Genomic DNA, 63,925 nt, shown 5'->3' on the forward strand with positions numbered 1-63,925 from the left:
CACAAACCGAATCATGACATCTATACATGGTTGGGGTTTTTTGGGCCAAAAAACGCCTTATTATACATGATCGTTTTTTTGGTAAAAAACGTCTTACGATACATGATCGTTTTTTTCGGCTAAAAACGCCTTACTATACATGGTTGTTTTTTGAGGGGGCTAAAAACGCCTTCCTTTTCATGGTCGCTTTTTTTTCGGTAAAAAAACGCCTTACTATTCAAGGTTGTTTTTTTGGGCAAAAATCTCGCCCAAAAAAATTGACCATGTATCGTTTGGGGTTTCTGACACAGCAAAAAAGGGCGCAATTATTTGGAACAGTCGTCAACGCTTTTATTCTACGGAGGGTGTGCCTAATAAAGTGGCCACCAAAGCATGGAGGAGGAGGCACAACGACTGCACTATATTTTTGCGTGTAAGAAAGGGACAAAATATTCGGAGCACGAGTCGTTGCCTTGTCCCGGATGATGACCCTAATAAAAAAAGGGGGCGGGGAGGTGGTGGTGGTGGTGAATAAGGTCACAATATTAGGGAACAACAGATGTTGCCTCCAGTGGCTGTCACGGGATACTGTGAATAAAACGGCCACTCAGTCAAAGCCGCGCTGGGCTGATGAACGTCACCATCAAAACAAACAAAAAAAAAACCACGATGAGGGAAGAGGGCGTCGAAATATTCGGATCGCAACAACGTCGCGAGGGCCACAGTCTAAAATGGCCAACAATTCAACATCGCCAGAGAAAGTGGCGGGGAGGAGAGCGGAGGAAAGATTGGTCACGTGTCACGTCCGGGTGTACCTCATGACGCGGCCACCACTTCAACATCAACAACGGAGAGAGAGAGAGGAGGGAAGGAGAGAGAAGCGGCTGGGCGAAGAGGCGGGAAGAAGCGCGGCAGCGGCTGCTTGCGAGCGCGCAGCCCGCGGCAGAAAAGCACCAAGCGGAAAAGGAAGACGGAGGCAAAGAGGAAGACGTCCGAGCGCTTCGTCAAACCTCGTGGTTTTCGCCGGGGCGGGAAGTCGGAGCATGCCGCTCCCGCCGCCAACAACCTTCTAGAATGTTCACGCGCCGTGAGTCTCACTGCACTCCTGCCACCCGCGTGCGCGTGCGCGGGCGATCGAGCGAGTCTGCGCGCGATGAAATATTGACGAGCGACCAAAAGCCTGAAAACGGGGAAGAAGCCGTCCGGCGGCGTTCCCCCCTCAAACAAATCACATTGGAGGAACTTGGCTGATGGCCCGGTGGGGAAATGTCACTCCGTTACTTTCTGAGCTCCCACATGCTAACTGTCATCGCATTTCGTCTCCGCAAATAGCGGCGCATGACTTGACGACTTGGTCCGAGGCCATTTATTTCCTTATTTGAGGACAAAAGATGAGCATTCGAGGGGGCGCGGTACTTTGAGGAGGTCCGGGAACCTTTGGGATGTCTCCACGGCGCGGAACGTCTGCAAAAGAACTGCAATTTTCCGTCACTTTGAAGTTGAACTTTAGGAGGACCCTCGAGTGTCTGGAGAGATGTTTCCATTTGGTTCTGGGGTCAAAAGACCACCCCTGCTAGTGGGGGTTGGACTTTTTAGGGTTCTTCGGTGGAAAGTTCCCGGAACTTTGTGTAGAACTTTTGGAGGACCATTGTGGGAGCTATGTTCAAAATTTGGCCCACACACATAACCAGTCTCCATAGCAGCACACACACACACACACACAAAAGCCCAAATTGATTTGGCCACGCGGCGCTTAATTTCAAGGTCGTACATTTGTATTTTTTTGTGCCAAGTCTCCTTTTATTGCATCAAACGTGACTGTGTGACAGAAAGTGTCGCTCGTGCGCACCTGCGTTTGAAGTTGATGCGCAAAAGTGGGCCGGCACCGAGCGGGTGGGGGGGGGGGGGTCTCAGGGGAGGGGGCCGTTGAGGAGCTCGTTGGTGGCGAATTAGCGGCTGGCCCGGCGGCGGAACAAGCAGGGCCGGGAGACGGGGGCCGGGCCGCGCCCGCCTCGCGGGAACAATGAAAGGACGCGTCGGGAATAGACGCCGATTGTTGACATCGCTACTCGCGTGGGTGTGGAAAGGCTTTGATTGGTTCGCCTGAGGGTCACACACACACACACAGTGTGCGGCTAAAAACAGCCACGTCGTGAGGGCGGAGTGGGGCAAAAGTGGCAGCGAAGCGTCTTTCTTCACGCACTAATTGAAGCTGATGCTGAGGACGAACGAGACGACGACGACGACGAAAAGCCAAAGTGAAGGCCAGTCACAAGCTGCTGCCGACTTGGCGTGACGCGTCGACGACTTAAGACGATTAATGTCATCCCATTTCTGGGCCGACAGTCACGGAGGGCTAAGACCCCCCCCCCCCCCCGCCGCATAGCCTTCCAAATAGTTGAGATCAACTCGGTCGGTCAGGAGATTGCTTGACTTGTCGCTCGGTCACTCGGTTACTTCCTTCGGTGCGTTCACCGTCGCCACTGAAACGTCAACCGGCGTGCTTCCGTCTTCCAGCTCGGGACTCGGCGAAGCAGCACGCGACTCGTTTCGACCAGCGCACGTTTGTCACGGCGGGGGCGGCTCGTTTGCGAGCTCAAGACGGCCTCCCGGGGCTCGTTGGCGTCTTGCCCGAGCGCCGCCGGGACCGGGCGCGAGGGCGGCCCCGGTAACGGCCGCACGTGTTGCGTCCTCATCGCAAGGTGAAGGCAGCGAGCTCTCCGCTATTCGCCAACCAGTCGGATTTTCTTTACGATTTGGGTGGGGACTACCGAATAGTCTCCGGCGGAGCCATCTTAAGACCACTACCGAAAAAGAAAAAACAACGGACTGACGTGCGCGCATCCCGTCCCGTTCAGGTTGCGGCGGCGCGGAGCTGCTGCTGGTTCTGTGCGGCCTGGACGCGTCGCTGCCGTGCCCGCGGCGCTGCATCTGCTACACGGCGCCCAGCACCGTGTCGTGCCAGGCGCAGGACTTGCGGGCGGTGCCCGAGGGCATCCCGCCGCACGGCCAGCGCATCTTCCTGCAGAACAACAAGATCGGGCGGCTGCTGCGCGGGCACTTGCCGCCGGCCGCCGCCACGCTGTGGCTCTACTCCAACAACATCTCCGAGATCCAGCCGGCCGCCTTCCGCGGCTTCCGGCGGCTGGAGGAGCTGGACCTGGGCGACAACCGCCGCCTGAAGGCGCTGGCCGCCGACACCTTCCGCGGCCTGGCCCGACTGCGTTCCTTGCACCTGTACCGCTGCGGCCTGCTCGGCCTGCCGCCCGGCATCTTCGCCGAGCTGCGCGACCTCCGATATCTCTACCTGCAGGTAAGTGCAAAGTCGGCGACTGACCCCAAACGGCGCTCAGAAGGGCCAATCCATCGGCAAAATCATGGCGAGACGTGGCCCAGAATTTGCGGGAGAGACGGAATTCTGGGCCATGAAAAGGCACAGTGGGCCACCCTCTGAAAAAAAGTTCAGAAACGTCCCAAAGTTTGACCCCACGGTGGTGGAGAGCGAACGGACGATTTGCTGCGGGAAACGCAGCCGAGGTGCGATTCGACGGCAGAAGGAGCAAGGAGAGCGCCAAGGAGGCGCGGTCGGTCGCCATGTCTCACCCTTGCCGCTCTCTCGCAGGACAACCAGTTGGAGTTCCTGGAGGACGACCTGTTCATCGACCTGCTGAACCTGAGCCACCTGTTCCTGCACGGCAACCGCCTGTGGAGCCTGCACCAGAACACCTTCCGGGGCCTGGGCGCCTTGGACCGCCTGCTCCTCCACCAGAACCGCATCCGCCGGGTGGACCGGCGGGCCTTCCACGACCTGCGGCGGCTCACCACCCTCTACTTGTTCAACAATTCCCTGGGGGGGCTGTCGGCGGGGAGCCTGGCTCTCCTGCCGGCCCTCGAGTACCTCCGCCTCAACGACAACCCCTGGGAGTGCGACTGCGGGGCGCTGCCCCTCTGGGACTGGCTGCGCGGCTTCCGGGGCTCCGCGTCTTCGCTGGTGTGCCTTTCGCCTCCGCAGATGGCGGGGAAAGACCTGAAGATGCTGAGCAAAGAGGAGATGCCCTCGTGCCTGAAGGAGGAGGCGGAGGAGGAGGGGGGCGGCGGAGGGGGAGGGGCGGGCGGGGAGTCAGCCAACCGCCTGAATCGTCCCGGGAGCCGCCACCGGCGACCTTCCCTGCCCCGCGACGACCAGCGCAACCCGCCTCCGCCTTCACCGCGACCGCCCCGGGGGCGCGGCGGGAACTGCACCCGGCCGGGGCGCCGGGCCAAAGGGGGGGCCGACCGAGTGCCGCTTCTTCACGAGCCGGAGGTGAAAGACTTTGAGGCTAAAAATGAGGGCTTGACCGCCGCCAGGAGAAAGAACAAGTGCGTGGCGAGAACTTGGCTAGGCCCCCCCAGCGGAGTCCAAAGAGCCACAAATGCGGCAGCGGCTCCCCTTGCGGGGGCCTTTTTCTGGTCGGCGCTGCTGGCGTCATCGCTAACTCTACGCCGACTCTTTTGCTTGTCGAGCTTCTGAAGGTTTTTGCCAAATGCCGCGAGACCGCCCGAGCGCTTCGCTCTGCTCTTTTGGGAATACGCTTCACGGTCTTGGCCGTCGGTTGCGGTCCTTGGTCTTAGACCCGAGACCTTGCCTCTGTTCTCTTACTGCCAAATCATGCGAGCGCAAGCGCAAAGACGTTGCGCGCGTGTCGTTCTCGACGTCGGGAAGAATCCCGAGGGCAAAAAGGGCCGGCCCCGAGGGGGCCGCGTTTGCCCCAGCGTGTCGCCTGATGACGTCACCGAGGGAGCGGGCCATCACGTCACTTTCAGGTCAAAGAGAGGTTGTACTGTCATTGCGACAGCGTTCACCCGATTTGGATGAAGAATCTCTCAAATTGGTGAAAACAAATCTTGTCGCTTTCATTTCGAGGGATGAGAAACCGATGTTGATGCTCCCCCCGCCCCCCCGCCCACGACTCGCCGTGTGGCCTTTCGACATCAGCGCAATTGCGGCGCCCCTTTTAACTCCTCCCCTCCACCCCGGCGCCATCTTTGGGGTCACCGTGGCAACCGCCTCCTCCCCCCACGCTCGCCGACCCCTTCGACCCGCCCGTCAATTCAAAAAGCGACAGTTTGACGCCGCCCGACACATTTTATGGCAAGAGTAAATTCCCCAAAAAGGAGCGAAAGAAAGCAAAGAGATGCCGTGGAGATTGAAAGCGCTCGCTCGCTGCTCTTGCGCTGCCATCCAAAACAATCGCGGGCGTCGTGCGCACGTGTTATGTAACGCCGTTGCACTAAATAAAGACACTCTTGGCTTCAACCAGGCGCTTTGGAAAAAAAATACTGGAAAGGAATTTATTTCTCGAGGCAAACAAACTCTGAGAGCTCAAGAGGCCGCGATTGGACAAGCGCGACATTTAACCGGCCGCTTGAAGCAGCGCTGGCGCGAGCGACGAACGGGCGCGACAAAGAAACGTGGCGATTCCCTCGCATGCCACCGCGCTGGTGGGATGAGTCACCGTTCCGCACGCCCGCATCGCACGTCCACCGAGAAGCTCAGCGTTGGCGCGTCCCATCTGCTCTGCAAACGCGGGCGGGGGGGGGGGGGGGGGGGGGGGGCGTGGCACGCAATGCGTTCACGTGGCGGCGGCGGCGGCCCTTTGGAGACATTACATTTGGAAGGAGCCGCAGCGACTGAGGCGCTCGTGTTTTGCAGGCGGGGTCCCACCTGGCCGGGGGCCTTTGCACGTTTTCTCTTTCACTACTTTTAGCCTCATTCAAGCGCCTTCGTTGTCGCGATGCGAATGTGAACCGACCGGTGCTCTGTGCGGATCGACAGGATGGGCCCCGCGACCATTCCGGGGTGATACGAGCTTGCTCTGAAAAAGGGCAGGGGGGGGGGGGGTCTTTTTAGCATAGCTGTTTATGTTACGTGGTCATTTTCACGGTTGACGACGTGCTTTTTGACTGAGTCGTGCTCATGTTGACAATTGCCTGACGATTGAGGGAAAGGCTTTCCCTCAATCGCCCCTTGCGTGAGTTTGACGCTAATGTTACGGCGCAAAAATCTTCACAAACATTCAAGACCGAGAACACTTCCAACTGCAGAAGCCAGAACTGGCGGGATCACGCAACACGGACCGGATATACTGCCTTCACAACAAAAGACAGCTGTCTCATACAACTCCAAAACGACAAACTAGAGCTACTGTGACTCGTATGCAACAACAGTTGTATGAATTTTACGTCAACAAATAGATGTATAATTCAAACATACAAAAAAAAACCCTACCAACGTACGGCCCAGAATCCGAAGAAAGGTCGCATGTTTTATTTCGAAAGCTCAGTCGAATCCGCAGCAGTCATGTGACCATGTTGCAGAGCGGCGTGTGACCGGATATGCCAAGTTCTGCTTCAAACATAAAAGATAAATACAAGTCATAAACGACGACAATATATGCAAGTGTAACTACTCTTCTAACAATATAAGTCAAAGTTAAATGCCTCGACTAGTGTTTAATCTATGAAGGATTCTATACTTTTATATAAAAAGCAACCACGTTTGGACTAAATCCGAGCAAGTGTTTTATTTTGAAGGCCAAGTCGTCCCCGGATCTGTCACGTGACATTGTTGTGTGGATTTTCCCCGCTGCCGATACGGCGTGAAAACAAACTTTTAGTTTTTCCTAAATGGACCTTCCGTGCCTCCCGTGGCAAGACCACGTCGCTCGCAAGTGGGCCGGACTCGAACCCGAGTTCAGGGAGCGTTTTAAGTCCCTGCTTGAAATCGAAGATATCTTTGAGAGCGCCCTGAGTGTGACAACGTGAGTAGCTCGGGGTTTTTTTTCTACTGACAAAATATGTATTAGATCTCATGCGAATTCGCTAAATGTATTTGCGCGTCATCATTTCACGTTCGCGTTGCTGCTCCTTTCGCTGCGCGCACAAGGGGGCGCTATGTCACAACAGACAACCTGCACGGAGATTTGAGAAGCAAAGATCACACAGAACTGGACTGTCAAGTCCCACAGCACCCCTGCAAGCGATGCAGTATTTTAGTGGATGCAGTCTTTAAAACATACAAACACATTTCAAAACATAACAGTGAGAGAGAGCGCAATGGATACGACACGAATATCGGACAGTGTGGCGAACCGCTTTTATCTCTTTCTGTTGGCGTTAAAAAGAATTTCACATTCAGCAAAAATGAGGCAATGCTTGAAATACTGCGCCTTCATTTTGCTTTCAAATGCAATCTGCAAACTAATTGCTGTGCCACCATCTACTGGCCGACAGTGGAAGTGCACTCAAAACAAAGCTCCCACACGATGACGTTGACTTGTAAACCGCACCCGGCAACAAAAAAAATGCAGACCCGAAGCCCGTTGCAACTCGGCCGCAGTCACGTGAGCGGTTTTTCGCGGAGAAGAAAGACTACGTACCCGTGACCGTTGCGATACCGTCCGCACGCTCGACTTTTCTTCCAGCAAGGACGATGCGGAGCATCTGCGCCGCATCTCTGCGGAAGGACACGGTGACGCGAGGAAGGACGCCGCGGAGGCGTCCGCGTGCAGGCAGCGCGGAAACGCCAGCTTCAAGAGCGGCGAGTACGCCGAGGCCGCGCTGCACTACTCGCAGGTCACCGCCCTCTCTGCGTTCACTTGTAAACATTAGCCCCCCCCCACCCCCCACCCTTTCTGTTCCATCTTGACGAATGGTCATGAATTCTCTCCGGCGACCGCAGGGCGTGTGTTTGTCCCCCCAAAGTTCGGAGCAGCTGTCGCTGTGCTACGCCAATCGCTCGGCGGCACTTTACCACCTGCAGCACTACCAGGTGAGAACATTTGCATGGCCACAAATGGGGTTGGACTGGTCGCCGGTCAATCACCGGGCACCAGAGCCAAATGCTGGATTGGTCGCCAGTCACTCGCAGGACATACTGTATTTAGACATGCGGGACTGGTCGCCGGTCAATCACTAGACAGGCAGACAAACACCGGCGTGAGCGAGACAAAAAATACCTCACTGGCCGTCAGTCAGACGCGGGCACAACGAGCCGAGCCGCGGAGCGGTCGGCAGTCACCGCGTGGTCTGTCCCCCTCAGGACGCTCTGGAGGACGTGTCGGACGCCGAGAAGAGCGGCTACCCGCCGGCTCTGGCGCACAAGTTGGCCAAGCGCCGCGCGCAATGCCTGGCGCGCCTGCCGTCCTCCCACGTCGGCGCAGACCCAGACGACCGCTCGGGGACGTCTCCCAAAGTGACGGTGCGCTTCAGCCCGGAGAAAGGTCGCCACATGGTGGCCACGGAGGCCATCGCGGCCGGGGAGGTGATCCTGAGCGAGAGGCCCTTCGGCTCGGTTCTCGTGGCGAGCGGCGGCGCCTTTGGGACGGAGCGGCGGCACTGCCACGCCTGCTTGAAGCCCGCCCGGCGACCGGTCCCGTGCGCCGGGTGCTCGTACGCCCGCTACTGCGGCGCCCGCTGCAGGGACGGCGCCTGGGAGGAGCACCACCGCTGGGAATGCCCGCTGGGCGCCCGCTTGGCGGCCGCCGGCGTCCTGTCGCACTTGGCGCTGAGGGTGGCGCTCAAAGCGGGCGTGGCCAACGCGGGCGGCGCCGCCTACCGAGGCGTCTGGGACCTGCTGCGCCACGTGGAGCGGCACGCCGCCAGCATGCGCTTCCTGTGCGCCGTGACCGCGGCCACGCTGCGGCTGGCGCTCGGCGAGACGGCGACGTCGCCCGTCGGACGGGGGGAGGAGGACGCGGGGGGGCGGCCGCTGGGCGTGGCCATGCTGAGGCACGCGCTGCAGCTGCGCTGCAACGCGCAGGCCGTCGTCATGCTGCAACAGCCAGGTGACGCCCGGCCGTCGCGCCGTCGCCGTCGTTTGGTCTTTTTCGGCCGCCGGCCAATCGAGGTTTTTTCGCCTCAGGCTTGTCGGACGCTCACGTGCAGTCCGTTGAGGAGCGACGGGTCGCCACGGCCGTCTTCCCGACGCTGAGTCTCATCAACCACTCGTGCCGGCCCAACACGAGCTTGAGCTTCGGCGCCGGTGGCGCCGTCACGCTGCGAGCGGCGCAAAGCCTGCGTCCCGGACAAGAGGTCGCCCACTGCTACGGTTTGTCATTTTCATTCCACGTGGGGGAGTGGGGGCCCTTTACCGATAGTTTCGACGGACTCCGGCGTCGCGGCGGTTTTCCCACAGGTCCTCACAGTGGCAGAATGGTCGCCGGGGAGCGGCGCCGCCTCCTGCAGGAGCAGTACTTCTTCCTGTGCCGCTGCGAGGCCTGCCAGGAGGACCGGTCGCCGGACGAACAATCCGGACTGTTGTGTGCCCGCTGCGACGCTTCCCTCCTGGTAAGGGATTTCCTCTTCGGGCGGCGTCCAGTTTTAGCTCTTGGCAATTTAGATCAGTCGCCATCTTGACAAAAGATTGGTCGCCGCGCCACACAGTCCAAGGTCATCTCATGCCACTGGAGCGGTCGCCAGTCAGTTGAAGTGCCTGCATTTGACCAACAACGGCCGAGACACCCGAAGGCAAACAAAGGACCGGTCGCCAGTCAATCACAGGAGACCAAACGGACTGGTCGATAGTACAATTGTCACAATCGATTGGTCACCAGTCAATAGAGGGGAACCTACTGATAGAGAGAAACATTGGGGCGGTCCCCCTTCTTTCCAAGGACACTGATTGGAACACAGATTGGTCGCTCTTCAACAGTATGACCCCTACCAGCACACGTGCCGGACTGGTCGCCTGCCAATCACAGGGTGTCTTGCACAGACAAAAGAACAAATGGATTGCCAGTCGGTCGCATGGCCTACCTGTACTCCCCCCCCCCCCCAACTGAGCGGTCACCTGTCAATCAGCCTTCCAGCGGAGGCGACCATTCGTGCGGCTCCTGCGGCGGCGCGTGGTCCGGCGGCGAGCTGAGCCAAACGTTGCGGGACGTCCGACGTGACTTGGACGCGGCGGCCCATCTCCTGGAGACGGAACAACCCGGTGAGTGAGCGGTCGCCGGCCCCCCGTCCGCCGCTCCTTTGCGTTGATTGTGCTTTCCGCAGGCGAGGCGGCCGTCCTGCTGGAGCGGTTGCAGACGCGGTGGCGCCGGGCGGGCGTGGCGCCGGCGCGCACGCACGAGCTGGGTGGCCGCACAGAGGACGCCTTGGCCCGGGCGCACGCGCACAAAGGTTCTTGCATCGACACGCCTCAACTTTTCTCGCGCTTTGACGGATTCGTTCCTCTTTGGCCGGCCGGTCCGGTGCCACAGTCACACTTTTTTTTCTTTTTTTTTTTGGAGCGCAGGCGATTGGGCGCGCGCGGCCGAGCACTTGGAGCGCAGCGCCGCCGCCGTGGCGGCTCGCTTCGGAGCGGACAGCGTGGAGATGGCGCGACAGGTCGCCAAGCTGGCGCAGCTGCACTTCAACGCGTGAGTCGCGCCTCCGCCTCCTTTTCAGACGACGCTTTTGTTTTTTTGCGCCGACGGTGTGGCCCGTCGCCCGCAGCGGCTCGAGAGCGTCGGCCCTGTCCGTCATCCCGGAGGCGCGCCGCCTCCTCGCCCTGCACTGCGGCGCCCTCTGCCCCGAAGTGCGGGAACTGCAGGCCATGGAGGACTGCTTGCGCCGTTGACGCAAAAAAAAAAAACGTCTCAAGCTAAAATGGTCGTTTTGACTCCTGCCACGGCCACTCGTCGCAACTTCTCTTTTGAATTAAATGCCAGATCATTTGTTGCGCTGAATTAAAGATGATCAAATGCACCTTTTCACAAATGAATCATTCCGTGGCCAAAATGTTTCTTTCTGAACAACTTTTATCCTGATATCGTGACCTTTGGACATTTGTCTGTAACAATGTGAACAAGAGTGCGTTTACCGCGAAGCTAAAGCATCGCATCGATGTCATCATGTCGTCGGGACTCGCACGCTTGTGATTGCGTCATCAACTATTTTGGTCCGATTTGGATTTTGCGAAGCGCCGCCGATCGACGCGATAGCCCCCCCCCGACTGCTTCAAATGCACCCGAATAAGACACGAGCGGAGCAGCGCGCGGGCGACCTCTCGGCGAGACGGAGGACTGGAAAGGGATCCGCACAGACGGTGTCGCTTGTCCGTCCGCCATCAATTAGTCATTTGAGCGAAGGGTGGACGCCGGGACAAAGGCGGCCATTGGCGCTTAGCTTAGTCCAGCTTAGGCTAAACGGCCGCCGCTTGGAGTCGTCCGTCCAAAAAAAAAAAATCTGTCTTTTATTTAGCTCAATGCATACATTCCTTCTCCTCTGCCAAGAACGACGAGCATTCCTGCGGCTGACCGAGCTGTGAGCGTCTGTCGCTCATCTTAGCGTAGCATCTGCAAGCTAACCTTTGGAAGGAGTCCGCCAAAAGCGTCTCCATTGTCCTGTCCTATCTTTTAGTCATGACGTGTCATCTAATATTCCATTTTCAATCTCTCGCTCTCTCTCGCCGGTCTGCCTGAATCTATTCTGAACGTCATAAAAAGTTAAAATTCCATCTCGCAAGGCGGGATGAAGAATGCTTATGAAGATCCGTGTCACACGGTGGCTTCATAAGTCTCGTTTTTTTTTTCTTTTTAATCATCGCCAAGAAGTGTGAAGAAGCAGCGGGAGGTGACGCACACTTTCTCCCGGCGGATCGGATGACAAAACGCGGCGGCGAGGACGCGGCAACGTATCGGTGACACGCGAGCGAGCCAGCGCGAGATCGGAGACGGCGTCCCGGCGCTTTTAGAACCGGATCGAGTTCCAAAGCGCAGAGGATTTTTTTCCTTCCGCCATACGACCGCCTTGCACAAAAAAAAAACAAACCAAAAAAAAAAGTGTGGCTTTATTGGCAAGCGACAGCCGACTTGGAAGGGACCTGCCAAAGCCGCTTTTATCGCGGGGGAGCCACCCACAGAAAGTGCAAACCATCAAACAACCGCCTCAGATGTCCAAACAAAATATCCATCCATGTCCTGAACGTCTTCATCCCAACGAGGCTCGCGGGCGTGCCGGGGCCTAACCTAGCCGGTTTCGGGCAGTCGCGTGTAGACAGCGCTTGAGAAAATGTTTCCAAATGATTTGGGGTCGCGCGCGTCGGGCCGCCGCGTCCGTTTGGCTCATTTGGCCAAACGATGCCAAAGGCCGAGCGAGCGCGCCGTGCCGACCGTCGTCAGAGCGAACAGCGCGGAAATTAAACCCACACCGCAAAGTCGGCCGTGGGGGGGGGGGGGCGTCCTTGAACGGCCAAGGGTGCTCGAGCGCGACGGGAGCGCATCGGTCACGTTGCCGAAAATACTCGGCCATTAGCGGAGATGGAGGAGGCGACGCAGACGACGGGGAGCTCAAATTAACTCGGCCGTGATCATCGCCGACGATCAATAAAATATCAGCGGGGATATTTCGCTTGCGAAACAGACGGAAAAGGATTTCGGCTCATGGCAATCGTCGCACGAGGCCTAATCGTGATCCGGGGGCAGAGTTGAAGTCCGAGGCAAAGACGTGACGATGAAGGAAAAAGTAAGAAGGGATGTTCATGAGACAAGTTCAAGGTCAGCTTGACGAGTGACATCTAGGACTAAAAAAAAAACGATGTAGTCCAAATGCCTTCTGAAGTTTTGAAGTTCTGCGAGCAAGTGACCCCCCACCCCCCCCCCCACCCCCTCGATCAAGGCAAAGTGCTCGCTTCTCGTTCGTGGCTCGCAATGACATTCGCCGTCATGTGAAGGCAGCCTCGGCTGACAACGGATCACAAGTCCGACTGCGTCAAGTCCCGGCAGGTGAAGAAAGAAAGAAGGAGGAGACGACTCCAAGCCCCCAGAAGGCCAAGGTCAAGGTCACGGCTGTTAGCCGGCAGCTTTTGTTGCCGAGGAAATCAATTCAGCGCCTGAGAGTCCAGCGGCAGGCCACCGTGACATGGTGGCGGGGGGGTTAATTGCTGCGGGGTGTCTCGCAAATCACGCGACACAACGAGCCGCTGTCACGCCGCAAGCGCAGCGGAGCTTGACGGCGTTTTACGGGCGCTTATCGCCGGCGTCCAGACGCGCCTGCATGGCCGCACTTTGTCTTTCGCCGCCGCCCGTGCATGGTTACACCCTTGAATAGAAAACACAAATGGCGCACTATGATCGAGGTATACTTAAGGGCGGGGGGGGGGGGGGGCATACGAGGGTCAGGAACATTCACGACCCGAGCGACCGAATCCGCAAAAGCAAATTCTCGTGGTGGCGGGGCTCGCGAAGGGGCCGCCGCGCACGCGCATCGCATTTAAGTGCCGCCGGTGGGCGCGCAAAGTTCTCACACGAGAGCCGACATGCGGACGCGCGCCCGCTCGGAGCCGCGGCGGCTGTGCGTGCTCGCGAGCTGGGCGGCGCTGCTGGCGTGCGCCCGCGCCGAGGACGCGTGCCCGCCGGCCTGCGCGTGCTCCCGGGACTCCGGCACGGTGAGCTGCCGAGCCGGCGCGGCGGACGGCGACGCCGCGGCGGGGGTGCCCGGCCCCCTCCCGGCCTGGACGGCCGCGCTGATCCTTCGCGGCGGGACGGTGACGACGCTGCGGCGCGGCGCCTTCGCGTCCGCGGCGGCCAACGGCAGCGCGCTGGACGCGGCGGCCGCGCTGTCGCTGTCCGCCAACGCCATCCGCGCGGTGGAGGCGGACGCCTTCGCGGGGCTGCCGCACCTGCGCGTCCTCGACCTGAGCCGCAACCGGCTGGAGCGCGTGTCCCGCGGCGCCTTCCGGGGCCTGCGGGAGCTGCGCACGCTGTGCCTCAACGAGTCCATCGTCCCCGAGGCGGCCGCGCAGCTGGCGGCCGCGCTGGGCGCCGGCGACCTGCGCGACCTCCGCCGGCTGGAGCTGGCGGGCAACCGGCTGCGGGGCGTGCCCCTGGCCGCCCCGCACGCCTTCGGCCTGCTGCAGCAGCTGGTCCTGGTCAACAATTCCATCCGCGGTCTGAGCCGGGAGGACGTGAGCGGGCTGGAGCGCCAGCGCCGCGCCCGCGTCTACCTGGCGCGCAACCCCTTCCGCTGCGCGTGCGAGCTGGAGGCCTTCTACTGGTGGCTGAAGAACGCCTCGCAGTGCCCCGACGCCGCGCTGCTGCGCTGCGCCGAACCGCCGGCACGCCGCGGGCTGCCGGTGGAGCGGCTGCGCCCCGAGGACGTGGACTGCCTCAACGAGAACCTGGAGGCCGTCTCCTACGTGTTCCTGGGCATCGTGCTCGCCCTCATCGGGCTGGTGTTCCTCATGGTGCTCTACCTGAACCGCGGCGGGATCAAGCGCTGGCTCAACAACATTCGCGAAGCCTGCCGGGACCAGATGGAGGTCTACCACTACCGCTACGAGCAGGACTCGGACCCGCGGCTCGCCAACGTGGCCGTCTGACCCCCCAAGACGCCAAAGACTCGAGACGGGGGTTACTCGTGTACATAGCATACACTACTATCCACTTTTCTTTGTCATCGTGACCACCGAATCAGATTTGCTCGCGCGAAAGCACTTGGATGTCTTTTTTTTTTTCAGTAGTTGCCCCCTCTCGTGACACGTAGGACTAATGCAGCGTTTTGACCCCTGTCGGGCTTTTTAGAGAGCTCAAGATAGAGCCTCCGGTCGTCGAAATAAAGTTGGCGATGGGGATTTATGACCTCAACAATCCCAAACCCGACACCAGTTCGATTTGATACCGAAGAAACATTGAGCGTCCACGTGATATTTTCCAAAGGCGCCCTTCACGCAACATAACAGAACTTTGACTTCCGCATGTAGCCGAACTACACACACACACACACAAATGCTCTCACACATTCCTGAAACACTCGCTCTTTTACACACACGCGCGCGCACACACACACACACGCGCACGTACTTTATCAGTAACCTGAGAGCATATGTAACTCTCAGTAGTGTGTATCTGTGTCAAATCGAAGTCATTAAAGCTGATAACTTTGTCTCCTGATGATGATGGTGTGACCTTCATCTCTCACTGAAAGGTGTACACACGCACACACACACACACACACTTTTGATACTTGAATCGGAGCGCAGGTGCTCCTCAGGGCAAAGGTGACATTTGCGCTCGCACGCGCACTCGCCGATCAAATATCGTCTCAACGACTCTCGCTGCGTTGCATTTGCAAATTTGCGTCGGTTTTCAATGCGACTTGAGACGAGCGAAGCAATGAATGCACAAACCATGTTGGAGATGGGTGTTTCATCTTCCCATTTTTTGGAAAAGACTTGCATTTGAAATATATTATATATATAGGCTATTTTCACTCTCTCATCGATGATCACTTAAATTTTCTGGCTCCATTTCTCAGCAAATAAATAAATACATAAATTTAGCAGGAAGTCACGCATTGGCCGCAATAAGAAGTTCATGTCAAAATCTTTTCCTTGGCGGAGGTAATTTGGATGTTGTCTTCTAACTTTAAAATATGGTGAGGTCTCACATACGTTTAATCATTTTGAAAATTGATTTTACAAGGTGGCACTGTGTGCTGGAATATTTATTCTTCTTATTATTTTTTGGGGCTCAAACACGTGACCGGATAGCGACGTCACATGTCCGGTGCCGAGCCGGCTGTGCAATAGCAAGTCCAACTTTTACCTTTCCCGTCAAGGTTCGCCGTCTTCAACTAAGAATGGCGAGGTGTTGCAAAGTCACATTTTTAACAAAGAATGCAGTCATGAACTCCAACCGTAGGAAACCAAACGCCCATTACCTTGCCGTCGTTGTCGAAATCCACGCAGGGAATCCCCAACGTGTGGTCTTCAGACGGCCATGTACCCAACAAAAGTGTCCGTCTGACAAACGCACCTGTTCCAATCAATGCTTGTTCACGCCCCCAAATCCTCCCGCAAAAAACAAACAAACAAACCATTGAAATCGTTTGAAATTAAGTACAAGCAAAATTCTATTCGTGAAAACATTTTGGCTCCAAATCGTGTCGTTGTGTGAAAGGCACACTTGTGTGACATGATGTCTGTCTGCGTGCACCACGCGCTGCTTTTCTTTGTCCAAAAGGGAGAGCCATTGCTTCGCGCTTGCCAGTCATGTTGGCACATCAAACTAGAACCAAACAGACAGCTATAATTCTGATCAAAACACATGCTAAACATTTACATATACATACAAAACTAATAGATAATGGGGAGTAAGTCATTTTAGTTGGCGGAAACACGCGACAGAGATGGAACATTAAAGAACTATTTGATCGCTGCACGGAGCCAATGTTCAGCTTGTTTATTGACTTCAATAACACCTTAATTCTCGTATTAACAGGTCGAATTCATTGCAAACAAACAGCTCGGAACAAAACGCGATTACTTCTAACATGGGCTTTTATTGAGTGTTTTTTTCCGTTCGTCGCGTTGGCGGAAGTGTCGTTGCACAGGGGAGTTATTTGACTGCTGGACCAAGCCTTATGTCATTTTTCAAAAATGAAATAATACGCTCCATTTCGTATTACCGCGTCTAATATATGATGAAACGTATGTTCAAATACACACACAAAAAACATGATTAATACCATCATACGACATGGTTGAAGTCTTCATCGAGCTGGAGGAAATTGTGGTGTTCAGAGGGAACTATTTGACTGATACCCCAGGACGTCATCCTATTTCGTCAAAAACACAATCCATAGCATCCCTTTATCTCGCCGTATTTACGTGAAATACAATACAAATAAATCTCGTACAGCTAAAAATACAGCGCTGTTAATATTTTCATATTATGAGCATTTTACTGGTCCCGTGAAAACGGGAATTGTTTGACTGTTACACTTGGCCCTACACTGAAATATTTCCCCCTCCATTCCACAAACCAAGCAACCAGTTTTCGTCGAGTGTTTATTTTTTAACCAAAACATTGGCGTTAAAATTACGCGATTGTGACTTGATATTTTCCTTTGACTATCGGATACACGGAGACAATCGGGGAAAGATAACAGGTTTGCTTTTAAATTAATGATCAAACACCTGTACTGAGACAAAAGGAGACCGAACGGGAGCTTGACCGAGTAACGCAAAACTCACCTCAAGTACTGTTCGAGTTGCTATGACTGCACAACAAGCAACATCAATAAAATATCACCAACACGTACGATTATATTCCACTATGTGTGTTTATCATATAACTATGGAATTCTTGATGAGACTTTAAGGAACTAGTCGGCAAGGGGACATTTAGCTCTACTGTCTGACAGTCCATAATTGAATCGAGAAGCATTATTAATTCCAATGTTCTGGAACTAATGACAATGGCACATTTGTGCGCAGAATGACATCACCTTCTCCCCACGACCGAAGCGCAAAGAAGACGACGACGGACGCCGAAGACCCCGTGGAGCGAATGATCTCTCGTACGGGCTGCGGCGAGCTGCACGAAGCGCTGCAGGACTGCATGGCCGAGCATCAGGACTGGCGAGTGTGCCAGAGCCACGTGGGCGCCTTCAAAAAATGCATGAACGACTACCACAAGGTGCGGCAGGAGCACTTGAGCCAGCGGCGGCGGATGGCCAACAGCACTCCCACCTGACAACACCCTCCACCCTAGAACGCGCTCAAGGTGTCTTGATTTGCCAATGCGGAGCCTGGACCTCAGGATTGCAGAATCTGGATCTAGATTTGCCACGAGCTGTATATTCTTTCTCAACTGACAAACACGCACACACAAAATTTGATTTGCTGATGTTATGTTGAAACTTGTTTTGTGAATAAAGAGAATCGTCTGGATCAGATCGGAATCATACTTGCACTGGCTGCTCCTTCTGGTTGTGTGAGTAGAAAGAAGACGGTTAGGAAAACTGCGGTATCTGTTGTGTTTCACAGAGGATAAAGAATACCCGCCTGTAAATTGTTTTAGTTGTGTGTCCACGTTTGGCTACTTATTGTGTTTGAATATCGATGGCTTCCAACGTTACCGCAGCATCGATGCTCGTTTCACTGGCCCGTTGCATCGTGCATTAGCATTAAGCGAGCAAAGTTTTGAAAAAGCAAATTTGCGGTTGTTGCAATGCACAATGTGCAATTCTCCTGCTAGCGGAGCGCCGTCCATATTTTGGCGTGCTTGCCCCGGCGCGCGCTCCTGACGAGCCTGCCGAGCGCATCTTTGATCTCCTGCGTCTGCAGCGTGTAGATGACGGGGTTGAGCACGGGAGGGAAGACGGAGGTGAGCGACAGGTTGACGATGCGGCCGTCGGGGTGGATGTTCTCCATCAGCGTGAAGGTGATGAGCAGCGGGATGAAGTAGATGGCCACCAGCGACAGGTGGGCGGCGCAGGTGCGCAGGGCCTTGAGGCGCTCCTGGACGGCGGCCACCTTGGCCAACGTGCAGCCGATGGCGGCGTAGCTGAGCAGGATGAAGGCCAGCGGCAGCCAGAAGATCACCACCGGGTAGACGCAGCTCACCACGTAGTTGGGGTAGTGGCTGTTGCAGGCCAGCCGGTAGATCTGGCCGTGGTCGCAGAAGTAGCTGTTGATCACCACCGAGCGGCAGTAGGACAGGCGGGTCAGCAGACCCGTGGCCGTCGCCACCAGGGCCGCCACCAGCACCCAGAAGCCCGAGATCAGCGAGAACATGAAGCGGTGCGTCATCCTCACCTGCGGGTGCGGCAAAACACGACACCGTACACGGTGGTCGACATTCTGGTTAGTATCGCATTGGTGGAATTCGAATGAAGCGCCGAGATTCGCATCTCGGGGGCTGAAAATGACATCATGCGCCATGGAGGATAAGGGTGGGGGCTAATGGTTAGGTGTTCAGGTCAATACCGGGGTCGGAGGCTTGCAATCGGCCAAGGCCCTGGGTAGCGGCAAAATACCGAGCGCGGGTTTCTCCTCCTCACCTGGTAGTGCAGCGGGAAAATGATGGCCAGGAGCCGATCGTAGGCCAGAGCCACCAAGTTGAACGACTGCATGGACAAGCAGGTGTAGCAGAAGAACAGGAAAGTCAGGCAGCTGCGGAAGGGAACGCGGCGGTGGCCCAACAAGAACACGTCCAGGAGCTTAGGGACCAGCGCCGAGCTCCCGAACAGGTCCACGAAGGCCAGGTTGAAGACCGCCACGTACTTGGGGGTCCGCAGCCGGCGATCCAGACAGATGACGGCCATGACCGCGCCGTTGGCCAGCACCGACAGCACGTAGACCACGAACAGGAAGACGTAGTACAGCTTGATATGCGGGATCCCCGACAGGCCGCTAATGATGAAGTACTCGGGGTGCACCATGGACGCGTTCTCGTCCTCGGCAGGATTGAACAGGTTCATGGTCCCGGATGCCGAGATCCACTGGAGCTCGACTCTCGAGCGCGGCCAATAAGAAAGCACGCCGGAGCCCCGATCCCCGCAACGGACACTCCCACTTGGCACAAAAACAACTTGACTTCAAAACAACAAGTTTTTCATCCCGTGGGGAGCTCGGCTGGCCGTAACCTTGGCAAACATTTGACAACAAATGTCTTCAAGTGTCTGGACTGAAAAAACAACCCCCCCCCCCTCCCAAAAAAAAAAAAACAAGTGGCACAGTAATGAGCCCACAAGTTCGATAAAGCATGTCCCACAACTGACCAGGACACTAACTCCAAAGTGAACCACCAAATTCTAGCCAGCGGATGGACGGACAGAGACACCGACATCTTAGATGGGCGGGCAGGCAGGCAATCCCATGTAGCTTTGATGTCTTTACGACATGATGAATGTAAAATGGAAACAGGTTGCGTCGCAGGATTGACCCAGGCGGTACACCGTAACTGATGTCAGATGGTTCTGATGTTGTATGAATTGGTTTCTGCGAACTCTCTTTTGCACAGAGTTGTGCGATTCCTCCTATCCCGTATGGAGGTCGTTTTTGAAGCAGCTTGACATCGATCGACTTGGCCTTTCGAGCACAACGGAATGTTTCTTGTACCGGTAATTCAATTGGTCTAAAAAGCCACCGGGGACAGCGCCTCGCCGGAGGTGCCCCGGGGCTAATTATTAGGCCGTAATATGAATCATTAGCATTCCCGAGGAGAGATGATGAAGGAGAAGCAGCAGAAAAGACATCCGTCGATCAATAGTAAAAAAAGGAATCGCGCTCGGGTGGAGGGATGGCGCGACCGATAAGGCGTCCGTCTGCTGACTTTTCTTTTGATTTTCCACGTCAGATTCCTGTCGTTTGAAATATGAACATGTCCTAAGCAAATGAACTGCACGCGGGTAGGCCGGAGCTCGGACTCGAACCCCGCGCCTCACCCACAGCGCGGCGGACGTGCCAATTCGTCACCGGCACCGCGCTGCCGCTTGTCAATTCAAAACCCACAAAGATTTGACAACTATTCCCCGACATCAAGTGCGTCTTCCCAAAAGTGAAACGCACAAATCATATGGTTGTTGATATTTCAGGAATAGAAAAAGTTTTGGCAACTTTCTGGGATTATTTCAAACAACAATAAGCGGCGGTGGCTATTCGACCCCCCCCCCCCCCCCCCACCGCCTTCGTATGAGATCAACAAGAGAAAACCTTTTGAGGAAGAAGCCAAACAAAGACGTCAGCGCGTCACTCTGGGGAGCGACTTGTTTTTCCACCTGCGCTCCCCGCGGCTTTCGCCAGCCCAACTAATTGAGCCTCTGCTGACGCACGCTCACAATTGGCCACACTGTTGTTTGAAACTGTGGCAAACTTTCAACTTCGAGGTTTCTTTTTTTTTTCATGCCAACTGATATGGGCCATTTGTTCATCCAGTTTGGTTAACAACGTTGAGGACACCCAAATTTTACCCTTTGATGTTGATTTTTGAGGCGGCTTTTGTTTTCCGGGAGACGAAGACGGCGGCGCTTCAGGTTTGTTTGCCGAAAGAGATTGAGGATTTCAAATTTGGGGCGGCGATAGCGCACCTCCACATCCGGCGTGGGAGCAGCAATTCATCGACACTGGAGTCACATGACACGTCAAGAAGCTTTATTTTTTGTGTGTGGCGCGTGTGTGGAGCTATTCACAACTGAAAATGTTGATTTCCTGTACACGTTTGATTGCAATGTCGATTAGCAGCGACCCCAAAAAAATTTAAAAATAAAACGCATGTCAAAATGAACCCGTCAATCAATCAATCAATCAATCAACGGCAGCGAGGCCGGAAGCAAATCGGACTCACTTCCATACAAATGGCCTCCGTCCATCCACTTTGACCGTGACTGAAACGCGCGGCCATGTTTGTTGACGAATGCGCACGGCCGGCACGTGCTCCCGTTGCGCAAAAGGGACGTCCTCACCCATTCGCGATCGTTCCAGCGCACGTCGTTTTCACGTCATCCGGTCCGCTTTTGCGGAGCGTCTCGTCCGCTTCTTCCTCTTCTCCTCGGCCCACTCGAGATGTTTCACACATTTGTTTGAATTCCAAAAGAAAAAGAAGGCATGGCATCGCCATGGCAACCGGCCCTCAGCCAGTGAGTCACCGTGCGTGTGCGAAGGCTTTTACAGTGTTGAGAAAGAAGGGGAAAACCAAACCAAACAAGGCTGGGGGGGGGGCTGTTCGAGGGTTCCGCTTACAGGATGACACAGCAGTTGCGCTCGCCGCTCTTCTCCCGGTTCCTCTGACCTGAGCACACAAAACGCTCCGTCACAAGCGCACGCACACTGCAAAGCGCCGACATCTCGTCTTGACTCGGCGCACACGCAGATAATCATCATCCGTATGGGCGCATCCCCCAACGCCCCCTCAACTTGACACCGTCGTAGCAAACCCCACGTGTTGCACTGCTCATTGCTTTCGGTGATTGACGTGACACGGTTGGGGTCAGGGGTCAACATATTGCCACTGTTGAGCCGTCGCCACTTGGGGGCGCTCTTTTGCCAGATTATTGAGTTCTTGTGGGAAAAACGCATTTAGGAAAGAGTCGACAATGCCTCAGATGGGGCGGGGGTAAATAAATGACTGATGTGTTGCGGTTTACCTTGGGAGTTGGGCTCGGGCAGCGTCTCCCTGGCCACTAAGTGCATGACGGTGGTCTTGCCCACGGGAAGCTTCAAGCCTGCCGCGCACAAACGCACAAGCGCTTTGTTGACCGTTGCACAAATAAACACTTTGCGGGTGCAGATGCGGACAAATGTGAGAAAGGAAGCGTCTGCCCCCGAAACCCAAAGCCCACTCCCAACACCGCCCCCCCCCCCCTTCACTTCCCGTCTGGCTCAAAGGACGCTTGTCCTGAACACTGAGCTTCCTCTGTTCTGCTGCTCGGTGAAAATCAAATCCATTAATTCATTCATTAAACACACACACACACGCGCGCCATGCAGCTTTTCAGCAACACAGCGTGCACGCGCGCGTGTATTGCTGAGAGTTGAAGAGTGTGAGCGACCACGTGCGAGAGCGAGCGTGTGAGAAAGCAAAAGCACGTGAAAGTGTGAGAGGATGCGAGTGCGCGCGCGTGTACCTCCCAGTGTGACGTTGCCGTGCAGGAAGCGTCCCTGGTAGATGAGGCGCAGGATGTCGGGACTGCCGACTTGCTCTTGCTGCCAGTCTGAAAACATCAAACACGCCAGTCTTTCATTTCTTGGGTGCGAGGCTCACCCGCGCCGCGCCGCGCGCGCCGCTTGGCAAAAGGCGCCGGCAAAGACAAAGGTCCTCGCTTGCCGTCGAGACGCCAAAAGGGAAAAGAGAAGCGAGGCGGCTCACCCATCGGCCAGTTGTCGTAAACGTGTTTGGCGATGTCGGCCGCCGAGTCGTCGGGGGGGAACAGGAATTCTTTGGTCTTGCCGCTGACCAGGATCAGCCGCAGGTTAATCTGGAAGGCGCGCGGACGCAAAGGCACACTCTCATCAGGAACGATTGGCTTTGTCCACTCCCTGAACGGCGCAGCCTGACTGACAAGTTGCCGGCCGCGACGCTCAAAGGCACAGCCGGCGCGTCGGCGGACGCGTCAAGAGGAAGCGACGGCGGTGTTCTGCGCCAACGGCGGGGTTGCGCAATCAGTCGATGACCGCGTGAATTGGCACATGCGCGGGTGTGAGAGCGCGGCGAGCCTCGGGCGGGGGTAGCGGGATGTCGTCGGCGCGGCTGCGAAAACACGCTTGCGGACGGCGTCTTTCAAGTCGGGCAAAAAGTCCGAGACAAACGAGTGCCTCCGTCGCAGTCGGCGCTTGAAAGGGGATCAAAGATACTCGAGTCCTTTCACAACATGGGTGAAAAACTTCAAGCGGGCGCCACCCCCCTTTTGGAGCCACGAGGTTCAACATCAAAGACGGGCCCGGGGAAACTCAGGTCAAATCATCCAAGACGGCAAAAACAACTCCGACGACCTCGAGGTCAACCGTCAAAGATGACCCTCCCCATAACATGCCTTGAGAGGGAAAAAAGTCAAAAGATCAAAAACAAGCCGTCTCCGCACCAAAGAGGAGCACGATGACTTATGCAAATCCAATAGATCTTTTTTTTTTTTTTTAAGATGGGGGGCCAATCAGCAGCCCACCACTGTGAACTGGCGGCACTGATCTGGTTCCAAAAAGATGATCTTTGTGTTGAATCAAAAGAAAACATTTGCTTTTACTTTGGAAAATGATTCACATTTTTTGCCGAATTCCCCCACGTCCGAACAGAATCGTAGAGGGTGGAGGGTGGGGGGCAAACCTAAGATTTGAAAAGCATATTTATGTTCTGAGAGAAAAAACGATCAGCTAAGACAAAGTTTCATAAAACCGTTTTGGGGAAATAGTCTTCATCGAACGAGAAGGAAGTTTGATTTTTTTTTTCTTTTTGGGGGAGGAAAAACACGCATATAGTTTTCAGGAAATATCTTTTTATGACAAAAATACAAATGTATCGGCCAAGTCAAAATTCGTGTTTTTTTTTTCAAGAACACAAGGTTCTCTCTTTTCGGGCTAAAAATGTGTCGATTTTACAAACATTTGACGCAAAGTCGGAGACTCACGACGCGTTTGAAAATCTCTGGTTCGGAGCTTGTTGTTTTGTTTTGTTTTTTGCTTGGGGGGCGGAGGGGGTTAAAGCTCACCATGTCTTCTGGCGTGCTCGATGTCATCTTGCAGGTCGTCGTTCTGGCAACTTCAGGGATCCGCCGTTGCCCGACAATGTCAGTCAGTCGGAATTGATCAATGTATTTATTTTGATCCGAGTCGCACTGGGTCCGTCCAGATCAGTCCCGGTCGATCCGGACTCGTCCTCTACTGCGCCGACATGTCCATTAACTGGCTCGAGTGGCGAGCTCCGACATGTCCACCGCCAGAGGAGGCAACCTTCTTCGGAGGAAGACGCCGCCACCGCCGCCGTCCGGGCGGTCAAGTCCCGAAACTCAAACGCGGTTCGGCCGCAACAAGAAGGGAGACATCGACGAAGGACGGAAGGAGGAGAAAGCTACGCCATGCGGAAGGGCAACTAGCGCAAACACATTTTTTCAGTCGCTCGTTCCCCGAAGAAAAAGTTAAACGACGCGCGGTGTGAGGATTTGAGGAAAAGGTGACAAAAGAACGTGAAAAGTGAAAAAAAAAATGTTCGGCGTTTTACCGACGAGCGAGTCGACGTCGTCACAGACTGAGCGGCGACGTCACCGCCCGTCTGGACTGACCCACATTCGATCGGCGAGTTACACTGTCCAAGTTTCATAGTTGGGTTTAAAAGGTGAGTTTGGTTTCCATGCGACGTCCTTAATTTTAGTCGTGGCTATAAAATGGCATCAAAAACTTCATTGTTGATGTGGTTCCAGCACAGCACTCGACAGCACAACCCCTGCGTCCAAAGACAGTGGTTCGATCCGGTGCGCGACGCAGACTGCTGGAATTGCTAATAATCAGGAGGAGCGTTGAAGGTTTTTCAAAGAAGCGCTCGCGATTTTTGACAGCTGTCCCAAAATTCAGTTGAAATGTTCCGCTCTCGGGATGTGTGGCCTCAGGTTTCAAAGCAGGCGGGGATTCTAAGCTGGGTTTGGCTTCCATGAAGGCTCCTGAATTTTAACAGTAGATCCCCCCCCCCAATCTTATCACGCATCCTTTCTTCCATTATCTGAACCGCTTGATCCTCGCGAGGGTGGCAGCCGTGCTGGAGCCGATCCCAGATGACTTCGAGCAGGGCACACGTAGACAGACAACGACCATTTACCCTCACAAAATTTCGGGTTCAATGAAGCTACCGCGCAGATTTTTGGAAAGTGGGAGAAAACCCACACAGGCACGGGGAGGAGATGCAAATTCCACACTTGGGAGGGCCGGGGCCGGAATGGAACCCCGGACCTCCGCAGTGTTCGGTGGACGACGTGCTCACCAATCGATCAGCGCTTCCGCCCACACCAAATCTCTTCACCACACTCGTCCTTTCTTCGCAATTTAATTCCTTCTCTCATTCCCTTCTTTACCACTTCCGTACTTAATTCCTTCACTCGTTACTTTTAACGACTGGACTTGCATATCTTCCCCACTCGCGCTTCTAACCCGAGCAGCCATTCTTGTTTGACAACAGCCGCATCTAGTGGACAACTGTGATCATTACAGGACGCGCTTCATTCTCGATACTGATGCACTTTCGCCACTAGGGGTCGCCACTAATAATTCTGACGACGCTGGACGCTGCGTCTGCTCGTTATCAAAGTCGTCAATCAATTTACGGAACGAAGGAACGAGTACTCCAAAAAGCAGCTTTACGTGTACTTTTGCTCAATCATTTATTGGACGGATGGGCAAGGATGGGTGGTTTATTTATCAAATTGTAATGAGGGAGAATTTTATGTACAGTACACAAAACGAAAGTTTTATATACATACCTGTATATACTTCCACACACACCTTGTAAGTTATTAAATCGCTTCTTTTAGTTTGCAAATCTATAAATATTGCTCACTAACCTTTTCCCTTTTCACTGTCAATCTGCCACATTGTTTTCACACGCACGTTACTGAAACAAGAACACATATTAAAAAAATGTTTATTGACATCAGAAGCAATTTAAATTTGAACAATAAATGAGTCTTTCCCCCCCCCCCCCCATTTCTTCTCATGTTGCTATGAGGGTGGTACATAAAGATCAGTAAAAGTGATACGTCAAACGGCGATAAAATGAAAACACAGAAAAAACAGGAACACTCAGATCTAAGATTTTGACTTTTTTCTCTTTTTTTTTTTTTTTTATGTGCTGTGCACGTCTAGCTAGGCTAAATACGGTAAGCCCCCAAGCCCCGTCCCGCCGGACTAGGATTTGAAGGAGAAAGAAGACCAAGAAGAGGACATGGACACCAGACGTGTGTAGTGTTAACTATACAAAAAGGAGAAACAAACTGTACAGCATAAAAACAAGTGATATACACAGCCTTTTTCTGCATTTTTTTTTTTAAGCCCGCCCCCAACCGCTTCGCCCCTCGGATGCAACGAATGGATTTGCTTTTGGAAGTGAAGTGTGTACGCGGGGCGTCCTAAATGCTTTACAAACAACATCACCGCCAACGCCGCCCAGACGGACTGACTACTCGTCGTCGTCGTCGTCATCCTCGTCCTCATCATCCTCATCCTCTTCGTCGTCGTCGTCGTCCTCGTCGTCTTTCTCCACCTTGGCCGCCGCTTTGGCCGCCGGGGCGCCACCGCCACCCGCCTTGCCCTTGGCACGGTACGCCGCCACGTCCTAAAACACGCAACACCGCCGGCTCCAGTAAGCATGAGGTCACCACTCGGGTTTAGCCGTTTGCTACGATTTATTTGGCAGAAAATTGCTTCGCGTCGATTTGGGCGAGATTAAAAAAGAAAAGCTACATTTTGTTCAGAATTGGGGTGGGGGGGGGGGGGGTTAGGGAAGAAAAAAAAATTCCAGAAAAACGTTTGTGAGAAAATATTTTTTCTGAACAATGGCTGTTGATTTTGGGGAAATGTTCTTTTTTTTTTTTAAAAAAGGAGAAAAATAAGGCACATTCTTGTTTGTCTTGGGGGTTCAGATTGTTTTGGTGTGAGGGAGTCCCAAGGAAGTAAATAATAATAATTATCCCCCCAAATAAAATTCCACCCTTTCCATTTTTTTCCTTCACAGTTTCTGGGGAGAAAAACTAGAAGATTTACAAGTCAAACTTGAATTTGAAATCTCCTCATTTTGATCTCCATTTGAAGATTTCTTTCGATAAATGTCTGTAGACTTTTAGTGATTTTTAAAAAGATATACAAAGACCTTATGTTATGCCTCGATAAAGGTGCTCCTTTTGTCTGTTAAAAAAAACAAACAGACATTTTGGGGACACGTCTCACAAACACAGACGTACAATTTTCTGCGGGAAGACTTCCCTTCATGTAAAATGATTACTTTTGGAGAAAAAGCCTGATTTTATTTTATTACAATTCTTTAAAAGAGTACATTTCAGAATTTTCATAATTAGGCTTTGTTAGGGAAAGCTTGTTTTTCTACAGTCGCGTTTTATCAGAGGAAAGTCGTAAAAGAAACTAAAAGCGAGATTACGGAGCGGCACGTGTGAACGCGGCGGCCTTTTTTCACTGGTGGCCTGTGTTGAGGATTCACCGTTCACGTGTTTTCTTGCCATTGAATTTTGAGAACTGGAAACTCGGGAGGGCGGGCGGGCGGGCGGACGGGCCCATTTCTTTTGGAGACGCGGGCGTGGTCTTACCTTCTCGTACTTCTCCTTCAGCTTGGCCGCCTTCTTCTCAAAGGGCTGCTTGTTCTCGGCCGAGGTTCTGTTCCACATCTCGCCCAGCCTCTTGGCCACGTCGCCGATGGTCAGGCCCGGAGTCTCGCCCTTCACCTTGGGACGGTACTCGGAGCAGAAGATGAAGAAGGCGGACCTGCAACAAAAAGCGGTTGGCTCGCCCGTGTCCTCTCCGGGGTCTCCCGTCCCTCACTTACGGGGGCCTCTTGGGGGCGTTGGGGTCCTTGAACTTCTTCTTCTTTCCCCCGCGGGCCGGCACGTAGCTCATCATCTCCCGCTCGTAACGAGCCTTGTCCAGCTTGGCCAGGTCCTCAAACTTGCCCTTCTCCTTGGCCGACATTGTCTGCCATGCGGGGGCAGAGAGAAGACCCTTGGCAAAACCCGCTTGACCAACTGCCATTTTTATCCTCTGGGTCCCATTGACATTGAACATTTGAAATTCTCCGCGACTGCAGTACTCGGTCAAAGTTGACATTGGAAAACATACGTACAATCCAAAAACAACTCCCAAGGTTGTTCGATCCGAAATTTCAATTCATTTACCCGCGTAGACAATCGCCATCACTCGGGGTCAAACTGAAGAAGCCTTCATTTTATATCCTTGGAGTCAATTTGAGCCGAGCGATTTGAACCTCCGGCTACTTTTTCTCAAACAACCGTTGTGAACAAAATTTGTCTGTTACTTTGTAAAAAAAACAAAACGTGCTAAAAACATTGGTTGGGTACAGCCCTGGGTCAAAGTGACCAATTTGTTAAGTATGAAGCAGAACGCCAATCATTCGTTCGGCCAGGGAGCTCCGCAGCACTCGCTCCTCTACCTTCCATCTCTCGGAGCACTTCTTGGAGAACTCGGAAAAGTTGACAGAGGCGTCGGGATGCTTCTTCTTGTGCTCCTCCCGGCACGTCTGCACGAAGTAGGCATAGGAGGACATCTTGCCCCTGGGCTTTGACGGATCTTTCCTCATCCTGGCGTGGGAAAACACCTGAAGCCAAACGCTATATCTGCAATCCGAAACGGCAATTAGTATTGTGTGTGTGTGTGTGTGTGTGTGTGGGGGGGGGGGGGGGGTATTGACTAACATTCACCTTTACAGTAATCGATCGTGGGGGTGGGGGGTGTCGGTGGCGAGTTCCGATGCTAATGAACATTTGCATTCATTAATGAAGGCGACGTGTTCATTACGGCGCGGGTCAAAGCCCCCGCACATAAACACTTTGTGATGCGAGCAACTTCTTTGCGTTGACGTTGAAGATTCGATCAAAAAAAAAAAAAAAAAAGAGAGAAAAAAGAAAAACACGAACAAATGCTGCCGCGGTTGTTGCGCACATCACACACAAGAGGAGCACTAATCACACATTAAAGGGCTATATTTATTATCAAACACTTTATTGAAGCCTTGTCCCACCAACTCCTCTTCGTCTCATCGAAAAAAAAAATAAATTCCGCCCCCGCCTTCCAAAAATGGATTAAAATGTTTTTTTTTGTTTTGTTTTTTTAATGCGTTGAAATGTCGCCGTAAAGAGCGTCGGAAAGTTGCGAGAAAGGAGGAGGAGCGGTCGGCGAGTTTGCTGGTCATGGCGCTCGTGGTGGTCGGAAAAGGAGGTCACACAACAACGACGACGGCATTATTTCTTCTTCCATTTTCTGAGAATGGCCTCGCGATGAAAGAAAGTGCCCCTCAAATGTCTCCTTCCGGCCCACCGCGAGCTCCCGGGGTCCCGCCGAAAGCTCCGGCCGTCCGCCCGGTCCTCTTCCATAGATCGCAGCCTCCCGCATTGGCTTGCTTGCGTTTGAACGGTTCCTAATGGCCGCTGTGCTCTCGTCTTCACGGAGGGAATATGGCTCCCTTCTCTTTGTGTCGGCGGCGGCTCGCTCGGCTCGCTTCGGAAGCACGTAGCGCGGCCCCGCCGCGCCGCACCGAGCTCCGCGAGGCGCCGTCGGCACCGCGAGGGTCCGGTCGAGCGTTCGCCGCCGTCGGGCGCATCGCTCGCGGGCTGCGCGGGCGAGAAAAGCCGCTCGGAAAAGTTGCTGGTCGCCGTTGTGTGCGCCTTGTTTCCTATGCGAATACAGTCAGCCATTACAGTAAAGCGCGGCTTGATCCGAGCCTCGTCCTTTTTTTCCTTTTTTTTTTTTAAACACCATTTTGAAGGCCAGATGAGTCAACAAACACACACGGGGGTGTCGTTTTCAAGCCTTTCTTTCTTTTTCTCCACTTTTCCTGCATTTTCGTCATGTTTTATTTTTCTGCCGTGACTTGCGGCACTGGGAAAACGCTAACGGCCAATCTGCTACCATTGTCGCCACTGACGAGCGGTTCTTCCCGGATTTTTGGACGCGATAATCGCGACGCAGCAGACTCCATTTTGGACACAAGACACCAGAAAAATGGTCCAAATTTTTCGCCTTGCTCAGATCCGCGGTTTACCGTCGAGTTTCCCGGACGCGAATATTCGCATTTGTTCACGATTCCCCCCGCGTCGGGTCCACTCTTTAACCTTCGCAGTCTGTATTTCGCGTCAGTTTTTTTCTGCCATTTTGACACGACGAAATGCCAAGAGACCGTCAAACGCGGTTGGGCGGCGAACTATTTTCTGTTGTTGCGCTCGTTGTGGTGTGAAAAGCCTCGAAATGCCGACGCGTACTTACGGAAGAACTGCAACTGGGCTCTCGGTGCTGGGCAATGGCTGTTGTGTGAGGCGATACGCAGTGTCTTCACTCCTCCGTTCTCTAACATTACTCTCGACGGAGCTCGCACTCCATTGGTCGGCTCGCGGCCTGGCGCTCCGCTGATTGGCCGCGGCCTTTTCATTGTCCTAATAGAAGACGAATGGCCATTGGTGGGTGCCCCTGTTACGTCACGGAGCTTTCCGGGGGCGCGTGGATATGAAAATATTTGTGTGGGAGCCGAGCACGCCGGAGCTGCTCGCGCTGGTGCTGCTGTGAGCTCAACGTGAGGCTTCGCCCGTCTCGTCAGCGCGCCGTGGCCGAGTGGAAGAGCCGAGGCGAGGCTGCCGGCAGCCTCGCCCGCCGTGGGCTCGCACCCTCGTCACCGAGACTCCCGCGAGCGTCTGTTTCGTCCACAAAAGAGCAGAGGTGGCTAAAGTTTTCCCACCCTGTACTTGAGTAGCAGTACAGATACTTGCGGGGGGGGGGAACACAAGTGCCCATACAACTGCCGCAGTTCAGTAAAAGTAAAAAAAAGTGCACAGCTCGAGATGCACTTAGGTTCTCAAGTTAAAAAAACAGCTTTTACTGTCGATTACTGTGCAGTGAACAGAAAGCGGCAAACATTTGAGAAGGAGAGCCGCTTCTGGTTGGTGACTCCTGGTTCACAGTAATTGACAAAGGACATCATGAAATAATTGGACTACATAATCAAGCAGCACAACAAAAAAAAAACAACGTTATTAGAGCAAGTTTGATTTTGCCGCGCGGTCGATATGGTGGTATGCGCATCTGCCTCCCAATTCTGAAGCTGGGGGTTCCAATCCGGCCTCTGACCTTCCCGGAGAAAAGCCACGCAGGCATGGGGAAAACAAGTCGACTCCAAACAGGGAGGCAAGAGCGCAGAATCGAACCCGTGACCCCTCTACTGTGAGTTACATTGACTTGAACAGACTCATAGCCTTGACTTCTGATTTAATTCCTAGGAATCCATCAATTGGATATGTTTATGCAAAAAAGTCAATGAGACGATTCAACACTTATTCGCTTGCACGTCTACAATTTTCTGCAATGACAAGTGAATTTCTTTGAAGGCTTTCAACACATCTTAACCAGAGGTGCAAATAACGATGGCGGGGACTCACCGTAGATGCCATGTGATTGGCTGGAGACCAGTCCGGGGCCTTGCCCACAATTCGCCCCGAATCGGCGACCCGAAGTGAGGAGAAGCGCTATGGCAAATGGATGTAAGAAATTAGCTTCAGATAGCTAACTATCTCATCTAATGTGGTTCCGATTAGATAGCTAGATGAGATTAGTTGATAGATATACATCGATACAACGCTAGATCGAACAATAGAATGATAGATCGATCCTTCAATAGGTAGCTGTGTGATCATTTCTCCGTTTCCATTTATAATCTCATACAAAAGGAAAGAAACACAGCATCTTTTGCTTTGAATGTCCTTCTTTGCTTCCTGCTCGTCCTTTTGCATCAGGAAGGTGCCACAAGATGGCGTCTACTCTGTCCGCTTGCCGACGTTCGTGCATGCTAATGAGCGCTCGCCCAAACGGGAATCGCATGCAAATGTCTTCATTTGTCATCACGAGGAAAAGAGAGGACAGGAGCTTATCCTGGAGGAGCGATGGGGGCGTCTGATGCGGGGGTGGAGGACGGGCGGAGACTCGTGTGAGGAGGAGGCGGGAGTGGTGCGAGAGACATTTGATGCTCGTGTTGTGTTGTGCGTACGGGCGTGTGAGCTGTATGGGCTGGATTGAGTGGGAAATGTGTCCCCCCCCCCCCTCCTCCTCCCCCAACCCCATAAAACAGTTGAAATCCTTTGCGCTCCACGAATATGACCTCAAAGACAAACAGGAAGCCATGCGGCCATACATTACAATACTATGTCAATGAAATCCACACGACCTTTGAAGTATCCGCCTTTTCCAAAGAATCTGTGAGTAAAACCTATTTCTAACAATTTCTTATTCCTTCGATTTCGCACTTGGTTAAAAAATAAAAAAAAACCTCCCCAAAGGTAACCGAACAGTGGTGGCTGGTCAATAGAGGGCGCTAGTGTGCCACCACACCAATGGCGGTAGCCACTTTTTTCCGTTCAAGACATTAAATTAAATAGAAAATATAGTCGTAGCGAAATATTATTCGTTCGATATGTGTGTAAAACCAATTTTGGGTGAACGGGGTAAATAGTAGGCCAAAGTAGTGAATGATGGCCAAAGTTGTTTCGGTTTTGCGATTTCTAGGAGTGACGTCGACCAAGGTCACCACTAAGGAGCAGCAGCAAATCAAACAAACAAACAAACAAAGAAAAAACAAATCACAATTCCTGACGGACCCTTTGTGGAGCAATCGTTGATCGTGGTTTTCGGGGGGGAAGACAAATAGTGCAGCACACGCGGAAGGAAGTACGACGTTTACAACACGACAAACGCTCTCAATTCTGATCCCGGCCCTCTCCGCCGGAATATTTTTTGTATTACTTTTAGGATGAATGTGGCGAATTTGAATTTGAGTGTGAGAACGGTACGTATCGTTTGCAGGCATTTGTCTGCATTTGGGCTCGACTGGTACTGCCTCGTGCTTGCTCGCATGGTTGCATGCTAACCGGCAGGTGCAGCACGCCGCTTTGGTTCGATTCTTTTGAGAAAAGTTGCAATGTAACTGGGTTCGGAACGTCTCAGAACAAGTTAATGTCACATCTGCGTGTCTTTTAAAGAGGCCGCGAGACTTGTTCTGGTGAGCTTTGAAGAGTAAGCAATGCAAATTCTAATGGTGGTCGTCGAGTTAATCCGATTTAATCGTTCACAATGGTCATTCTGTCATTATTCTGCTTCATGTCTAATTAATGAAACGATCCAGACTTGGACTGGACATTCTCCCCCCCCCCCCCCCCCATCTTATCACGCATCCATTCCGTGAACCGCTTCATCTTTCCCTTTGGGTCGCGGGCGTGCCGGAGCCTATCCCAGCCGTCTTCGGTCAGTAGGCGGGGGACACCCTGAACTGGTTGCCAAACAATCGCGGGACGCACATAGACAAACGACGACCATCGGCACTCGCGTTCAGACCTAAAGACAAATTAGAGTGCTCCGTGTCTCTGCAACGTGGGAGGGAACCGAACATGCCAAGACCACACGGGAAGAATAACATTCTAATCTTACAAAAGGAGTCACTTTTCAAGGGAAGGCAAATGGGGGAGGAATTGAAATGAACTCGGTCAACAGTTGAAACGCCACGAACGGCAGACCAGCACAGGTTGAATAAAATGACGATTTTCGGAGCACAAACCTCGATCTTCATTTGGATGACGTGTCTCCCTCCTTTTAGCTTCCTGGGAGGTGAGCCGGGTTGTCATGGTGATATTGCCGGAACGGCAGCGGGCGGCTGCGGCGGACCTCGGCAGGAGCGGCGCTGAAGTGATGCCCGGTGAAGACGCCGGTTCGGGGGCTCGGGCCTCCCCACCGGTGGGGTATTTGGGAAAAGTCAGTCTGAGCCCTCGGTTGCTCTGCTCTCAACTTGTTTGTCACCTGCGCAAAGCTGAATTGTGTTTGACCACCACTGTGACTTACAGTGCCACTCCAAATTATACCAAAAGACAAAAAGGAAATCTTTGGTAAAAGGCGAAAGCTCTCATTTTCGTGGCATTTGTTTGTTTTTCAAAAGAAGTCAAGGTGTCGGAAACTTGTCATACTGCTCCAAGCGGAATAATAAAAGTGGATCATCTTTTGGGGGCGAGAGGGGGAAAGGATTGTTAAAATAAAACAAAACTATTTTTGCAAAGTGAAGGCAAAGTGTGAGAAATAAAATTTTTGGGGCGGGAGTAGGGATTGACCTTTGGGGGAACCCCCCCCCCCCCCCCAACATTTTGAGGAAAAACATTCCATGTTTCGCAAATAGTATTTTTATTCTCTAAAGAAAATAAAACTGGGGCATTTCCCCTGAAAGCTTCATCATACAATTCACTTTTTAAGGCGATTATTCTGAAAATGTAGGACTTTTTTTTTTTTCTTGGAAAATTCCGAAACTAATAAAATGCAAGCGCGTGACGACAAAAGGCATACATATAAAAATAAAAATAAAAAGCCACTCGCAGTTGCATCGTCTATTGCGCTATCCGGTAAGATTGTTTTGACGAATGAGACCTTTCACATTTGATAAGCGGACTTAAAGAGAAGCATTTTACGAAATGAGTGATTGATTACCATTGAAAGTGTCGGTAAGTCCTTAAATTCTGCGTTTGTAGGTCCAAGAGAGGGCGGCGTCTCTGGAGTGCTGCCCGTGGTGCGCGTCCAAAGGCCTGCGCTCGTCCCTGCGCTTGTGCCGCCTCAACCTGCACGACTCCGTCACGCTGTGCAGCGAGCCTCAGGTCAGCCCGCCGGTCGGCCCGCCCGCCCGCGCTTTGTTCGTGAAAGCGAAGACTGGACACCCTGTAAATATAAGTCAAGAAACAATTCCCACAAATGGGACAGTAAATTGTTATTTGTGTCTTCTATAAGCCAAGGAAACGGTCAACGGCGGAAAGAAGGTTTTGGAGTTGGCGGCCCTAAATCGTTGCCCATTTGTGTCATCTTTCATTCTCAATGCTACATGCTAATCCTGCGCTAACCGTTTCCCCTTCCGCCCGCTAGTGTCTCTTCCCTCTGGTCAGCCGCCCCCTCGAGGACGTTTTGGCAAGTTTGGCCCCTGCGGAGACGACGCCGACGACGGCCGGCGGCGGCAGGAAGAGAAAGGCGTCGTCCCGGACGGAAAACAAAGGCGACTGCCAGGAAGTCAAAGTCGGGTGTCTGCGCTCCGGCCGACTGCACGCGCGAGCGCCAAGTCCGCTTCCGAGCGGCCATCACGGGACCGCCGTGACGCACGTCGAGCCGTCCGACGGGGCCTCTCGCCCGCCCCGAGACCGCCTCTCCCGTCAGAGGGCGGCAGGCAACGCCGAGGAAAAGTCAGACTTTTCCGCCACGCCGCGGACAGACGAGGACGACGGCCCCGCAGAGCGACTCGCCGATGCTTCCGGCGGGTTCGCGAGCGCTGCCGAGGGACCCGTCGCCTCCCCAGAGGGACCCGTTGACACGTCGCTCGGGACAGTTCCCGAGCAAACGACGGAAATTCCCGACAAATCCGTCATCCGGGAACCCTTCGGCGTTGCGGCGGCGCCTCTCTTCTGGAAAAACGCTCACAACCTGTGCTGGTTGGACGTCCTGCTGGTGGTCCTGGTCAACTGCGAGAGCCTGAGGAGACGCAGAGGCCGGCACGAGCCCCGGCCCGCCGCCGTCTGGCGCCTGATGAGCGGCTACGACCGTGCGCGTGACGCCCTCCAAGCGGGAAGCGGTGGGTGTCGGTCCCGAGACAGCCCCCCCCCACCCTTGGCGGACGAGCTTCCCTCGCTGTCGGCCTCCGATCCAAAAACCGAGTTGCCTGAGGTGAGCCGTCTCACGAGGTCTCGCTCTCTTTGGGCGCAGGTGAGCAAGCGGGGGTTCGCCGCGACGCCGACGAGCGGCTGCAGAGCCTCAGGACGGCCGTCTTGGAGTCGCTTCGGCCGCAGCTGCGCTGCCGACTCGGTGGGCGCCGCCTCCTTTGGAGATTTGCCGGACGGCGACCTCTCTTCGATGTCGTCGTTTACACGCGCGCGTGTCCTCGCGCGTTTGTTCTGCGCAGGCCAGAGAGAGAGTCCGGTCTTGGCCATGCCGCTCCTGCTGGCGGCTGACTCGTGGGCGGAGCCTCTCTTTCGGACCACGTTCTGCTGGGAGTTTGAGTGTGCCCAGTGCAAGACGGTCACCAGAGAGAGGTCTGTTCGAACATTCAATTGGGGAACCCATCCCCACCCCCACCCCCATTGAATGTTCTAACAGCACTTCACTTGTTTCAGGGTCACCAAAACGCTTCCCACGCTCACTAACGCGGCGCCGGATTGGCACCCGATGCGCGCCGCCCACTGGGCGGTGTGCGACGCCTGCGGCGCCCAGCGCCAGCGCAGGAGCATGAAACTGGAGAGGTAAACGTCCAAATCGAAATGAAGCAAAACGGCAGTTTTGGCCGGGTGGCAAATTGCGTCACGCGGCGCGGATGCGGCGCTCTCCCTGCAGGGTGGCCGCGGTGTTGGCGCTGCACTTTGCGGAGGGCGCGCCGCACGGCGACCCGGACGCGCTCGCCTTCACCTTGGAGGGCCGCCGACACGCCGTCACGGCCATCGTTCAGTACGACCGGCGTGCCGAGCACTTTGTGGCGTGGACGCGCACGCCCGGCGGTAAGCGGACACTCTGATTTTGGGATGCCGTGCCAATAGCGGGGGGGGGGTTAGATTTGAAAGGTGATTTGATCTTTTTCTCCGTCCTTCCCCCTCCAGGCTCCTGGCTCGAATTTGACGACTCGAAGCACCCGCACAGCCCGCTCCATCCCACGCTGCCCGTTCCCGCTCGGGAAATGCACCTGGTCTTTTGGGAAGCGCAAGAGGCTTCTCCCGGCTCTGGCGCCTGTTCCCCGTCCAGCACGCGACCGGATTCTCCGCCGTCCCTCTGCGTGGTCCCGGACCGCCACTTCCTCGCTCGCGACGAGGAGGAGGAGAGCGCGGCGACGGCGGACGCTTGCGGGGACGTGTCCATCAGCTCCGCCGCGCTACTGGATGCCTTCCACGGCCTGTCCCACGACGACATCGTCACGCTCACCCTGACGGAGGTGCGCGGCGGAAGCCCGTCGTACGCCGACAAAACGTCGTCGACCACAAAAATGGCGCGCGCACATTTGAAATTCACCTCGTTTTGCATGGCAGGTGGCAGCCGATGCGCCGACGGATCACGCGGCGCTTCTGGACGACGCCCCCGCGCCGGACAGCTCCTCCCTGACACCCGAAGACCCCGGCGAGAGCCCCCCGCAGTCGGCGGAGTCCAACGCCGACAACGATCCCGCTTCGGAAGAAGCTCCGACGAGGCGCAAAAGGATTTCCAAAGTCAAACATCAAAGAGCCGGAAGGACGGCGAAGATGAAGGCGTCGCCGCAGGGGGTGGCCGCTCAAGCCTCCGGCCCGCCGGCTGAGGGTGTCCGGCGGGCGTCGCCCGCGTCCTCCACCGGGGGGCCGCCGCCGCCGCCCGGGGACCACACCTCGCCCTGGTCCTTCCTGCTCAGCCGTCACCTTGCCAATCAAAGGCCAAACGGCGCCACGCCCACTCCTGCGCAGCGCCCCCCCAGCCATTCCACGCCCGCTCGCAAACCTCAGCCGCTGCCTATGGAGGACGGCGACGGTCACCCCCTGAAGGCCGCCGAGGCGTTTGGAGCGTTTGGCGGCGCCGTCCAATGCCCGCCGGCATTTTCCAAAAGCGGGAGTTGTCATCGGAGCCGCGGTCAAATCCAAGCGGGGTCTCCGCCCGCCGTCCCGAGCGACACGGAGGCGCTGCGCTACAAGCTGCTGAAGAAGCTGAAGGCCAAGAAGAAGAAGCTGGCCAAACTGGACCGGCTGCTGGCGCGCCGGCCCGACAACGCGGCGCCGATCTCGCCCGACGGCTTCTTGCCGCGAGATCCGCTGCTCCCCTCGCCCTCCGCCGCCGTCTCGCCCGACAGTTCGGGCTTCCTCGACGCGCTGGTCTGCCGCCAAGACGCGACCCCCGACGCCCCGCAGCCGCCGACGCATACGGAAAATTTCCTGGACGAGTTTTTCTCCATGACGCCGGTAGCGGCTCAGCAAACGATGGAGGACGAGACGCTCCGAGAACTGGAACTTTTACTTTCATAGCGACAGCGCCGCTCCGGGTGGATTTTTTTTCTCGCAAAACCGAGCTTCCGTTTTCCTCGTTCGATCTAACAGAAATACTGTCTGTCCACTCCAGCACTGAAATTACTTTGGAAATGGATGTCTTGGAATCGTCGCTGTTGGTCATCATGTGTGTAGGATTTTTTTTTTGGAGGGGGGGGGGCGAACAAGAGCATTAAACTTCACTGCGGGAGCATTTACTTTGGCGCGAAGATGAAATACGTTTGAGTTAATTTATTTAGCGAAAGTAAAGCACTTGTTGGCCTGAGCGCTTGTGTCGCGCGTGGGGCGTTACGGATGCAATTGGAAATACCGTACTGAATTTATGTCAATAAAACGGCTTCATCCTGAAACGGGGGCGCGATGTGACGTTTCTGAATCGAGAGCACAAATGTTTACATTGTACTGGTTTTGATGACTGGCGATTGACATTGATTTCAATTTAACTCAATACGACAGAGTTGTTGACGTACCCGTCAACCTCGGCTAATACCGGCCCTAATAAATGATTACGATTCCCCTTACAAAGCAACAAAAAAAAAAAACCTACAACGGTTTACGGCGCATGCGCACATCATGTTTTATCAATCCGACCCTACGCAGCGATGAAAAAATATATATACGATTGAGGATTACTTTTGCTGGTTTGCCGTGACAATAGTAGCGATCGACCGACGACGGCATAGTCGTTTGCTACCAGCAGGTGAGACGATCTGGATTTGAGCCAAAATGGTCTTTGTGAGATCGGTTCGCAACAGTTTTTTTTCCGCCCCGTCTAAAAGTTGTAATACGCCGTACATGATTTGAAATGATAAAAAAAAAAACGTATAAAATACGGGGAAAACGTACAAGTTGACAGGTATGAGTTGAACAACTCACCTCAATTCGAGTAGTGCGCCGTTGTCAAGACTTGTTACTTTGGAGGCAGCTGTTCCACCTGCGGTCGATAGGTGTCGTCGTTTCTTCCAAAAAAGGAGACGACCGTCGTGTGTCAGAATATCAGGACCCGACACCCTTCAACAACAAAAAAAAAGTACAACTTGAATCCTTTTTCTTGGGATGAAACACGAATTTATTCTGATATTACAACAAATTTACTCTGGTAATGTTATGACTTATTTTCCTCAAATATCAACACACTCACCCCTCCAACATAAATGTGCCTTTCGAATAAAAATTAAAAGCCCCAAAATGCCTCACAGCTAGTTCGGAGAAAAAGGAAATCCAGGAGTGAGCTTCTTTTACGCCACCCAAAATTTGCCAATTTGAAATTTACTGCCATCTTACTCTTTGTGTTAATTGTTCAAGCTTTGATGCCAATTCACACGTTTTTCTTCTGAAAGGATTTCCCGACTGCGCCGCGTGTTGTACCTTTACTACGCTGTTCTTGTTGTGATTAAATACTGTTTGAGGAAAGATGGACGGACGATCGACTGTTTTCGACTGAGTCCATGGTTTCCTCAACCGCAGTGCACTACCGCGTCGATAGATGGCGGTATACTCGTACTTTTGCCGGCGCGCGTTTGTTTGGCTTGAAGCCTCTAAGTGGGAACAATTGCCGTTTGCGTGGAGTCATTTACGCACTGTGTGTCTATACTTTGATTCGCATAAATGTACATATTTCCTCGATTATTATTATTTTAAAAAACTTTTTCCCTTCGAAAATAAACAAGACCATTGAATCAAGTTAAAACGAATGTATCACGTAAGGTAAAATATGCCTCTTTATGCCATTTTCGTCTGGGGGCGGGGGATGTTTTTCTTCTGGTGTTCTTTTTTCTGGTTTCTTTCAAAACTTTTTTGAAAAAAAAATATTTTTTCTCTTACAAAAGTATGACAGTCTAAAAACGAAATATGCCTATGCTCGTAGTAGTAGGCCTTTTTTCCTTTAAAAAAAATTCTTCTCATGTAAACAAAATCTAAAAAAACAAACGTATTTTTCCCCATCCTAAATTCTTAAATCTTATATTTTAATGAATTCTCCCTCAGAACAATAGTCTTTATCCCACAAATGACGATTTAATTAAAAAAAATCTTCCAGCATCTATCGCGTCAGTATTTCGAGCGTCTTCCGATGTGTTCTTTGTTCACGGGCTTCATTTGTGTATTTATTTCAGATCGGGGGTGGGCATGTGTTTTTCTTCCTGGCGTTTCTGGTATTCAAAAGCCACGCCCCCGCCGACGCTAATTGGCTTGGCGCCTTAACTGCCGCCTAGTTCGCCGCCGGTTGGCTAGCCGGGTGACGCTCGCCCCGCCCCGGGACGCCCCTTGCTCCCTTCAACCGAACCGGGAAAGTCTTTAGTTCTTCAAAACTGGACCCGCAACCGGGAGCGCCAGCCCTTTCCCCCACGCGCACACGCACAGAAGCCAAGACCTCGTTTGCGCGTTTCACTTTTTCCGCGCAGGCATTAATCCCGCGGCCGAAAGGCGAGGCACCCTCGGTGAGCGCGGAGGAGGACGGGGGGGGGGGGGGGGGGAGGAGGCATCGTCATGCGCTCGTCGGGAACGGAACAGGTGGCATTCACTTGTCAGTAGACTGCGCTCTCGGGACCCCGTCGAATTGCCGGACGACGAGAAGTCATGCCGGTGGCCGAGTGCGCGGCGCTGCCGCCGGAGGGCGACCCCGACGCCGTAGAGGGCGACCTGGCGCCGGAGGCGGCGGCCACGCTGTGCCGCAGCCCCGCCGCCGACGTCCTCAAGAACTTCTACCACACCAAGCGGGTGGGCAACTACCTGATCGGCAGGAAGCTGGGCGAGGGCTCCTTCGCCAAAGTCAGGGAGGGGCTGCACGCCCTCACCGGGGAAAAGGTACCGCCAGCTTCTCATTTAGACCCTTGAGATTGCCACTTTTTAGCTTGGGGGTGAGGGTCGGCTGTTTACCCCCCCCCCCCAAAAAAAAAAGTTTAAAAAGAACATTTCTCCAAATTTGACTTCAAGATCATGTAACTTTTGGGGGAAATTTCATTGTTATGAAAAAAAACCCGACTAATTTGGGAGTGTTGCTCTTAAAAAACGGCACCTTACAACGTTTCTCAGAATCTTTACCATAACACCTTAAAGAAATCAATTCTGACTTTATTCTTGTCATGATAGCACTTTTTATGTCACATACAGATTGGGATTTTATTGGGTCACTTTTTTTCTATATCAAAGCAATTCTGTACACCAAAAAGACAAAAACCGTCCCGGGACTTTATATCTTAAAACCCAAATCTGATCTTGTCTCGAGGAAAAGTACATCATTATTAACCTTGCGATATTTTTGCGGTGGAGGGGTCGTGACCTTATCCCCAGAAAGACTTCAATTTCTCAGCTCGATGAGGTCATACCGGCTCCCCAGAAAATTACGAGTAGTGTGCCGTGGACGTTTTGCAACGTTGCAGCGCTTCCTCGATGACGCTATTGTGAAAAGAATCCACAGGTGACATTTTGTGAGAGATGCCGCTCGTGTCTTTTGTGCGCCGATGACCTCACGCCCGCTGACGTTTCTTGTTTTGACAACATTGCGTCTTTTCTTCTCGCTCCGATGAGTGCGCGTGCGTCGCATGAACTGGGAGGGGAGGGGGGGGGGGTGAAAGCTGCGTGTGTGTGTGATGAACGCACCTGATCAGGATTCTGCTCAAGGCCACTCGCCGACTTGCCTTTGTCTGGGCCGCATGGACACGGCACTCATCTGAAGGCCGGCTCGGCTCCTTCAACACGTCGTCGGTTCATCTGTAAATCAAACCGATCGTTATGTTATTGTCCAAGTCCTACAAATGTCCACTTTGCATATATTCTCACTTTTTGTCGTCCTCCCCGATAGCATACAAGACACATTTACTGCAAAATGTGTTTATATCATGAAAATAGTCACTTGGAGATTTTCTTTTTTCATAACAAGCCATTTTTAATGCAACATGAAAATCATATGTTGTGACTCCAAAAATGTGATTATTATAATCCAGGAAGAGAGTCCTCTTCATTTTCTTTTTTCTTTTTTTTGGGGGGGGGGGGGTCCTGTTTTTTTTTCGGCCCCTCCCTCCATTGTGTGTGCCGTACGCAATCCATTAACACGGGGGCGACACGCGAGCGCCTCGTCCAAGAGCCGCTCGCTCACCTCGCGGAGCTCGCCGCTCTCTTTGTTTGGGATGATGCAAACCGATGCAATCGCGTGGCGAGACGGGGAGGGGTGGGCCGAGGCGGGGCGGGGCCGCATGGAGGGGGGGCAGAGGGTTTATTGGTGCTGGCAGGCTGGAAGCGTCCATGGAAAGTGCACATTTAACACCAGGCGCGGATGAAAGTGAGGCGGGGGGAGGCGAGGCGGGGGCCGGGTCACATGTTTTTCATGTCTGTACTGTAACCCACTTTCTTGTCTTGCCCCCCCCCCCTTTTTTCCTGTCTGAGGGGAGCCCAGTAAACAACTGAAGCGCCCCCAGCTGGCTGGGGAACACCCACTCCCCCCCCCCCGGCTCATACTGTAAATAAGCCCCCTCCCCGAAGCTCTGTTGTAAACAAGGTCCACGGAGCACCGTTATCGCTCCCAATTGGAGGCAGCGCATGACAAAGAGCGATAAAGTTCAGCTGGCATTTTGCAAATCAACATCCTTTGAAATCATCGGCAGCACAAAGGGCTCCTCTTGACGACTTTCATCCGTTCAATTATCATCAACGGCCAATTTGCTCACTCCAAACGAGCAAAAGTAGGAATAAGCCACAAGATGGTGCGAGTGGCGCTCTCTCACTCTTCACATCAAAGTTCTTGAAACGAACAAGGACCAGGAAGAATCCAGGAAGTGAAAAAAAAAAGAAAAAAAGTCCACGACCTGCGCACCGATCACGTTCTGTGCGCAAAATCTTGACGATGCCACGTCTCCTCTTGATAAGTGCCACTTTGCTCAAGAAGAATCAACGCGATTTGCGAGCCATAAAGGACCGTCCCCCGCCGGTCCACCTTGTTCTCGTCGGTCGGCCTCCCCGGATGATTTGCGAGCGACGTGGGTGCCCTTGAACCCGCGTCTAGACGAGGAGGAGAGAGGGCGGGCGGGCGGGCGGAACGTCATCGAGGACGTTGCAAAGACGGACGCGGATTGCATTTCAACAAGCGCCGACGTGCGAGCGACCCCGAAGGGAAGCGGCCCGCCCGGCTGCGTGCCAGCTGCAAAGGAAATTCAAGCAAATGCTTCGGGCCATTTTGGGGACGGCCTGGGGGACAGCTGTCCCCCCCCCCCCCGACCCCCACGAAGCAAGTGTGAATTCCACCCCCCCACTCCAGAAAGTTGAAGTGACAAATGCTCAACGACTGCCACCTCAACAATCTTTGGATTCTTTTCATCATCCAACTGAGCATTTTTTTTTTTTAATCCTCCGTAAACAAATGGATTTTCAAACCATTTCCAAAAATGATTTCAGGCCACTTTTGTCCTTTCGGGGTCTTCACACATCAAAGTGTAATATTTGTGACGTTGAGTGTGTGCAAGTCGAAAAGGCCGGGCCGACGGCGCCGACCCCCCCCACCCCCCGACCGATTCCGGCGGCGGTCGCTAACGCGTTGCGTCTCCCCAGGTGGCGGTGAAGGTGATCGACAAGCGCAAGGCCAAGAAGGACTCGTACGTGACCAAGAACCTGCGTCGCGAGGGCCAAATCCAGCAGATGATCCGCCACCCCAACATCACGCAGCTGCTGGACATCCTGGAGACGGAGAACAGCTACTACCTGGTCATGGAGCTCTGCCCCGGCGGCAACCTCATGAACCGCATCTACGAGCGCAAGCGGCTGGACGAGCGCCGCACGCAGAAGTACATACGCCAGCTGGTGCTCGCCGTGGAGCACCTGCACAGGGCCGGCGTGGTGCACAGGTACGCCGCCTCAGGAAATCCGAAGGCGGCCGCCGGGCTCAAACTTTCGGGCCCAATCAGTCAGCCGAGGCTCGACAGCCTCATTTCGGAGACTTGAACCCCCCCCCCACCCCTAGATTGAATCGCGCCCGAAGCCCCGATTTGAAACCGTAATCACGGAAGCCTCGATCGCGTCCCGATACTTTTGCCCGAGTGAGCAGCCAGCATGACCCGCCTCAGGGGGGGCTGCTCGGGGCGTTGACCCCCCCCCCCCCCCACTGCTTCCCGCCTTTATGCTCGAGTGTGAAGATTTGCGTGAATCTCGCATCAAGACATTTTCTCTTTCGCAGAGACTTGAAGATTGAAAACCTTCTGTTGGACGAGCAGGACAACATCAAGCTCATCGGTAAAAAGACAAACAAACGCGTGTCCTTCATAGCAAGGGAATAACGCCCCCCCCATCTTTAGATTTCGGCCTGAGCAACTGCGCCGGCATCCTGGGCTACTCGGACCCCTTCAGCACGCAATGCGGCAGTCCCGCCTACGCCGCCCCGGAACTGCTCTCCAGGAAGAAGTACGGCCCCAAAGTGGACGTCTGGTCCATGTGAGTTTCCGGGGCGGTCGAGCTCCGCCTTCAAAGCGAACGAGGAAAAAAAACAAACCAATGAGCAAAACGACTAACGAGGTGCGTGGCGTCCGGCAGCGGCGTCAACATGTACGCCATGCTGACGGGCACGCTGCCGTTCACCGTGGAGCCCTTCAGCCTGCGCGCGCTGCACCAGAAGATGGTGGACAAGGAGATGAACCCGCTGCCCCCCTCGCTCTCCACAGGTAGCCCCCCCCCCCAAAAAAAAAAATTGCCGCGACGAGCCGCTTGCGAGTCTTGTCGTCGTCATCTTTTTGGCCCTATCGCAACTTTTGTGTTTTTGTTTTCTTCCCGTCGGGTCAACGGTGGCGGTGGCGTCCGGCAGCCGCCATCTGCCTGCTGAAGAAGCTCCTGGAGCCCGACCCCAACAAGCGTCCCAACATCCACCAGGCCATGGCCGACTCGTGGCTGCAGCTGGCCAACAGGAACACGGGGGCGCCCTACCTCAACAGGTACGGCCGCCGACGGGGAGGCGCCCCCCCGCCGCGGCGCCGCCCCTTTTCTCAACCGGGGTCGGGGGTGGGCTCCTTGTTGCAAGGATCCACATCGAGGAGATCAACCACACGGTGCTGCTGCACATGACGGAGAAGATGGCCTACAAGCACAGCGAGGTCCTCGGCGCCGTGCTCACCAACCGCGCCTGCCACACCCTGGCCGTCTACTTCCTGCTCAACAAGAAGATGAAGCGGCTCTCCAAAGAGTACAGGGTACGCCCCCCCCCCCCCGTCCCGTTGAAAGAAAGAAAAAGAAATGTCGATCGCTGGCCTCAAGAGGCTCGTCAAGGCGATGCCGTTGATTGGCAAAGTCCGAAGCGTGAACAAAAGTGATCCGATCTCTCAGGAGATGCGCTTCCAGGAGGAGAAGAAGGGCGACAAGGCCAAGAAGGAGTACTTCCAGACGCAGTGGCGCAAGCACGTGGACAAGCTGACCATCCCGCCCAAGCAGGCGCCCGTCTACCTGGCCGCCAGCAAAGGGCCCGGCAAGGAGAAGAAGCACCGCAGCGGTGAGCCTCGCCCCGCCCCCTCCTTTTTTTCCCCCGCCGCCGCCGCGCGTTCTGCGGCGCGCTAACCCTCGCTTGCGGCGCAGGTCTGCTGCGCGCTCTGACCGGCGGCCACCGCAACTCGCCGCTGGCGCCGCCGGGCACGGTGGCGTCGTCGTCCATGGAGTACCTGGAGATCCAGCCCCTCTTCTCGTCGCAGACGCCGCCGCAACAGCGCCGCCGCCTGGCCACCATGCCGCCCGTGGAGGTGGGCAGCCCCGAGCGCGGCGCGCCGGCCCCGCCCGCGCCCTCGCCCATCGGCATGCACTCGTTCGGCTCGCTGTCCAAGGCCGAGCGGCCGGACGAGGCGCCCGCCTCGCCCTGGTACAAGCTGACCAACGGCACGCTGTCGCCGCCCCGCCACGTCTCCGCCTTCCAGCCCGACTCGTCCTACCTGAAGAAGGCCACCGTGCCCAGCCCGCCCGTGCTCATCGTGCACCCGCGGCCCAAGAAGAGCGTCTCGGCCGAGTGGGGGGGCGGCGGCGGCTTCTCGTCCGACGCCAGCGGCAGCCCGCCCAGCGCGGCGGGGAGCCCGCCGGGCGGCTCGGCCTTCGGCCCGCCCGAGTCGGCCTTCAGCCGGCTCAACCCGCCGTCCGCCTTCGGCCCGCCGGCCAACCTGAGCGGAAGCGGCAGCGACCCCGACAGCCCCGCGCCGCGCGCCAAGCTGCCCTGCGCGGGACCGGCGCTCAAGAAGAAGGTGCGGCCGCAGCCCTTCGCCTTCCGCCCCGAGCAGGTGGCGGAGGAGGCGCTGGTGTCCCCGCCGCCCTACCCCATGCAGACGCTGCTCTGCGCCTCGGGGGCGCTCAAGACCCTCTGCTGAGGGCTCAAACGCCACCGCCTGACTTGAAAACAGAGGTCCCACGGGACATAAAAATCCCCTAACCCCCCCCCCCCCCCCCATCCCCACAATTTCGCCTCCTCTCCTCTTGCTGCGTGTTGTCCGGGAGGACTCGGCACAATGTGGTCCAAAGTCTTCCGGATGAAGCGCGCTCACTTTGGGGCCAATGGTGGGACGAAGGCGCCAAAGAACCCCCCCCCCCCCCTCCCCCTTTTTCACATCCCTTTTGAAGGAAAAACAAACTAAAACATTTTCAAAGTCGCCTTATTGAGAAAACGTCGCCATTGCTAAAACGCGAACAGACCACTTTTTTTTTTTGGTGCAATAGTCTGAAGTGTTTTCTACGTGCTGATGACCAATCGCGAGTATTTGCCAAGGACGGAGGGGAAAACGTTTGACTTCTTCCTGCTTCTTGAAGGCACTTTGGGTTTTTATTTTTTTTTGGGGGGGGGCGTCTTTGGGCTTGGCATTGTTAACCACTCGAAGGATAAGTTGCATGCGATGTTGTCCGTGTGTCAGCGGTCTTTGTACCTTTTTAAGTTTTCAAACGGCGCTCATGCCGAGATCGATGGCGACTTTTTGTAACATTTTGTAACTTTTGTTGGTCGGTCAAGAGATTTCTATGCTGTATAAAGTGATTTCAAACATTTTCCATCCAGCTCCAAGCGCACTTTGTGGGCTCCGTCATTTGTTGCATCCGTTTTGGGCTCGGCTTCTGCTGAGCCCACCGACTTCCGCGCCGGAGGCAGAATCGAACTTTCGCCTTTGGGTTTCTCGCGGATGCTGGTGAGCAAAACAAAACAGCGAATCCTCGGGACAGCTCAAATCCAATGAGGGGGGGGGGGGGGGCGTCACACAGAATTGACGACACGGCTTGGCTGTCGTAAACACAAACCGCAGACGTTAATCCGCTCAACTGTGGTCCCCGTAAACCTCTTTGGGTCAACACTGGCATCGCCAGACACATTATGTTGGGAGTGTGTTTGGGGGGGGGGGGGGGGGGGTGTCAGCCACCAGTCAAAACACGCCACAGATGACACAAACAGTCGGCGAGCTTTTTCTTAAAGCGGATCAAGCGCAACGCGCTCCGGAGGCTTTTGTTTACGCGTCCGGTCCCCAAACAAGAGACTCCCACGAAAACGCTGCTCGGCGGAACGGTTTGCTTTTTATCCCGGAGGCGTCGACCGCACCTCTCGGTGAGCTCCAGCCACATTAGGTGGCGTTCAAACGTCCCTCGGAAAGTTTCAAGTCGAGCTTTTTTTTGCCGCGCCATGTCCCCACTTGGAAGGAGGCTAAAAGCCGGCCAAGCTAGTCGCGTTCATTTTCACACAATTGCAAATTAGGCGACTCGTCGAGGTCCCCGTTTCAGAACGCGCTCATTATCACGCGTACTTCGAGCAGTTGCTTTCAACGTAACACGAAATACTTTTCGCGTTCATCTCATTTGACGGGTCACATTTTTAGAAAGACACGTTGTGCCCAAAATTCGGACCTGATAACGCCCACCCCAAAAAATGCCAAGCGAGAGACTCGGGCCGCGGCGTCTTACCGGCTGCCGGTCCGCCGTTGAACGAAGACGGCGGAGGCGTCACCCGCTAGATTGCATTTAATCGGTTGCACCTGCGACTCCGGGCAGCGGCCGTGAGGTGTTTTGGGCTTTTGGCTCTTCCGTAGTTTTCCTGCCATATTTGTAGTTCTTTGAGCGGCGCTCGGCAAGGCGGCGCTTTTTAGACGCAGCTTCAAACATGTTTCTTTCTTTAAATAGTGTCATGCCGTCGTCCAATTGGTACTTTTCGTTGTATGAAGTTCTAAGGTTGGTTTTTATTTGATACTTTAGAGTGCGTCTCAACAACGTTTGGATGCATTTTGTGTACGTTCCGCACGAATGACTCACCTCGGGATCCAAAAACGATTTGACTGACACACGCGCGCAGAAAGGGTCGACTCGCGTGGACCCACGCGCACGCGCAGGTACGCACCACTGAGCGTGAAGACGGCGCGGCGTGTTTGCTTGCTTGGCCAAACGCGGCGATGTTTGCAAATGACGCCTTCGAGCAGCCGCTGAGGACTTAAGCTGATTTGGGATCAATGCGTGCGCGCGCGCTCACAAACTGAGATGGGGATTAGTGGTTGATCACTTTCTTCTGAAAAACAAATTGGCAAAGATGTGTATTAGTTACTGACATGGAAATGTCACCTCCACAGCATTCATGATTCTATTTTATCTTGTATTTCTACAAACGATGTGATTTTTCAGCAACTGAACTGTACAATTCCATTCAGTTATATTTATGTTATGTTATTTTCCTAATTTATTTAAATAGCACATTTGATGATGATAATTGACTTCTTTTTTTCTGCTATTGGACGTAATTGGACAATTTAGGATTAGGATTTTTTTTTTATTTCAATGCAAAATGTCTATGTACTTTTTTTTAAAATTAAAAATACCCCCCCAGACACACATCTTAGTGCTTTCTAAAATGGATTGCTGCCAACCAGTGAGTGCATTGTTGTGCTTTGGATGACTTTTGGGTGTGGCTGCTGCTTTTGTGTGCGTGTGTGTGCCCGCGCACGTGTCCCCCCCTCTTCCCACTGCAGGTTGTCGACTCGAGTATGAATATGACAAAGTGTCGTTCAACACACTTTCTGATTGATTAGTCACAACATTTATGGGAATGTTCTGTTTTGTTTTGCTACTTGCCAAACAGGTGCAACTCCCCTTGAGATGTTTTCCCCCTTCTGCCTGCTATTGCCATTTAAAAAAAACCAAAAAAAAAAAAACCTGGAGATGTCATGAAAGAGATGCTGTGAGCCAATCAGGCGGCAGTGTCTGAGGCAACGGCCGCCGCCGCCATTGGTCGGCGGCGGCGGGCAGGCGGCGACGTGATTGGCTGAGGGAGGCTTCATTGCCTCCATGGCAACATCGCCTCCTCGTCGGGGCAAGCGGGAAGGAGACGCTGCCTCTGCATTCTTCACTTAAGGGGGGGGGGGGGGGGGGGGGTCTGATTGGTCCAGGCTGCAACTGGTGCAATCAAGGAGGCAAGATGTGCAATGTGTGCAAAGTGGGGGGGCCCAACGGGCCCCATCCGCTTACCTCACATGCTCAAGACACACGTTTTGAAGGCCCCCCCCCCCCCCCCCCCCGCACACATAGTGTTTGGGGTCACCTCACATCATCCGGTAACATGAGGAGGGCAACACATCTACAGTGGGAGCAGTAGCATGTTTAAGGTCACCTCCAAAATACACAAGCTTGTGTTGAGGGTCACCTCAGATACGCTTCACGCAAGACTAACATGTGGCAGCACATTTGGGGTCACCTCACATCACACGGTCACCTCATTGATTGCCATCACACGGAGTGTTTGGGGTCACCTCATTGATTGCCACATGTTTCGGGTCACCTGACATCCGGTTGAATGTTCGGTGTCACCACACATTTTTTGGGTTCGGGGGTCACCCAAGCTAGCGTGCTCGGGGATCACCTTGTTTTTTTTGTCACACTTCGGCTCATCAAGTCAAGGAACGTGTTTAGGGTCAACTTGCGTGAATTGGACAGGAACGCCGTTGGGGTGGCCTGACGTAAGGTGACGACTTATGTTGGGGTCGCCTCAGGCCATGATGACATCTTGACACGCTTTCACAGCTGTTCAGCTCTGCAAAAGGCACAAAGCGTGACAGCCGCCTTCCGTTGGGCTCCGTTCACGCATGCAAAAAAAAAAAAAAACACCACGCGCCGCTCAAGCGCAAAAACATCACGGCGTGCTTTGTGTGGTGTCGTTGTTGTTGTTTTCCGCCGGGGAGGGAGGGCGGAAGGGCGGGGTTAGGCGGGAGAAAAACAGAAGCGCGCGCAGATTAGCCGTCGGACCCCCCACGCCCCGCCCAACAAGCCAGCCGATGTACCGCGCGGTGCCTGTTGCCGTGGCGACCGCCATTCGGCGCACCGGTTGGACGCGGAGGTAGCGGGGGAGGGCAGAGTTGAGGGGAGGACGGCTCGCGACGCACGTTCCCGGTCGACGCGCGCGTCAGATCGTTGCCGGCAAGGATCCCGAAAGCAAAAGTCGGCGGGGAGGCGCAAAAGCCTCGCGCCGATGATCCGGATCCCTCAAAACCCCTTTGCGCTCTCGTGCTCCACTGACACGACGGCGACCAGATTGAGGAGGCGGAGCCTTTTGGCACATTTGCATCCCGAACCAAAACAGCAACGTCTCCCCAGCCACCCCTCTCACATCAGTTTGGGGGGAGCGCAATTGGTCCCATGTCAAAATAAGCGCTGAAGCGTGCCGGTCTGAAAGGCTTTTTATTTTGAAAATCCACACGCCATACCGCGAGACGGTTCCATGGCGTAAAACCCCCCCCCCCAAAAAAGATACAAAACCAAACAACACTATTCGCTTGACAGTTAACACAAGACATACCCAAAAACGCGCGCTCCCCTTGAAAAACGTGCACATACACACTTGCCACAGGAGAAAATGTGTCCCGCGGGGGGCCGAAGTGCCGACTGAAGCGATTTGCCCTCGAGGAGGAGGAGGAGAGGGAGGGAGCCTTGGTTTGACAGGCGCTCAGTCAGGCCTCGTCCTGAGCGGCGCTCTCCAGCTCCTCCACGTGGCGCGCCATGGAAACCACCAACGTCTTCATCTTTGGTTGAGGGGAGAAAGCGGACAATGGAGGCGTCATCGGCCAACTGACGCGAGCCATTCGGCGAGTGACCCGTTAGGGGCCTCGCCCCTTTGTCGACACCCGCTGCGGAGGTGACATGTCAACAACGCAACGCCTCGGTCACGTTCTTGCGCCCGCACACAACGGGGGCCGGGGGCGGCAACAGCCCTAAGCTGGCCGCGCGTAGGGCAGCACCGACGACATGTTTTTCTTCCCCTGACAAAGATCCCGGCACGTGCTTTGTCAGTCTTTTGTCTCGGCGCTCCGATGAAGGCTCGACCGCAGCACCCCCCCTACAGGTCGTTTTCGGCACTTTTCTCTACCCCCACCAAACAAAGGCCATTGAGAAGATTGCCGCATTTGGAGGGGTGGAATTGCAGACCTCTCGTTTTTTGTGGGGTAGGTTTATTCTAAGGTTAAAAAAACAACAAACAGATGCGATGACGTGAGCTTCCCGCAGCTGAGGTGATGTCCTCATTAACAAAGATGAGGTCATTGGCAATTTCGACGCAGGTGGAGTCGACAAAGATAGCTGGAGATGTCCATTTCTGCGGCCCCCCCCCCCACCCCCTTTTTTTTCTTACCTCGGTCAGCACCTGTTCAACATGGTCTCTGTACTCCAGAGTCACCGGCTGGTCCTTGGGGCCCTCTGCTGACAACTTCTGGCTCGCCGAGCCCAGCACGTAACTGCAAACGTCACACACACACAAATAACAGAAAATTCAAGGGAAAAAAATTTATGGGACAAATAAAGGATATCTTAATCTTAATCTTAAATTAGCCACGTCTGATTGATAGTCGTACATTTCTAAGGATTTGGGGATTGATTCTATGCACATTCAGAGAGAATGTGTTTGAAGCAATCCACGTCATCCAACCAAAATAGATCAAAATGCCGTTCATTTTCACCAGCTGATTTTGTTTATTCTGATCTGCCTGCAGACTTTTTGGGGGATTCTTTCATTTAGATTTTATGCACGTGGATTAGAATCGTGGCCGGCATTTCAAGCGCTTTTTGCGCTGGTTAGCAATTCGTACATTTTGGATGCTCCATCGGATTCCCAAACTTTGAGTTTATACAGCATGTACGGGGCGGCCGCCTCAAATAATTTGCTAGAAAAGTATACAAAGAGGACAACAGCGGCTCGCCGCACGCGCCGGCGCCTCCTCGTCGCGATTGCGGCTGGCAAATTTGAGGAGAGCTACCTGTCGATGTGGGCCACGTTGAAGCAGAAGGTGCATCTCTTGTGGTCCAAGTTCTTGGGCGTCGACCTGTAGATCATCCCGAGAACCGCGTGGCATCCCGCGCACAACAGGTCCAAAATCAGACTGGCAACAACAACCACAAAAAAATCATTGACGAGTGTCACCTGGAGCCACGACCGTTTGACACATTGACCGGTCGCCAGCTCATCGCGGAGGACATTTTGACAAACGAGTATTCCCTTTTAACCTTCGCCGCTACGGACAATTTTGCGAGCTCCGTGCGCGCATTTGGATCGTGCAAGGAAGTCGGAAGACTCTCGAAGACAACCCAATTCATGCGAGCGCGGGAAGACCCGGGCATGAGACACCAACCACAAAGAAACTTGCTAGCCGCAGGTCCGGCGCGCCGCTTGAATATGCTCCGGTGCGTTACTCAAAAAAACAGATGAGATGTTTCTTACCAAAGAGAACCTTTGCTGGCTTCGTGCAGACGAGCGTCCTTGCCGACCAGCACGTTGTTCGTGACTCCTGAAGACCAAGAACAAACAACAAAAACCTGACGTCAAAAATGGTGACGCATAGACTTACTTCCTTGGGAATCTTTCACACCCCCAAAAATCTGATGGTAGGGAATTTTTATAAACCCTTGACCTGAAGTTGAATCTGCAACTCGGTAAGGGGGACGGAGAACCGATGCTATCTTCCACTCACGTTCACCCTGTAGTTACGTTTCGATGCACATTTAAGGCTGGGAAGTTCTGGGAGCACACAAGTCAGATGTTGCAGTCTCGCCAGCTCTAAATTCAGACTGGGTGGAATTTGAACACACCGTAACGTAGGCGCAGTCTACTCATACTGAAGAAAAAACATTGAACGTCTTGCTCAAAGATTTTTGTAACTTATTTCTCTTGTAGCTCGCACTCGAGGTTAGCTGAACTTAAATACCGTATGAGCGGGATGGATAGCAGATGGGATGTATACTTAAAATATCCTTGTTCTTTTTAGCAGCCGCGCTTCCTAAATCCATAACGTGCCTGCGGTCAGTCAAGTCGATGAAGACGAGAAGGCAACTTACGCTTGAGCTGAATCTGAGTTTGTCCGTCTTGGTTGCTGTCCCACGACATGGAATCCCCGACGGGCAATTTGCACTTGGCGCAGATGAACACCACCGGACCGTCGACATCGTCGTCCTCCGTCCCAGAGGGAGGAAATAGCTTGTCCTCGACGACGCTGGAGTCCACGCTAAACGTTTCAAACATCCTGCTAACGCTTCCCACGCCGTCCGTGGGATACTTCGCCCGTGTCGCCATTTTTGTTACCGTTTGAATTTCCGCGGCGCCACGACGGCGAGACGGGGAATCGAGATAGTTCACCACCTTTAACTTTCCATCTCGTTTTAGCGGCTCGGGCCAACCTCTTGATTTCATTTTCAAATGTAACTTCAAAAACGGAATGAATAACGTTTGTTTACCTACCCAATGTCATTTTAAACTTCATTTTTCAAAGTTGACTGTTGCTACGTCTTGTAAGGTTGACTATCTTGATTTGTGTTTCGTCCTTGCGTTGTTGTTCAATGATTAGTTAATAGTTTCGACTTACACAGTATTGTGGTACAGCTAAATCACTGATAGCATTTTTAGCGGAGCATTATTATTTCAAATAAATTAAACTACGAGCGAAAAAAAACGTCGAAGTGTACTAATTCCTGCCAGGTCTCACACACACACACCCGATTGGGCAACAACGCGGAAATTCGGAAAACAATCCGGAAGTGTGAGCGGCAAATGTCCGCGGCGCGAAAACATAAAACCAGGCGGTGCCGTCGACGATCGCTCGACTTCCACAAGTCGATGCTCGCCATTCTTGCTCTGCCATGTGCGAAAAGATGCAGAAGGTAAAGGGGCGCGCACGGTTTGCCCGTCGTTAGTCGATGCGTGGTCATGCCGTGCCTTTCTCCAGGTGAACCGCTGGCTGGCGGCGGCGTTGGGCGACGAGGCGGTTCCTCAGTTCGAGGTGACCGCGAGGACGGTGGACATCTTGGAGCAGCTCGCCCGGTCCAGCGAGTCTCGATGCCGAGACGCCCGCCTACTCGTTGAAGACCGAAGACAAAAAGCGGCCGAGTACCTGGCCGACGGTGAGGCAAAAGCCACAACGGTGGCGCCCCGATTTCAGTCGGCCAAGCTCGCAACTCAAAGTGACTTGTCCTTGAAATCACGCTTGATATAATTGTGCGTGAACGTCACTTCTGCTCTCGGACACGTTTATGTTGAAGCTGAGGTTGAGGGGTGAAATCTGATGGCGGCGGTGTTCGCTGCGGTCTTGCAGGCGCTCACCTGCAGGACGTTCTGGTCCAAGGTTTGGGCATGTCCTTTGCCAGCCTGCCCAAGGCCTGCGTGGACTACGTGTCCTCTCTGGTGGACAACTCGGCGGTCCTGGCGGTCCAAGACACATCGCTCTGCAGGTATGCTCGGTGGCTAGGGTCGGGTGCTAACTTTAGCTCCTCCCCCAAATACAGAATGAGCAATATGCCATACTTTCTTGCCACTGCTAACCTCACGTCAACGTTTGTTTGGGAAATCATGCAGCGGTGCCGCACCGTGCAGGACAGAAGCCAGAAAGCGCCGCCATTGCCTCGAGATGGTAACACGACAGGTGGCGCTTGTGCTGTATTCCGCAGTTTGATGCCGGCGCTGAACCGGCTGACCGGCGAGCTCCTGGAGGCGGAGAAGTCCGACACCCAGTTGGACCGGGAGCTCCTCAGTCTCGGGAAGAAGCTGAGCGCCGCCCTGGTACTCAGGGGACACCTGCAAGCGTATGCAAGCTGTTCTTCGCTGTCTCTTACATTGCTAACGTTTTTTTTTTCTTTGAAAATGTGAAAACCTTTTTCCCTCGGCAGAGACGTGAGCAAAACACGGCAGGCTCAAATGGTGGAGAGCGCCAAAGCCGAGGAGCATCTGCTCAACATGGACTTTGTCCAGGCCAAGGCCAAAGAAATCCAGAGCAGACGGGAGGCCCAAGAGGTAGCGAGCTCATTGAGCAGCAACATTGAAGATCAAGACAGCCCCCGCCCCCATTTTACGACTTATGCTGGCATCTTTTTCGTGTCCGAATGTTTGTTGTTGTCATTTGACTCTGTCAGGCTCAGCTGGCTTCCAGGAACATGAAGGAGTCGCTCAGCCATGGCGCTCTGGTGGGACTCTCGGAGGTGAGAGCGCAAGTGACGATCATCAAAGTGCAGAGCTTTGACTTCCTGCTGTGTTGCTCCAAACAGGAAGTGAACGTGCTCAAAAAGCAAATCGGGTCCCTCAAGAAGAATCTGGAGCCTTTCGTGGACCTCAGCGCGGTTTGTTTGCCTTTGACTTACCGGCCCTTTACGCACGTGCTCGACTCAAAACAAGGCGCTCTCTCGTTTGACTTCAATACCATTTCCCCCACGCAGAGCCCGTCTCTCGCTCGAGTCAAAATCGAAGAGGCTAAAAGAGAACTGGTAAGTACGTGGCCGCCAAGAATTTTTCCATTCCCCTGCTCAATTATTACGTTTTTTTTTCTTGATTTGGTGGGTCAACTGAAAATGAAAAAAGGTTTCTTCCTTTTACCTTTTCTGGCATTTCTAGGCGGCGCTGGACTCCCAGCTGGAGATGCATGTGGACTTCAAGTGATGCTGAGAAACGAGACTCGAAGCAATGTGATGACGCTCACGCAGGCAAAAATGTCAAATGGGAAGAAGCGTTTCAAGTCACTTCTGCCAAGGCACAAGAAACCAAATTTGGCTTCAGCAACACATTTGAAAACCAATTGGCCTATTGTGAGAGAGAGCAGCTTTAAAAAAAATTTGGTTGAAATAAATGTTTGTGAAAAACGGATCTGAAATATTGTAACGTGAAGAATTTTGAATAACTCATTGGGAAAATGTAACGGTTGAAAAATGCTGTCCTGTCAGTATGGTGATAGTCTACATGTGTTGCTCCCCCGTTTGTGTTCGGACGTCTATTGCCGATAACGGGATTTCCAACAATGTTATCTGTTAGCCTGTCAATGGTGTGTTCCATTATGCTTAGCATTAAGCTAGCAGGGACATTCCGAAGGGACATTGTTGGGTGAATTGCATGCGATTTGTTTTTTGTTGTTGTTGTTTTAGGTCAACTGTCAATTTCTTCTGGCAGCGGCAATAAACAGCTTAAAGATTTCTTTTTCTCTGTGCCAAACTGGAGCTTTTGTTCAAGTGAGATAAGTGGAGTTCACTACCATACGCTGCTCAACAACAAATAATCAGCCGAATGATGGCTCTTGTGGCTCGCATCGCTTGTATCTCAAGGCACCGCCCAAGGTCAACGCTTGTCCTGCACAATCGAGTGGACGATGCAGGGAGCAGATGAGCAAATAAAAGTTTATTGAATGGGACCGGAGGGAGACGCCATTCAGTGCGCGTTGGGTTTTTCGTTGCCGATGAGATGGGCAGGTAGACGTCATGAAACATTGGTGCAAATGGAAAACCGTTACCTGGGTCCCCATTTAATGTTGGTCAGGCCTTGAAATTGTCTTTTGAGGGCCTGCCGGTCGGACCACTCCGAGTCCATGTAGCTGTCGTCGTCCGCCTCCTCTAATTTCTAAAAACCAGAACCCAACAAGGGCAATCAACACAACTTGTTCATTTGAGGTCGTTTTGTGACACTTGACTGACCTTGAGCTCCTCCTGCCTCCTGTAGTAATGCAGCATCATCTGCTTGTGCTGCTCATTGGTGACCAGAGGCTCCCTCGCCGGCGCCCCCTGTCCTTTCTGCAAGGCAACAGCAGCACAACATCTTCACAAATTGCCCCCCCCTCACTTTAGACACATGATTCGCCATCTCTTTTAACGTTGACGTCTCAGCAAACCTACAACAGAAGTCACCCCGTCACCCCCCCCCCCCCCTGCCCAAAAAAAAAGAGCTTTGACGTTGCTCATGGCTTTGTGCGCTCTCACCTTCTGGATTTTGACCACCAGCTTGGTCTTGTCGTTCTTGCCGATGTAGTCCTGCAGCTTCTTGCCCCGCTGCATCTCCTTGGCGGCCCACCACAGCTGGCACTCAGACTCCTCCAGGACCTGCAGCGATGCCTGCGGGGGAGAGGAGGACCCTGCCTCAACTCAAGCCGAGGGCATGACAATTTGGCCTTCCTATACAATGAATTTCCCCAAATCACATTTCCAATGTGAATCCAAAGTCTGTTTCACCTTCAAATAGAGAAACCGCAAATGACCATGTGATTATTCAAAAGAAATGTGGCGCTTTCAAATCAAGTGAGGGCAGAATCATTGGTTTAATATATTTCTTTTATTGCTTAATTCTGGACTGAAACCATGAGTCAAATCATTTTGATCCCCCACAGAAATGCTGGCAGCGCTAACGTGAGCTCACGTTCAGCTAATTCTACACTCTCATTTGCTGGCGCCCACATCACTCACGGGTCCAGGCCCCGCCTTTCAAAGTCACGCACACTCAAAGTGGCAGATATCACAGTGTAGAGCATGAGCCCGGTGACCCCAAGTGGACAAATAAAAAACTGCACCTCACATGCGCAATTTATTGTTTGACCAAGCGAAAGCCATTTGTATCCAATGACTCAATTCATCGATGACAAAATGGGTGAAATCATCGATTCTCCAAATATGGCCCCGCCCCATTGGGCTCACCTGCGTCCCCGACAGGTCCTCGCAGTCCTCGAACTCCATGCGGATGGGGTCGTGAGGAGGTAGCCCCATGGGGTACGCGATCATGACGGCCCCCCGCAGCTGGGCCAGGGCTTCCTTCACCACATCCATGGTCACGCACACGTTGACTTCCGCTTGTTTCTTCCGAGGGGACCGACCACACGCAGTTGCATCGACATCGGGGTTGGACGCAGTTGCAATTCTTGTGGGGACTTACTTTGGAGATGAGAGCCTTTGCCTCGTCCACCGTTTTGAGCAGCACGGCTTTCATTTTCTCATTGGGAGCTGACGCAAAGAAAACACCAGTCCGTCACACAAACCAGTCCAAAAAAACTATTCGCTCCCCAAAAAGGGGGAAAAAGTGGACATACAAAATAAATACATGTTTATTTTGGGGGTTATCGTTCCCCAAAATGGTGTTCGGTGTCCTGAAAGTAGAAGAGCACAAAGACGTCCGTCTGCTCACCGTGTCCGTTGCGCCGGCCGATGTCGTCCTTCTTGAAGACGGCGCCCCCGCTGGGCACGCACTTGTCCTCCCACTCATCCTTCAGCTTCAGGTCCACCAGCTGCTCGTCTGTTAGCCCTTGCATGTTCGGCGGCAGCGTGATGCCGTGCTCTGCCAGCTCCGCCATCTCTGCAACCAGAAGCGAGCGCCCTTCAAGGAGACATTTCCCGCTTTTTCAACGGGGGGGGGGGGGGGGCTGCTACCATTCCAAGCCCACCGTGATCAATGAAAATCATTCACTTTTAACACATTTTTATATATACTGTACAGTGACCATTTAAGTGAATCTAAGGAATCGAATCGAATCCATTCAATCTACTGTTGTAATAAACTGATTTTAACTTCAATAATTCCATGAGGTTTCTTTGAAGTTGAAAGTTTCTTGCCTGCGCAGATTCGGCCAACTTTAAGCCTCCCGTTGAAAATGGCGGTGATGTCGCGCACGAGCACGTCGACTGTCTCGTGCACGCCTGCACTGAACAGGAAGTGGCTCTCGTCCCCGCGCTTCACGTGCAGAATAACCATCCTGAAAGCAAAATCTTCTCTTGCCCAAAGAAAAAAAAAAGATAACACAGAAAAAGAAAAGAAAATCATCAATGTTGGACACACGGCGTGTGAGGGGGCAAATGCCACGTAAACAACGCATCATAACCACGCGTCGAAGGCGTGACGAGGGTTCGAGAACGAGCGAACGGCGAAAGCTAAAAACTCGCTTTAGGTCGCTCGCTCACGTATCGGCTTCAGAGTTCCCAGAAAAACAACAACAACAACAACATTGACACAACTTTATAAGGCCTTACTAAAACGTCATAAATGTCACATTCCACACTTGCAAGATAAAATCATTCAACCTTTATTTTATTGACGGGTCCACACTAACTTGTACGTCGTGAACGACTGTTATAAATCATGACGTTTTAAAGTTAATTTGCATCCCGACAGACCAGTTGCAATAAGATAAGATAGAGTAGAACGTTTCATCCGCGATAAAATTCGTTCAATTGGGTTAATAAATGCATATAAGGAATGGAAGTAACGGAGCGAGTTGAATAAACTCCTCGATAACGTGTAATGCATATAATTTGAAAGTACGTGTTCGGCTGACAGAGACATTTTGATGACGCAAAGCGCCCGCAGGTTTGAGCACCGAAAGACCCTCGTGATGTCGCGACCGCGCAGGCACTTTTACGAAGTACACTGAAAGAGGAAGACATTTATAACGGCGTACTGCTCGGGTTGCATTCCAAAAGCGATCCGGCGGCATCAAAATGGATTTTAGCTCGTTTTAGTGAGGCTAACGTACCTGCTGACGAGCAAAAGACGACCGAAAAGCCGCGGGGTCACTCAAGACGTTCACGTTTGTTGACATCTGGTGACTTAGCAACTCGTGTTTGGGTCGACTCGTATTGGCGCAGCACTTCCGGGTTCTTCTTCGTCGTCAAAGTACAAACGGCAAGTCAAAATGAGCGGCGCGGCACTGCTGTCATCCAGTGGCAAATGGCGAAACTGCACATTAAACAAAGTAAACACAAGCGCCATTCGGTTTGTTTTATTTAGTTTCATACATACAACATAAACTGCCTTTATACATAAATGTGCTAGCGGCTGTGCCCTTTAAATATGGAATATTCACGGAGATAAACACGAATTGCTGCTTCATGTTTTAATACATATAGATTGTTCACGAGCACAGACTCTTATTACGATGGATTACTAAAAACTCGAGGGGGAGGACACTGACCTCACAAAGGCAGCCAGTTTGTGGCCTGTAAAAGCTCAATTGCGACACAAAAATGCTGCTGGCTTGGAGATACTAGGATACATAGATATTTATATCGATTTTTTCCCCTACTCCACACAAAATGTATGCCTTTCAGAGCAGTGAATGGAGATTTGGAGTTCAACAACACAATTTGCTGGCTTTCATTCACGTTTGACGTCAATGTTGGTTATATTTGTTGAGAACCCAGACGGTTCACATGGTTTCAAACCGAAGGGCCTGAAAATTAAGTCACGCCCTGTTGCAGGTTCAAACAATTGCACAACACTGAATTATGACGTGCACAAAAATAAAAGCAGCCTGTACACAATACACATCACGCCACAGTTTTTACCACGTATCCAAGAGTTGGCTGGAGTTTGAAGCCCAAAATGAAGAATGTGCCCTTTGTGTCGCTCGTCACATCTCCGACACACGACATTATTCTCTCACTCACGCGCACACACACACACTTGTCTTGACGGGGAGACAAGGAAATCCATATGTGGGATGTACAGCCTCAGTGCATATATATATCTATCTATCTTACATTTTTTATATATATGAATATTTGTGCAAACACACATGTAGGGTTTTCTACATAAACAACTATGTATGTACACTGCAACAGTGGCAGACTCAGAACGGCATGGCATACATTCATGAGGAGCGTGAGTGCAGCGTGACCCCTGACCCCACACTGATATTGCACAAGTGCGCATAGAACATCGGCGATGTCGAGCTTGTTGTGTCCCTGCTACGGTACATCACGGATTTTTAAGCAATTATTATTTTTTTTACAAGTCCAAAATTGAAGCTGCGCGCCTTCAGTTTGTGCCACAACATGCCGGGCAGCATTGAGCTCCACATGCCGCGGAATTATGAACGGGGAAGAAGCAGAGCAAGTCCCCCAACTGCGCTCCGGTCGTGCCTGCCAGTACTGTTGCATGCTCCGATTGTATGCGCTGTCATCATCTTGTGGCATCTTTATGCAATTCAACTTTTTTTTTTTTAAATTGGGGGCACACACATACAATAGTGACATGTTTGCTGATCGATGCCAGCTAGGTGGCAGAAGGTCACGCTGACCAGCGTATCACGTCGACTCGCGAAAGAGAGGTCCTCATTTCAGTATACAGTACAATGGAGCCTTGAGGTACGAGTGCATTTGACTTGGACGCTTTTTGAGATATCGGCCATCACCTGGATGATTTGTATGTCCTTCAGAGATACGCCAGCAACTTTCACAACCTCCGGCCAGGGTCAATTCTCTTTGGTTTCCTTGTGGTGCAAGGACAGTTTCAGATGGTTGCGCTCATTCGCCATTTAGTTGGGTTTGCTAAGTGCCAATAAAACAACACAGTAAAGGAATTTTTTGAGGTGCTGGAACTTGAGCATTCATTTCAATGAGGAAAGATGAGTTGCAACTCTTACATCAAGGCATTACTGTCAATGTTGGGAAGCACAGAAACTGACGTTGATATTGCACAGGCGCCGCGGCTCACAATATATAGATCTGTTTTGTTTTTTTAATCGAGGGACGAAAGTGGAAGATGGGAGCGCGCACGTCTTAGCTCATCTTAAATACTCTCACGCAAACAGACAAATATACTGTGTACATATGTATACGTCCGCGACCCTAGTGAGGATGAAGCGGTTCAGAAGATGAATGAATGAATGAATATGTATACGTCACGGATCTCAGCGTTCAGTTGGCTCTCTGGCAAAGAGGAGGCAGCCGGGACCAGATCCGTCAGGGTGTTTCGGCACAGCGGCGCCGGAGCGCGATGGGACAGGCGGGGGAGGAAGGGTCGGGATGGCGCTTAACCAATCCGGTTCGGGGAGGAGGGTCGCGTTGGGGGGCAGAGTTTTAGCCCGGTGCGCGTTGAAAGCCGGGGAAGGGGTGAACCAGTCCGGCTCGGGGAAGAGGTTAAACTCGAGGGGGGCCGAGGGGGCCGCGGCTTCGGTTAACCAGTCCGGTTCGGCGACGGCGGCGGAGCCGGGTACGGCCGGAAGCGGAAAGTCGTCGTTGAAAGTGACCCAATTCGGGGGCTGGCGGCGGGGCGGCGGGACGGCCTGCGTGACCGACGAGGGTGTGATCAGGGACGCGCCCCGAGACAGGCGTTGCTGGGCAACCGCGGCGGGGACGAGCGGCGCCCAGTCGCGCCGGCCCGTAAAGGGGTTGGTGCTGCAGGGCCGGGCGGGGAGCGGCTCGGCGGATAAAGGGTTCGGGGAGGTGCGCAGGGTCTCCTGCGAGCGACTGCGAGGCATTGCGGGCGGCGGCGGGAGAAGGGCGGCGGACATCGAGGACGACAACGAGGCGGGAACGGAGGGCGGAGTCCTCAGGGAGGAGCCGCGGGTCAAGGATCGGGAGCTCTGCTGCCAAGGCAGGAAGTCGAGGGCGTCCGCGGCCTCGGGCTTGGATTGGACGCCGTTCAGCCCGTTCGTCTGTCACACAAAGAGAACCTCAATCACGGTCTCCATACTTTCCAAACGGCGGGTGACCTTTTTGGGACCACGTTTCCACCAGTCCAGTTCCAAACTTTGGGAAGGTGTGTCAAGAAGATGGAAGACCAAATTGCAAAGAACCGTCAGACCAGCTTGACTCTGGCCATCAGCAAGGTCTGAAGATTCTCAAATCTGGCATTTGGAACTATGAAGCGCGCTGCGCTAGCTTTTGTATGAACTGCGCTCTAGAACTGAAGCTGCCCGGCCTTTCCGGGTTCTAAATAAATAGGGTTCAAACTGACACGAGTCTCCGTTGGGTGAGGCTGCCCGGAACAAATTGAAACGCTGGGTTGGAATGCAGACCGTGCACAAAAAGGAGGTTGCGACTGCCTGGTGGAAAGTGGCTTTACAAGACTGGCGCACCCCACGGGGAGCCCTCAGGCCACAAGCACAATGGAAGACTGGCACAGATGAATGAAATCGGCAAAAAGGAGGATCGCGGCACGTATGAAAGCACGCGTTCCGTCCTTGTGTTGGCAGAAAGGAAACCGAGGAGGACACATGGCAACAAAAAAAAAAAAGGGAGATGCGCTACGGAGGAGAGACGTGAAGTACCTGTCACCCCGACGGCTTGTCCGGCTTGTGAGAGAAAGGACAAATGAGTCACAAGAGAGACAAAAGCCAGAAGAAGACATTCGGCTTGCGAGGAAAAGCGAGGAAGAGAGAAGCTCCGTTTTCTCAGAACCGGAAGGAAGAGGAAGCCCTCCGTCGCAAAAAAAATAAAATAACCGGCATGGTCACCAACCTGCGTGGCCGAGTCGCCCTTGGCGGCATCTGACGGCAGAGCGTGATGCGAGCGGGAACGGGGCGGCGGCTTCGGGGAGGCCAGCGTCTGCGCGGGGGGGGGCGGCGGCAGGTGTCGGCAGCATGGGGGGAGGCAGCTGCGGCTGGGCCGGGCCGGCGGGTTGTGGTTGCGTGGGCGCCGGGACCGACGGCCTCCCGACGGGGGGCGCCGTCGGGAGCGCGGGCCCTGAACCGTGCGAGCGAGTTTCACCTCAATACATCAGGCGGCAGAGAAGGAGAGAAAAACAAAAAACAGATCCCCACCTAGAGAAAGATCAGCCGCTTTAGCTGCGGCAGCAGGTACCGGGCGAGGGGCCCCGGGGTGGGTGTCGGCGTTGGGTCGAGGGGCCCCCGGGTGCACGTCGGGGGCGGGGCGGGGAGCTCCGGGGTGGGGCGGAGGAGAGGGACGAGCCTGCGGAGGCACGCTGATCACGCCCGCTCGAGGGGGAAGATTCTGGAGAAAACCACAAGGGCGGCGCCATCAGGGT

General features: G+C 53.6%; 13 protein-coding genes and 2 long non-coding RNA genes across 19 annotated transcripts in view; 8 read left to right on the top strand and 7 right to left on the bottom strand.

Annotated features, from left to right (window-relative positions):
• The first annotated feature begins 652 nt into the window (after positions 1 to 652).
• rtn4rl1a (reticulon 4 receptor-like 1a) lies at positions 653 to 5,528 on the top strand. The gene is made up of 3 exons (XM_086131906.1): positions 653 to 1,066; positions 2,838 to 3,292; positions 3,602 to 5,528. Exons 1-3 carry the CDS (start codon positions 1,054 to 1,056, stop codon positions 4,487 to 4,489), a joined length of 1,356 nt encoding a protein of 451 aa, XP_085988032.1. The 5' UTR covers positions 653 to 1,053; the 3' UTR covers positions 4,490 to 5,528.
• A 347-nt stretch (positions 5,529 to 5,875) lies between these two features.
• On the top strand, positions 5,876 to 10,707 carry smyd4 (SET and MYND domain containing 4). 3 transcript variants are annotated; one of them, XM_086131737.1, is made up of 10 exons: positions 5,878 to 6,779; positions 7,443 to 7,593; positions 7,700 to 7,789; positions 8,060 to 8,804; positions 8,882 to 9,067; positions 9,155 to 9,306; positions 9,820 to 9,952; positions 10,015 to 10,140; positions 10,256 to 10,379; positions 10,456 to 10,707. In XM_086131737.1, exons 1-10 carry the CDS (start codon positions 6,646 to 6,648, stop codon positions 10,577 to 10,579), a joined length of 1,965 nt encoding a protein of 654 aa, XP_085987863.1. In that variant the 5' UTR covers positions 5,878 to 6,645; the 3' UTR covers positions 10,580 to 10,707. The 3 variants fall into 3 exon arrangements, with proteins under 3 accessions (XP_085987864.1, XP_085987863.1, XP_085987862.1); XM_086131736.1 differs by having other exon boundaries at positions 8,882 to 9,306; XM_086131738.1 differs by lacking the exons at positions 9,820 to 9,952; positions 10,015 to 10,140; positions 10,256 to 10,379; positions 10,456 to 10,707 and adding an exon at positions 9,403 to 9,812 and having other exon boundaries at positions 5,876 to 6,779; positions 8,882 to 9,306.
• Positions 10,708 to 13,134: 2,427 nt separating this feature from the next.
• On the top strand, positions 13,135 to 14,891 carry tpbgl (trophoblast glycoprotein like). Its single transcript, XM_086131097.1, has one exon. The coding sequence runs from the start codon at positions 13,259 to 13,261 to the stop codon at positions 14,318 to 14,320; it is 1,062 nt and encodes a 353-aa protein (XP_085987223.1). The 5' UTR covers positions 13,135 to 13,258; the 3' UTR covers positions 14,321 to 14,891.
• A 1,827-nt stretch (positions 14,892 to 16,718) lies between these two features.
• coa4 (cytochrome c oxidase assembly factor 4 homolog) lies at positions 16,719 to 17,685 on the top strand. The gene is made up of 2 exons (XM_086131158.1): positions 16,719 to 16,890; positions 17,219 to 17,685. Exon 2 carries the CDS (start codon positions 17,220 to 17,222, stop codon positions 17,475 to 17,477), a length of 258 nt encoding a protein of 85 aa, XP_085987284.1. The 5' UTR covers positions 16,719 to 16,890; position 17,219; the 3' UTR covers positions 17,478 to 17,685.
• Positions 17,686 to 17,977: 292 nt separating this feature from the next.
• On the bottom strand, positions 17,978 to 19,218 carry LOC147194252 (olfactory receptor 8G17-like). Its single transcript, XM_086131174.1, has 2 exons — positions 18,787 to 19,218; positions 17,978 to 18,541 (listed from the first exon to the last, which is right to left on the bottom strand). The coding sequence occupies exons 1-2, from the start codon at positions 19,204 to 19,206 to the stop codon at positions 17,978 to 17,980; spliced, it is 984 nt and encodes a 327-aa protein (XP_085987300.1). The 5' UTR covers positions 19,207 to 19,218.
• Positions 19,219 to 20,863: 1,645 nt separating this feature from the next.
• On the bottom strand, positions 20,864 to 24,460 carry ubl3a (ubiquitin-like 3a). Its single transcript, XM_086131202.1, has 5 exons — positions 23,926 to 24,460; positions 22,593 to 22,701; positions 22,351 to 22,437; positions 21,871 to 21,948; positions 20,864 to 21,515 (listed from the first exon to the last, which is right to left on the bottom strand). The coding sequence occupies exons 1-5, from the start codon at positions 23,950 to 23,952 to the stop codon at positions 21,463 to 21,465; spliced, it is 354 nt and encodes a 117-aa protein (XP_085987328.1). The 5' UTR covers positions 23,953 to 24,460; the 3' UTR covers positions 20,864 to 21,462.
• LOC147194254 (uncharacterized) lies at positions 24,403 to 26,225 on the top strand. Its single transcript, XR_015103080.1, has 2 exons — positions 24,403 to 24,548; positions 24,634 to 26,225. It is a non-coding gene; the product is annotated as an uncharacterized LOC147194254 (long non-coding RNA).
• Positions 25,831 to 30,366, bottom strand: LOC147194255 (high mobility group protein B1-like). Of its 2 annotated transcripts, none has more exons than XM_086131200.1 (5): positions 30,206 to 30,366; positions 28,377 to 28,560; positions 27,756 to 27,901; positions 27,520 to 27,694; positions 25,831 to 26,534 (listed from the first exon to the last, which is right to left on the bottom strand). In XM_086131200.1, the coding sequence occupies exons 2-5, from the start codon at positions 28,521 to 28,523 to the stop codon at positions 26,379 to 26,381; spliced, it is 624 nt and encodes a 207-aa protein (XP_085987326.1). In that variant the 5' UTR covers positions 28,524 to 28,560; positions 30,206 to 30,366; the 3' UTR covers positions 25,831 to 26,378. The 2 variants fall into 2 exon arrangements, with proteins under 2 accessions (XP_085987326.1, XP_085987327.1); XM_086131201.1 differs by lacking the exon at positions 30,206 to 30,366 and adding an exon at positions 28,645 to 28,672.
• Positions 30,367 to 32,602: 2,236 nt separating this feature from the next.
• On the top strand, positions 32,603 to 38,336 carry uspl1 (ubiquitin specific peptidase like 1). Its single transcript, XM_086131203.1, has 10 exons — positions 32,603 to 32,768; positions 33,573 to 33,727; positions 34,489 to 34,611; positions 34,874 to 35,570; positions 35,702 to 35,800; positions 35,898 to 36,027; positions 36,109 to 36,234; positions 36,326 to 36,486; positions 36,586 to 36,914; positions 37,009 to 38,336. The coding sequence occupies exons 2-10, from the start codon at positions 33,599 to 33,601 to the stop codon at positions 37,963 to 37,965; spliced, it is 2,751 nt and encodes a 916-aa protein (XP_085987329.1). The 5' UTR covers positions 32,603 to 32,768; positions 33,573 to 33,598; the 3' UTR covers positions 37,966 to 38,336.
• Positions 34,044 to 37,115, bottom strand: LOC147194257 (uncharacterized). The gene is made up of 2 exons (XR_015103079.1): positions 36,992 to 37,115; positions 34,044 to 34,672 (listed from the first exon to the last, which is right to left on the bottom strand). It is a non-coding gene; the product is annotated as an uncharacterized LOC147194257 (long non-coding RNA).
• A 1,947-nt stretch (positions 38,337 to 40,283) lies between the features above and the next one.
• On the top strand, positions 40,284 to 46,987 carry hunk (hormonally up-regulated Neu-associated kinase). Its single transcript, XM_086131199.1, has 9 exons — positions 40,284 to 40,791; positions 43,528 to 43,820; positions 44,150 to 44,205; positions 44,268 to 44,403; positions 44,503 to 44,630; positions 44,771 to 44,897; positions 44,984 to 45,152; positions 45,286 to 45,448; positions 45,532 to 46,987. Exons 1-9 carry the CDS (start codon positions 40,564 to 40,566, stop codon positions 46,302 to 46,304), a joined length of 2,073 nt encoding a protein of 690 aa, XP_085987325.1. The 5' UTR covers positions 40,284 to 40,563; the 3' UTR covers positions 46,305 to 46,987.
• Positions 46,988 to 50,606: 3,619 nt separating this feature from the next.
• On the bottom strand, positions 50,607 to 53,912 carry mis18a (MIS18 kinetochore protein A). Of its 2 annotated transcripts, none has more exons than XM_086131608.1 (5): positions 53,269 to 53,912; positions 52,655 to 52,721; positions 52,194 to 52,316; positions 51,572 to 51,674; positions 50,607 to 51,397 (listed from the first exon to the last, which is right to left on the bottom strand). In XM_086131608.1, exons 1-5 carry the CDS (start codon positions 53,618 to 53,620, stop codon positions 51,281 to 51,283), a joined length of 762 nt encoding a protein of 253 aa, XP_085987734.1. In that variant the 5' UTR covers positions 53,621 to 53,912; the 3' UTR covers positions 50,607 to 51,280. The 2 variants fall into 2 exon arrangements, with proteins under 2 accessions (XP_085987734.1, XP_085987735.1); XM_086131609.1 differs by having other exon boundaries at positions 50,607 to 50,966; positions 53,269 to 53,523.
• A 10-nt stretch (positions 53,913 to 53,922) lies between these two features.
• Positions 53,923 to 56,380, top strand: haus1 (HAUS augmin-like complex, subunit 1). Its single transcript, XM_086131607.1, has 9 exons — positions 53,923 to 54,087; positions 54,153 to 54,327; positions 54,519 to 54,654; positions 54,871 to 55,005; positions 55,090 to 55,213; positions 55,333 to 55,398; positions 55,465 to 55,536; positions 55,633 to 55,680; positions 55,808 to 56,380. The coding sequence occupies exons 1-9, from the start codon at positions 54,067 to 54,069 to the stop codon at positions 55,850 to 55,852; spliced, it is 822 nt and encodes a 273-aa protein (XP_085987733.1). The 5' UTR covers positions 53,923 to 54,066; the 3' UTR covers positions 55,853 to 56,380.
• A 186-nt stretch (positions 56,381 to 56,566) lies between these two features.
• cfap298 (cilia and flagella associated protein 298) lies at positions 56,567 to 59,822 on the bottom strand. Its single transcript, XM_086131606.1, has 8 exons — positions 59,691 to 59,822; positions 58,774 to 58,926; positions 58,349 to 58,516; positions 58,100 to 58,167; positions 57,865 to 58,023; positions 57,157 to 57,288; positions 56,875 to 56,970; positions 56,567 to 56,800 (listed from the first exon to the last, which is right to left on the bottom strand). The coding sequence occupies exons 2-8, from the start codon at positions 58,910 to 58,912 to the stop codon at positions 56,690 to 56,692; spliced, it is 873 nt and encodes a 290-aa protein (XP_085987732.1). The 5' UTR covers positions 58,913 to 58,926; positions 59,691 to 59,822; the 3' UTR covers positions 56,567 to 56,689.
• Positions 59,823 to 59,920: 98 nt separating this feature from the next.
• Positions 59,921 to 63,925, bottom strand: part of synj1 (synaptojanin 1) — a 19,488-nt gene continuing 15,483 nt past the window's right edge. Inside the window, 4 exon segments of the mRNA XM_086130808.1 lie at positions 59,921 to 62,594; positions 63,400 to 63,498; positions 63,500 to 63,624; positions 63,702 to 63,891. Coding sequence (XP_085986934.1) covers positions 61,848 to 62,594; positions 63,400 to 63,498; positions 63,500 to 63,624; positions 63,702 to 63,891 — 1,161 coding nt within the window. The 3' untranslated portion in view covers positions 59,921 to 61,847.

The sequence above is a fragment of the Hippocampus guttulatus genome, chromosome 15 (genome assembly GCF_054856545.1).
Source record: "Hippocampus guttulatus isolate MCC_2025c chromosome 15, RoL_Hgut_1.0, whole genome shotgun sequence".
In the NCBI taxonomy this organism is placed as follows: Eukaryota; Metazoa; Chordata; class Actinopteri; order Syngnathiformes; family Syngnathidae; genus Hippocampus; species Hippocampus guttulatus.

Coding starts and splice junctions, on each gene's coding strand:
- cfap298 (XM_086131606.1), bottom strand. CDS start 58,912: ATGGTTATTCTGCACGTGAAGCGCGGGGACGAGAGCCACTTCCTGTTC. Junction 58,168..58,348: donor CGGCCGGCGCAACGGACACG/GTGAGCAGACGG, acceptor TCTTTGCGTCAG/CTCCCAATGAGAAAATGAAA. Junction 57,289..57,864: donor AGGACCTGTCGGGGACGCAG/GTGAGCCCAATG, acceptor TCTCCCCCGCAG/GCATCGCTGCAGGTCCTGGA.
- coa4 (XM_086131158.1), top strand. CDS start 17,220: ATGACATCACCTTCTCCCCACGACCGAAGCGCAAAGAAGACGACGACG.
- tpbgl (XM_086131097.1), top strand. CDS start 13,259: ATGCGGACGCGCGCCCGCTCGGAGCCGCGGCGGCTGTGCGTGCTCGCG.
- mis18a (XM_086131608.1), bottom strand. CDS start 53,620: ATGAAATCAAGAGGTTGGCCCGAGCCGCTAAAACGAGATGGAAAGTTA. Junction 52,317..52,654: donor GCCAGCAAAGGTTCTCTTTG/GTAAGAAACATC, acceptor TGTTGTTGCCAG/TCTGATTTTGGACCTGTTGT. Junction 51,675..52,193: donor AACGTGGCCCACATCGACAG/GTAGCTCTCCTC, acceptor TGACGTTTGCAG/TTACGTGCTGGGCTCGGCGA.
- rtn4rl1a (XM_086131906.1), top strand. Junction 3,293..3,601: donor TCCGATATCTCTACCTGCAG/GTAAGTGCAAAG, acceptor GCTCTCTCGCAG/GACAACCAGTTGGAGTTCCT.
- ubl3a (XM_086131202.1), bottom strand. CDS start 23,952: ATGACATCGAGCACGCCAGAAGACATG. Junction 22,702..23,925: donor CGAGCACGCCAGAAGACATG/GTGAGCTTTAAC, acceptor CGCGCCTTCCAG/ATTAACCTGCGGCTGATCCT. Junction 21,516..21,870: donor GCCCGAGCCCAACTCCCAAG/GTAAACCGCAAC, acceptor TTGTGTGCTCAG/GTCAGAGGAACCGGGAGAAG.
- smyd4 (XM_086131736.1), top strand. CDS start 6,646: ATGGACCTTCCGTGCCTCCCGTGGCAAGACCACGTCGCTCGCAAGTGG. Junction 6,780..7,442: donor AGCGCCCTGAGTGTGACAAC/GTGAGTAGCTCG, acceptor CTTTTCTTCCAG/CAAGGACGATGCGGAGCATC. Junction 9,307..9,819: donor GCTGCGACGCTTCCCTCCTG/GTAAGGGATTTC, acceptor CCTGTCAATCAG/CCTTCCAGCGGAGGCGACCA.
- haus1 (XM_086131607.1), top strand. CDS start 54,067: ATGTGCGAAAAGATGCAGAAG. Junction 54,328..54,518: donor GGCCGAGTACCTGGCCGACG/GTGAGGCAAAAG, acceptor GCGGTCTTGCAG/GCGCTCACCTGCAGGACGTT. Junction 55,006..55,089: donor CTCAGGGGACACCTGCAAGC/GTATGCAAGCTG, acceptor TTCCCTCGGCAG/AGACGTGAGCAAAACACGGC.
- uspl1 (XM_086131203.1), top strand. CDS start 33,599: ATGGTGATATTGCCGGAACGGCAGCGGGCGGCTGCGGCGGACCTCGGC. Junction 36,028..36,108: donor AAGACGGTCACCAGAGAGAG/GTCTGTTCGAAC, acceptor CACTTGTTTCAG/GGTCACCAAAACGCTTCCCA. Junction 36,915..37,008: donor TCACGCTCACCCTGACGGAG/GTGCGCGGCGGA, acceptor TTTGCATGGCAG/GTGGCAGCCGATGCGCCGAC.
- hunk (XM_086131199.1), top strand. CDS start 40,564: ATGCCGGTGGCCGAGTGCGCGGCGCTGCCGCCGGAGGGCGACCCCGAC. Junction 40,792..43,527: donor ACGCCCTCACCGGGGAAAAG/GTACCGCCAGCT, acceptor GCGTCTCCCCAG/GTGGCGGTGAAGGTGATCGA. Junction 44,631..44,770: donor GCCCCCCTCGCTCTCCACAG/GTAGCCCCCCCC, acceptor GGCGTCCGGCAG/CCGCCATCTGCCTGCTGAAG.
- LOC147194252 (XM_086131174.1), bottom strand. CDS start 19,206: ATGAACCTGTTCAATCCTGCCGAGGACGAGAACGCGTCCATGGTGCAC. Junction 18,542..18,786: donor TTTTCCCGCTGCACTACCAG/GTGAGGAGGAGA, acceptor CCGCACCCGCAG/GTGAGGATGACGCACCGCTT.
- LOC147194255 (XM_086131200.1), bottom strand. CDS start 28,523: ATGAGGAAAGATCCGTCAAAGCCCAGGGGCAAGATGTCCTCCTATGCC. Junction 27,902..28,376: donor AGTGCTCCGAGAGATGGAAG/GTAGAGGAGCGA, acceptor CCCGCATGGCAG/ACAATGTCGGCCAAGGAGAA. Junction 26,535..27,519: donor TGAAGGAGAAGTACGAGAAG/GTAAGACCACGC, acceptor TGCGTGTTTTAG/GACGTGGCGGCGTACCGTGC.